The 72,089-nt window shown below is 36.1% G+C and overlaps 1 non-coding gene and 1 pseudogene across 1 annotated transcript; one reads left to right on the forward strand and one right to left on the reverse strand.

The window, feature by feature from the left end:
- Positions 1-23,509: 23,509 nt before the first annotated feature.
- Positions 23,510-23,660, forward strand: LOC131511277 (U2 spliceosomal RNA; annotated as a pseudogene).
- A 43,507-nt stretch (positions 23,661-67,167) lies between these two features.
- Positions 67,168-67,274, reverse strand: LOC131511186 (U6 spliceosomal RNA). The gene has a single exon (XR_009261390.1). It is a non-coding gene; the product is annotated as a U6 spliceosomal RNA (small nuclear RNA).
- Between the last annotated feature and the right edge of the window lie 4,815 nt (positions 67,275-72,089).

Below are 72,089 nucleotides of genomic sequence, written 5' to 3' on the forward strand. Positions count from 1 at the left end.
ATAGTACTCTATGAAATTTTATAATTATGAAAGTTGATCTAGATGGTGGAGTGAGGAGTGGATGGGAATCAAGAGCAGTACACGGAGCCAGCGGTCAGAGAAGGTCCAAGAACGAGACATTTAGCTGAGAACCACAGAAACTCCTAAGACTTCAGGAGAAGCAACATTTGTAGAGACATTTTTATAACTTAAGAATCACAAGTCTTCAACAAAAAACCAACCCACTTCTATGAAGAATCAAACCATGATGAAGACTTAGCAGAGGCAACACAAGAAACTTTGCTCCTCCAAATCTGGATATGATCACATCTAAAAAATATCTCACAGCACCATCTAGACTAGTGTTTAACAAAACAAATGGGCACCTTAGCATAATCACATTAACACATAAAATTAACCATCACAATGAATAAATATTATGATATGTGGAAGATAAAATGAGAAAATCCTATATCTGTCTGAAAAGTATGCTAGGAGAGGTAGAGACTAGGAGTGAGTCAATATTTGCAGACTTATTGCTTGAAAGTTTGTCACAATTGTCACATGAGATTTTAGATTAAATTGACACAAAGATCCAGAGCAACAAAATAAAGTTAAATCTACAACTAGTCATGGTGTTGTGAAACTGAAGAACATAAAAGATAAAAAGAAAATAATCAAATATTTCAAAAGAAAAGACGGATCACCTAGTAAGGAAATGTAATCAGAATGACAAAAGATTGTTTATTATCATCAAAAGCTGCACAAGGTAATGGAAAGATACCTTCAAAAAGCTCAGGAGAAATGAGTGAACAGATTGGCTTTAATACTCAGCTAATTTGGTTAAGAGATTGGTTAAGAGAGATTGGTTAAGAGAGAAGGTAAAATAATTTTTTTTCAGATTAAGTTTGAGAGCTTTTTCAATCTGTGGACTTTGCTGAAATAAATATTAAATTATGTATTTCATTACAAAAAAGAGTATTCTGAGGAAAGAGCTACAATTCAAAAAGGAATTCTCTCCAAAGAAATGTTAAATATTTCGGTAAAACTAAATAAGCTTTAATTGCAAAGAAAACAAAAAGAAACCCCCCCCCCCCAAAAAAAAACCACCTTATTTTGAGGAGTTTAAAGAAAGCAGAATCTAAAATACTATACGATACAACTAACATAAAAGAATGAGAAGTGTGTTGGAAATTAAACTGTTCTAATCTTTTTTAGAGGACAGAGATATTCTTTAATTCTAGATTTTATGTTAGGAAAGGATATTAAAAATAAAAGGACAAATGTTATATGTAACGAAATAGAACACATTTCTAAACTAGTAAGGACTAAAAAGCAAATTAGAAAACTTGAGCAGAAAACTTAAATGAAAAAAAAAACATGTAAAATAGTAAACAAAATAAGGTGATGGAGGTAAGTCCATGTATATCATAATCACAAAAAATGTGATTGGATTTGTTTAATTAGCTTTGCCTCATGAGAATATCTCAACATCAAAACACAAAGGTGGTAGGCGCCTGGGTGGCCCAGTTGATTGAGCATTGGACTTCAGCTTAGGTCATTATCTCCAGGTTCATGAGTTCCAGCCCCACATTGGGCTTGCTGCTGTCAGCTCAGAGCCTGCTTCAGATCATCTGTCTCTCTCTCTGTCCCTCTCCCATCCATGCTCTCTCTCTCTCTCTCTCAAAAATAAATATTTTTTTAAAAAGTTAAAACAGAAAAGTTTAAAACAGAAAAGGAGAAAGAAAGATACAGTAAAAGATACACTGGAGAATACTAAACAAAGAAAGCTAGTGTTGCTGAGTTAACTTCCAATAAAATAAATGTTAAGCTAGATCCTAGAATAACTCACCCCTTGAATTATCATGAGTACCCATATTTATATTCACTGGAAGAGAACTAGTAGCTGAACTTACTAAGCTGTAAACTTCTAGGCTCTCTCTCTGAGAGGTTCTCAGGAAAGCTTCAGAACAGTATCTTAAGGAATGTCATTCTGTTTCTAAATATTTTTATATACCAAAATATACCCAGAAATAGCATTGCTCTGAGACACTCTGATACATTTGGGTGTCTTCTCAGTCTTTTACAATCTTCTTTTATTAGCTTCTAGGACTCAGTCCTTAGTGTCTGGTTTGGAGAACTGAGATCATTTTTAAAAATTATAATTAAAAGTAAGAAGGAAAGGCATATTCAGGTTTTTGTATAGTATGAGAGAGGTATCTTGTGCCTGAGACATTTGGATAAATGTCTCATTGATGCGTTTAGTAATTAAGTTTTATGGGAATTCTGAATGTCATTCAGGTTACTTACCACCGAATGGCACGTTGCCTTTTTCCAAAGAGCAAGTGTCTCAGAACTATCAAATAAGCAACTATAAGGTGGCAAGTGGCATGGGGTGCCTGGGTGGCTGACTTCAGCTCAGATCATGATCTCGTGGTTTATGAGTTCAAGCCCCACATTGGGCTCTGTGCTGACAGCTTGGAGCCTGGAGGCTGCTTTGGATTCTGTGTCTCCCTCTCTCTCTGCCCCTCCCCCCGTCTTAAAAATAAATAACATTAAAAAAAAGAGACTCTAAAAAACAAGGCAAGTGGCTTAATAGAAAGAAAGGTAATGAGAGAGAAAGAGAGAGTGATAGAGATAGTCTACCCATCAGTAGAATAAATATGAATGAAATGTTAGTTATGTACTTAGAGTTAAAGTCAACTATAATTATAATATCAATATAGTCTAATTAAAAGAGATTGGACTAGGGGCACCTGGGTGGCTCAGTCTGTTAAACACAAGTTTGGCTCAGGTCATGATCTCACAGTCTGTGAGTTCAAGCCCTGTGCTGGGCACTGTGCTGACAGGTCAGAGCCTGGAACCTGCTTCAGATTCTGTGTCTCCCTCTCTCTCTGCCCCTTCCCTGCTTGTGCTCTGTCTCTCTCCCTCTCGAAAATAAATAAACAATAAAAAAATAAAAGAAAATGGACTAAAGAATAAAGGCTCTAGACTCTTTGCTCTGCTACAGTGTAATTTTTGAAGGAGTCAAACTTAGAATTTAAGTTTAATTTACTGTTTTACAAACCTATTTTAACTTTTTAGAAATTCCAGATATTTGGCAACCATAGTCTATGTTAGTTTAATCCACGCTTGGGTTTATAAGCTTTTTTTTTTTTTTTTTTTTTTTAATCTCTTAGTGCCAAAGGCCAGTTCAAAGTCTATCCAAAGATGAGCTCTGGTGAGCAGTTTGGCAGCTTATTGTGAGATCAAAGACTTTGTGGACCCTTGGAATGCCCTGAGGCTACCCCTTCTCACAAAATTTGCACCCTCACTGATGTTTCTGAGGTGAGGATTCTATCCAGTCAACTAGCTCAGCACATATTTGTCCTTGCCTCTTCCATTTCTAGCATTTCTACTTTTACTCCAAGTCTTGACCTGGACAAATCACTTGCTTTCATTGAATCTCTGTCCCTCATCTGTAAATTAGAATTAATAGAACTTGCCTTTCATGGTTATGTGAGAATTAAAAGAGATAATATATGTAACGCACCTAAAACATAGGCATAAGTGGACATATACTTTACAGAATTAAATTTCTTCAATTTTGGAGGAAAAAGTATTCAGAGAGAATATGAAATTCAGATGACACAATCTCAGACAAGCCTGATTAGGAGTTAAGGTGAATACCTAGCAATGCTAGTGGGACTACTCAACTAACTCTCAGAGAAGCTCAGAAATGAAAGGGACAGGAAAACTTGTTGCTGTAATATTTTAAAATAGAATGAAGTAAGGCTTGAGGAGAAAACTAGGAGTAAAATACCATTCAGCTGAACATTTGAAAAAGACAAAATTAATTAGATGATGATGAATACTAGTTATCAGGGTGATAAAGCTGACCAACAGGCTGTTACTTTAGACCCTATTAGAAGTAGATTCTATAAGGGAGATGCTAGTCCTATTCTATTTGGCTCAGGTCACCACTCAAGAAAAGTACTATATTCAGTTAAAGGTACAAACACTATCAAAAGATTACTGGCTGTCATATCTTAGGACATAGACACCTATAACCTGAATGAAGGGGAGGCAGGGGATTTGACGGAAATAGGCCAATTGGGGATGTGAGAGAAAAAGTCCAGTTTGAAGGTCATGGTTCATTATTTGAAGGTCCCAGAGAAGATCAATAGTCAAAACTGGGAAGTGTGTAAGACTTTCAGATAAAATATAAGATACCCAGGCAAATTTGAATTTCTGAATTAAAAATTATTTGTTGTAGAAGCGCCTGGGTCATCAGTTAGTTAAGCGTGTCTGACTCATGGTTTCATCTTAGGTCATAATCTCATGGTTCCTGAGATAGAGCCCCACATCAGGTTCCACACTGATAGTGTGGAGCCTGCTTGGGATTCTCTCCCCCTTTCTCTCTGTCCCTCCCTTGCTCTCTCCCTCTCTCTCTCTCTCAAAATAATAAATAAGTAAATAAACAAACTTAAAAAAATATTTGTTGTTTATCTGAAATTGAAATTTAATTGGAAATCCTGTATTTTTATCTGCTAATTCTGGCAAACCTATAGATGTGATATAAGAAAAGGGGTGCTTAACAGGCAGAAACACAATGGCAAGGATTTCAGAGGTTAAAATTCATAATAATTAATGCAATACTGTAGCAAAATAGCAATATGTCAACATTTAATTGGTATTAACATATTTTATTCTTGACTTGTCAGAATTTTTAAAATTAAAAATTATTGACATTTAATATATTTTAAGTATTAAAACTTTTGAACATGAGAAAAGGTTCCTTTGCTGGGACCAGCCTGGCTATGTTCACTTATTCTTCAGTTTCCTGTGCGAGGGTGTATTCTAGCTGGGTATCCACAGAGCACAAAGTTGGGCTCCCCCTACTTCCCACTCTCTTGAACTCCCTTGAATAGAAAGAGACTTTGGTAACACTGTGCAAGGACAGCCAGCACTCTCTGGCACCTACTCAGCTGCCTGTCTGACAGTCTATCCAGCCTGGAACCTTTCTACTTACCTTCCCTAGACAAGATTGGAGAGACCTCTGAAGCTTACACTCAGTACAGGCCAGGTGAGTGAGTGGTAAAGCAGGAATGAGGGGCTTTGAGATTAAGATGCCAGTATTGTAATTGAGGCAGGGAGGCAGGAAAGGGGTTGAGAAAGAGATTGTACCAAACCACTGAAGATGAATGAAACTGCTAACTGATGTATGAAATGAAGATTCATGACAAGAAAAGTGAGCATTACACTATTATAAAATGTATGGAATCCTGGGATACCAGAGCACTAAAAACACACAGACATTTAGTATCCCAAAACTCTGAGAGTGAAGTATAAGACACTAACAAGTAGCAACTGAGAGCTCTAATGGTGACAAATTTTACAACTAAAGATAAGTGCTACAAGTACACAGATACACATATCTGTGTAGGTATATTAAGCAGGTTCTCCAGATAAACAGAACCAATCTCTACCTAAAGAGATTTGTTATAAGGAATTGGCTGTCATGATTACAGAGGCTGAGAAGTCCAAAATCTGCAATTTAGGCCAGCAATTCCCGAGACCCAGAGGAACCAATGGTGTGAATAAAGCCCAAAGTGTGGACTCCAGCCCAAAGCCCTGGAGACTGAGGACAATCAGTGGTGCAATTTCAGTCCAAAGGTCAGCAGGCAGAGATCCAGGACAGGTGACAGTGCAGATGAAGACATAAGGCAGTCTGCTAGAGGATTCTCTTTTGCACACAGAAACCAGTCTTTTTGTTCTGTTGGGACTTCAGCTGATTGGATAAGGCCTACCACATTATAGAGGGCAATCTGCTTACTTAAAGATCACCAATTTAAATGTTAATCTCATCCAAAAACCTACTCCAAGTTGACACACCGGTCATCACAGTAGATACATACCACATTCTGTTCATCTGTGGATGGACATTTGAGTTGCTTTCACCTTTTGGCTGCTATAAATAATGCTATGAACATAAGTGTACAAATACCTCTTTGAGTCCTTGCTTTCAATTATTTTGGATATAAATCCAGAAGTGGATTTACTGGATCATATAGTAATCCAATGTTTAATTTTTTGAGGAACTGGCATAGTATTTTTCACAGCAGCTGCACCATTTTATATTCCCACAGGCAGTGCACAAGGGTTCCAGTTTCTCTAATCTTTGCCAATGTTTGTTATTTTTTGCCTTTTTAAAATAACAATCACTCTAATAGCCATCTTACATAGGACTATCTTACTGTGGTTTTTATTCTCATTTTCTTAATGTTAGTGATGTTGAGCATCTTTTTTGTGTTCATTATCCACTTGTATATCTTCTTTGGAGAAATGTCTATCCAAGATCTCCGACCATGTTTTAACCAGATTAATTTTTGTTATTGAGTTGAAGTTCTTTATATATTCTGAATATTAGGCCCTTATCAGATACATGATTTAAAATGTTTTCTCCAGTTTTGTGGGTTTCCTTCTTGTTCTTTTGATAGTGTCCTTCAAAGCCCAAAAAGCTTTTATTTTTGATGAAGTCGAATTTACCTAGTTTTTCTTTTGTCACCTGTACTTTGGTATCTTATATCTCATTCAAAAATGTCATAAAGCTTCCCCCTTATGTCTACTTCTAAGATTTTTGTAGCATAGGGTCAGATGTTTAGAGCTTTAATCCATTTTGAGTTAATTTTTATATATGATATAAGTAAAAAGTTCAAATCTTGTTCTTTTGTATGTGGATATCCAGTTTTCCCAGGACCATATTTTGAAAAGACTCTTCTTTCCCAGGGTTGGGTTTTAGGAAGAAAACTCAGGAAGAAAATTAACCTGAGGTTAGGCTGAACCAATTTTCAATGCATAAAAGATCCCACTTCTCTATTACATCAGAAAACTGATTTATTGTTAATTGCTTTCCTCAGTCAAAAACAATCACATATATAATATAAATTAGTGCCAATTTTATATTGGATATTATATTTATACTCCTGTCTTGTGCTAAAATAGCTATAGGTAATATTGTATGTGTTTTCCTAAATTATTATTACTCATTTTGTACTTAAGTAAATACTTCTGACTGTTCGTTTTGTTACTTTTTAGATGATCTTATTTTAGCTCATTTTTTCAATTAATCTTTTTTGTATCAAATTCATTCTTTTAACTTCTCAAGGTCAATTAGAATAGTTTTCTCATTTAACTGGCATAACTGGTAGGAGTGAAACTCCTACCTTTAGATTATGTGCAAGTGAATTAATGGGTTATACTCCCTCTCCAGAGTCAGTAAGGAAGATGCTAACGATGATTATTTTAGGAAATAGATAATCCCAATGAATGATGGATATACAAAAGCTCTCTAATGCTGATGATATTTAGTTCTAGCAAAAGCTTATTAAAGCCACTGGTCAAAAGTTGAAGTTTCCCCTGATGTGAGGATTGGAGAGGTGTGGATTCCTTAAGATTAATTAAATTTATTCCTTAGACATTTGTATCTCAATCTCACTTTAGGATATGGAGTTGAGCTAGTCTTATTACCAGATTTTTTCTGCTCAAAGACACCAGAATGATTGTGTTTGTTCCTGTAACTTTATCCTCACTGAACAAAATGACTTACCATATTGTTAATAATGGAGTCCCAGCATAGTTAATAAAATAAATGACATCACAAGTGTCTTGCCTTTTGCTATGCTTATTGGTTCTAGTGTATTTGAAAACAGAGTGAAAAAAAAGAGGCCTAAAATTGTGTACATTATTTCAGCTGCTTAACTTTTTAAAAACACACCCACTAAGTCCCTTCATAGAAATCTGCAAAGTTCATTTCAGTACAATTCACCTGCATTTATGATTTCAGAGTAATCATACTTTAAATAGTTAATAAAGGGTACATATAGCCAAGAAGTTTGAGAAGCATGTATGTGTATGAATCTAACTCTGCAATCCAATGAGGAGTGCAGTCGTTAGAAATGGGGCAAGGTTCATCTATTCAGATTTTGAAAAATCTATCTAATATACAGAGCAACTTAAAATTATACAATGCAAATTAGAGTTGAAACTTGTAGGTCAAACTCTTCATGGATGAAAACTGAAATATATTTTGGGGGTAGGGGTGTCCACATTCACGAAATTTCTATTATAGAGAGGAATCAGCAAATAAGAAATCATATGTGCACATATTTAAAAGTCAGCATTACTATATGCCAAATGAGTGTTTCAGAAACCTCAAAACTTTTTTTTTAATTTTATTTTAAAACTTAACACAGAAAGTCAAAATCTTACTCTAAAATTTTAAGCAACATAAATACATGCATAAAAATAAGATCCAGAAATATGCTACAGCTCTTCTGGAATCATGACACAGTAGCAAATAAATCAGATATATAGCTACATTAATTCGGGTTGCAGTGATTAACAGATTAAGTACATGAATATTATGTTATAAAATTATTGGCACAAAAATTAAGTATTTCAATAGTCAGAAGGGGATACAAGCTAATTTGCAACTCATAGTAATGAGTTCGGAATTAGCTTTATCATGAGAAAGCTATATGCACTAGAAAGGCAATGTAATATAATAAAATAGTGACACAGGGACTCCCTGACATAATAAATCAATGGAAGTGATAGGCACAGTGAGCATTTATTATAAAAGGCTTGTATCCAGAAGAAAAGAGTTAAGCATACTCCAACAGTTTGTTAAATAAATAATAATTGTATAGCAAGTTAAAAAAATCTGAATATGAGGTATAATCTTACATCTGATTCTAGCTTATTTAGGTTTGTTATTTCTATTGAAATGTTGAAATGCTCACAAATTTTAAGTGTATATTAATAGTTGAACTAGAAATTGGAGGACTTAATGGGGATTTAAAGTCAGATATATTTAAAAGCGGATAATTATCTATTTTATTTCTATTTAAACTAAATCAAAGGGAAGGTATGTGCACCATGACTTGCCCTAACAGCACCATACATTGTACATAGCTGACATTCAATAAACAAAATATATTAACTGAATGAATGGATTAAAAAACAGTGCTTCTTTTCTAACACAATTGTATAGCTTTAAGGTTAATGTAGAAATTAACATATATTCTTAATATCTGGCTAGCCCAGTAAAATAAGTATTATTAAAAAGAGTGAACGTTTCCCTTCATTTTTTTTTGCCTCACTCCCTTCATTCTCTTAAATCTTAACCCCTGCCATGCAATGGAGATAGATTCTCATGTTTTGATTAATCTCTGTTAGCTGGCTATTTGACCTGAACTAGTATTAATTAAAAAGCAAATAGAAAGTAACCTGTTTGTTTTTACAAATGTTTTACAAACATTGTCCTGACGCTGGACAATTAGGAATACTCATAAGGTGACAGGAGTTGAAAAACAGCTGTGAGAGACAAGTAACATTTACTATTTAGCTCCATTTTTTGGTTACCCATCCCAGTTTAGAGTGGCAGCTTACCAGTGTTAAATAAGAACTTATCTACATCGAATTTTGGTTAGCAGTCTGAAGTCAGTATGCAGATGTGTTTGTTTGATTGAAAAACAGACAAGAAGAGGAAAGGAAAATAGACTAAAGCCTCAAGATTCCCTCTTTTCTTTCTTCCTCTCTCATCCTTCTTGTAAATTTAGTCTAGTTCTCAACTTAAAGATCATCACCAAAAACATCTTGGATTTCTAGTCTGAGGTATAAAAGAAAAACACAAGTAACTTCTCTTGTTATAACAAGTTCAAATAAACCAAATACAATTAGACAATGATAGAAGATAATTATGGACAATACTGTCACTGTGTAATTTTTCACAATTTTGTCCCATGAAGTTCATCCTGAATTTCTTTCTGTGACAGCTATTTTTTTAAAGCAATGATTTCCAAAATGCAAGAAAGATCATAAAGTCACTTAGATCTGCTTAAAATATTTCTCCATCCTTCTTTCCTGGTTTCACTGATTTTATCAACCAGTCACGTTCAACAGACTTATTTTCTACAGAAATATCTTAAGCGCTTATTTTTTTAAGTCTATTTATTTATTTTGAGAGAGAGAGAGAGAGAGAGAGAGTGAGAGAGAGAGAGTGCCCAAGCAGGGAAGGGGCAGAGAGAGAGAGGGAGAGAACCCCAAGCAGGCTCTGCACTGTCAGCACAGAGCCCAACGTGGAGCTCAAACCCATAAAATGTGAGATCGTGACCTGAGCCAAAATCAAATCTTAATCTACTGAGCCAGATAGGCACCCAGTAGCTTATTTCTCTAACCCAACCAACTAGTATTCATGATTGATAAAGGATTAACCTTTGACTATGTATCAAAATCTATGGCAAGTGAATAAAAATACATAATTATTCTTCAAATAGGAAATCTTTGTCTATATTCAAAATAAAAGGGGCAAACTAACAATCAGGAAAGTAAATTTGATGCACTTAGAGAATTTCAACTGTTAATATTTTAAATTTTGGAAAAATTTAGACCTTTGTTTTAAAATCCAACTAAGAGAGGTGCATCATTATTTAAAGGAATATTGATTAAAAAAGCTTTAATCATTTGTTATGGAAATTGAAATGTGATACTTGGAATGGAGGAAAAACACTAGTCAATAATGCCAATTGAAATATTAGAATAAATTATAATATCTTTTATTTTGCTATTATATCCTGGTGCTATTATCCTGAATCACACATTCGTGAGGCACAATTTATCTTTATGGAGGAGTATGAATTTTCCTAAAATTACAATGCATGTGTTATGATGAATTCTGTCCTCCAGAGGGCAGTGCAGTACAAACTCAGAGGACACAGAGTGTATTAAAAAAAAAAAAACAAAAAAACCAAAACCCTAAACACCAAAAAACCTAGACACCAAATGTTAACCAATTTCATTTTATTCCAGCAATGAGGAAAGCATAGCAAAAACTTTTAGGATCTACTACAATGCCGAAAGTCCTGGCTGTAAGACAGAAAGTATTGCCAATTATCCATCAATTACCCAATTATTTGACCATGTATTATTCAATTCAATTTCATTAATGGAGATGGTTTTAAAAAATAAATTTATTGATTAAATTGATCTTCTATTAGTTTGATATATATCAGTAGATTTTATTTAAGAAGACAGTTGACATAAATAAGTTCTGAGACTCTGCAAAACTTTGCTTCAGGTTGTATGAGTTCCTTAAAAACAAATTATTCCTCTCTATTCCCCCAACACAATAGAAAGTACATACTTGATTTTATGAACTTATTTTTTTCCTGCTTATGGGTCACCAAAAACCTTTTCAAAGCTAAGAGTTAAATCTACTTACAGCAAATTATAAAAGCAAATATAATTTTATACCCTCAAAGATAGTTATTGCAAAACTAAAACCTTTGTACTACTACTGTTGGGACATATTTAACAAATGCCAAGTGATATTAAACTTCAAACTCTGAGCATCCTAGGTGAGAACATTAACCAAGTTCTGATATCATGCTAAAGAATTAACATACTTGCCAGATGCTTTATATACATTATCTTATTTGATCCTTACAACAGTCCCATGATTGGGTACTAGTACCTCCCCATTTTCTAGGTGAGGAAAATGTCATAAAATTATACAACACGGTTAATGTTTCATAGTTATTTGGTGGGAGAATTAGAAAGGAAACCCTGGGGGTACCTAGGTGGCTCAGTGGGTTAAGCATCTGACTTCAGTTCAGGTCATGATCTCACGGTCCATAAGTTCAAGCCCCACTTTGGTCTCTGTGCTGAGAGCGCAGAGCCTGGAGCCTGCTTCAGATTCTGTGTCTCCTCTCTCTCTGCCCCTTCCCTACTCATGCTATGTCTCTCTCAAAAATAAATAAACATTAAAACAATTTTTAAAAAGAAAAGAAAGCCTGATCTTCTAATGTGAAGCAACCTTTTTTTTCTGAGTATAGTTGACACACAATGATACATTAGTTTTAGGTGTACTACAACATAGTGATTCAACTATGTTCACTGTAAGTATAGCTACCGTCTGTCACCATACAATGCTATTGCAACATCATTGACTGTATCCTCTATGCTGTACCTTTTATTCCAGTGACTTATTCATTCCATAACTAGAAACCTATATCTCCCACTTCCCTTCACCCTTTTGCTCACTGCCATCCCCTTCCCTCTGGCAACCATCTAGTTTGTTCTCAGTATTTATAGAACTGATTCTGCTTTTTGTTTGTTTATTCATTTACTTTTTTAGATTTATACATATAAGTGAAATTATACGGTGTTTACCTTTTTCAGCCTGACTTTTTTCACTTAGCATAATACCATCTAGGTTTGTTCATGTTATTGCATATGGCAAGAACTCATCCTTTTTTGGATGGTTGCATAATATGCACACATATATGTGTGTGTTGTGTTGTGTTGTGTGTGTGTGTGTGTGTGTGTGTGTGTGGAGTTATCCATTCATCTATTGATGGCACCTAGAATGCTTCCAAATATTGGCTATTGTAAATAATGCTGCAATAACATAGGGGTGCATATATCTTTTTGAATTGGGGCTATGCTTTTAACCCTTATGCTATTCTGTCTCTCAGTTTGGAGTATTAGTCTTATGGTGTGACTAATATTATACTCCAACCAGTTTTGGTAAGTCCAGTCAGATAAACTTTAATGAAGACATATCACTCTGAAGGTAAATGAGTCACATGTACTGTACCAATTTGTGTTCATAGAAATTTGTGTTTAACAGTGGTTCTCAGAGTGCCATCCCAGTTCACAACATCCTGGGAACTCATTAGAAAGACAATGTCTGGGGATGCCTGGGTGGCTCAGTCAGTTGGCTCAAAACCCCGCTGTCTATTCCCCTCTTGCCCCATATCTGGGAAAGCCATTAGGGAAGCCAAGACGTAGCAAGTTCAAACTACTCAGCAATAATCCCTGTCCTCTAACTACCCTCTAACTATAATAAAAGCAAAACTAGTGTCTCACCTTACTCTGTCAAGTTATTTTCAGTGTGCTGGAGAGTCTACCCTGCTATTCCCCGGAAAATCCCATTATATGTAAAATAAATCTCTTCATACCCTCAGGGTGTGCAGCATTATCAACATAACATATTTAGACCAAATTTTGGGTCCCCTTCCATTCCAGGCAACCACAGACCAGGTTTGAGATCTTTCTGATACACCTCTCCAAATTCATTCATTTGCTACTTGTGAAACAGAAAGTTCACCTGAGATATATGGAAATTAAATTTTTGTTATTTTTTAATCCAATTATCTCCAAAAGTATGACAATACTATAAACTGGAGAGAATTAAAAATTTTAAGGCAGAGCTTATAACAAATATAATAATAAAAATATTTTATATATCTGATAATAAAAATATTTTATATACCTGATAAGGGGTTAATATCCAAAATATAGAAAGAACTCATATTTAGTACACACATACTTAACAATAATAAAAAAACTGTTATAACAAAATGGACACAGGATGTGAATAGACATTTGTCCAAAGAAAACATATAGACGGCCAACGGGAACATGAAAAGATGTTCACCATAACTAATTATTAGGGAAATGCAATGTAAATTAAAACCACAATGAATCCTCATACGTATTACAATGGGTATTATCAAACAGACAGGAAATAACAAGTGTTGAAGAAAATGTTGAGAAAAGGGAACCCTTGCACACTGTTGGTGGAAATGTAAATTGGTGCAGTCACTATGGAAAACATTATGGAGATTCCTCACAAAATAAAATCTACCATATGATCCCGCTATTCCATTTTTGGGTATGTATCTGAAGAATATGCACACTAATTCAAAAATACATATACACTCATCTATTCATTGCAGCATTACTTACAATAGCCAAGATATGGAAACAACCTAACCATGGATGAATGGGTAAAGAGGAGATATCTCTGTATCTATCTATCTATCTATCTAATCTAATCTAATCTATCTAATGAGTACTACTCCTCAGTAAAGAAAAATGAAATCTTGCCAATTGTGACAACACTGATGGACCTTATGTGTATTATACTAAGCAAAATAAGTCAGATGGAGAAAGACAAATGCCATATGATTTCACTTATATGTGGAATCTAAAAATCAAAAAAAAAAAAAATGAACAAACAAAATAATACAAAACAAACTCATAGAAGACACTGATGGTTACCAAATGGGAAGGGGATTGGGAGTCAGTGAAATAGGTTCGTCAATAGGTAGGAAAGAGGGTCAATTTTATGGTTACGGATTATAAGCAGACTATTGGTGGTGATCACTTTGTAGTGCATACAGATATCAAGTTATAATGTTATATACTAATTTATATGTTATGAAATTTATGTTACATTCCAATTTTAACTTCAATAATAACAAAAAGGATCAAAAATTTCTTTAAAGAAGCCTCACAAGAATCCATTTTCACAGCTAAATCTTCTAGTAAGCTTTAAATATTCTTTGATAGAAGACTCCCATCCTAATTTGCCTCCATTTTCAGAGATTTACTTTGTGGATAAGGACTTAGAAGACAGAGAACCAAAGTGAAGAATTCTTGCTGAAAGACTTTGACCTTGAATCTAATCTCTGCATCTGACCATAGACTTAAATACAGGAACTAGAAGAGGAACATGTTAAAGAATACCACAAGAATATTCAAATTCAGAATGTGGGAAATTTTACAGCACAAATGACCCAATTTATTCAGCAAACACTTGGCATTAAAAGGAGAGAGGGAATTGTTATCAATCAATATGTAGTATATACAGATAATGAAGTATTATTCTATCTTCAAAATGAAGGAACTCCTGCCATATGCAACAACATGGATGAGCCTTGAGGACATTATAACAAATGAAAAGAATCAGCCACAGAACAAATACTACATGATTCAACTGATAACAAGTATCTAATGAAGGGTAGAATATGCCACCCTGAAAAATACATCATTGGCATAAGGATTACTTATGATTATTTTGAGAAACAGCAAATACAGGAAGGAGAAGCTCTGAAAACAGAATAGAAGTTACCCTTTTTTAAGGGAAGTTTACATGTATAAAGCAAATCTCCATTTCTAAGGATGTCTTCCTTCATGCTAAGGAAGAGCAGACTCTAAATCCTAGGAAAATTTTTTTAATGGAGAAGGCATCAATCTAGATCTGCATAACAAACCTTGCTTTTGTTTATATAATTTTCTTGGTAACCTCCAGGTTACCCATAACTGGGTTTCCTGTCCTTCGCCCATCCAATCTTTCTCTCCCAGTTTTCCTTTTTTTTGTCTTTAGCTGAAGATAGTATTTAAGATGATGGATTAGGCTAACTCTTAAAATTACTTACTTTTCCCTGGGTCTCTCCCATGTGTACATTAGGTACACATGTTAATAAACTTCTGTTCAATTTTCTATTGTTAATCTATCTTTTATTACAAGGGTATAAGCTAAAAACTCAGGAGGGTAAAGGGAAAATTATTATTCCTCCTCATACACTAAAAAAGTCAAAAACTGAGGGTAGAATAGTGGTTGGCAGAACTTAGTTTGGCAGGTGGGTGGGGTGGGGTGGGCTGGGGGTGGGTGGGTGGGGATTACTATCCAGTAGGTATAAAGTTTCAGTAATGCAAGATGATTAAATTGTAGAGATCTGTTCATTGTACCTATAGTTAACAAAATGGTATTATATATTAAAATTTTGTTGAGGCGCCTGGGTGGCCCAGTCAGTTAAGCATCCAACTTCTGCTCAAGTCATGATCTCACTGTTTGTGAGTTTGAGCCCCTTGTCAGGCTCTGTGTTGACAGCTTGGAGCCTGGAGCCTGCTTCAGATTCTGTGCCTCCCTCTCTCTCTGCCCCTCTCCCACTTGCACTCTCTCTCTCTCTCTCTCTCTCTCACTCTCAAAAATAAATAAACATTAATTTTTTTAAATTTTGTTAAATGAGTAGATTTCATGTTAAGTGTTCTTACCAAAACTTAATCTTTTTAATATATATATATATATATATATATATATATATATATATATAGGGGCACATTAAATAAATGCTATTTGCATCTTGCATGAATTTTTATTTAAACTAGCCAACTGTAAGAAGATAATTTTGAGACAACCAGGAAAAATTGAAAAGGGACTGAATATTAAATAATAAGAATTATTGTTGTGATAATGATATTGTTTTTTTTTTAAATCCTTATCTGTTAGAGATTCATAGTGAAGTACTCATAAATGAAATAACAGTATGGTGAGACTTGGCTTAACATATTCTATTCAAATAACAAAGAGAGATGAAGGATGTTGATCTTTTTTGAGGCTGAGTGAGAAGTATGTGGATTTTTATCATTACCTACTTTTGAATATGTTTGAAAATGTCCATAATTAGAGATTAAACAAACAAACAAACAAACAAAAGACCCCTGGTTGACAGAACTCTTTGTAAATATGGCAAACTTATTAAAAAATGAACTATAAGTATGAACTTTATCGACAAAATGTTCTCAGTATATCATATCATTCCTAACGTCTAGTGAATTCAAATAATATGAAGGTGCAATAATTAAAAACTTAAAGTAGACTTATCTTTGTTCACAAGACAATGGAAATGAGCAAAACACACGGAGCTGATGTTAGTAAAGTAATAGTTTATTCCAAGTCACGGGATTTGAGAATCTAGATGAGAAGGATTGTTAAATTCAAAATTAGAAGCCATTATTACCACAGACAGTCTGCTTCTTCTCTAAAAACAAAAGGAGAAGAAGGGGGGATGAAGAGAGGAGAAAAGGAAAGAGAAGCAGAAAAAAAAAAAAAAAAAAGCTGGCATTACAAAGCCATCTGTTCATATCCCAAGCTGTTTACCTGGCTTTTTGCACTGCTTGTCAGAAAAGCATTTGTGTATTCGCACCATGGTGTGAGGGTCAGGCTACCCACCTGGTGTTAGTGACCCCATGGTTATTTGTCTTCTGTAGCTAAATTTTTAGCTCATATCAACTTGGGACTTGGAGAATTCGGCTATCCAGCCTTGCTATCTAAGCCATCTAGCTCCTTAGGGAGACATCCCCTCTTCCATGTCTCAGGTCCAACTCTGGGGTTCTTGCTAATTCAGAACTGACAGTACAAAATGTTGATTTGCATGTTACTCATAAATAACTTAGCCAGTATATTTTATATGTTTACTGATACGCTGCAGTATTTTCTATACATCAGCCTGAATTTAAAGGGCTGAAACTAATTCTAGCCATACAAAATTTATTGTTCTTATAGTTGTTATTGTTTCTGTTGGCTTGACCGTTTCTTTTTTGGTGGGATGAATACTAATGGATATTGTCCAAGATAATGTTACTTTAAATCTAATTCCATGCTTTACTAAGTCTTATTAAAATAAATACCCATGGGTTTATTTCTTTGCCAATTCAATTCAGTGCTACTGCAAAGAGTACCTCATACACGCCTAACTTGGTACTAAGTTAATAGGAATAAGATTATTGAGACATGATCTCTCTTGAGAAGCTTATAGGTCATCTTCTTGGGATCAGGTTGATGGTGGGACATGGTAGAAAACAGCCATGTAAATGTTGGAGAAGAAGAATTTTACTTTCCCCTTCAAGGTTCTTCTCCCTGGTCTAAATGAAATTAGCACGAAACAGATTAACAGGAAAAAAGTCTAATTACGTGTGTATGGATGCCCAATAATAAAATTGAGACCCAAGAAATGACCAAGGCATACAGTTTATATAAACTTTAGAGAAAATAAATCTGTGAAATATTGACACGAGAAATAAAATTATGTTATGCAGCTTCAATTAGTAAGGAATTCTAAACAGAATTTGGACTGGGATAGTAAATCAATAAAAGTAACAAAGTTTGTTCACATAGGTTTCTTTGGCCTTGAATTCCCTATCTTTGATAACAAGGATGACTCTCTATCATGTGGTACATGGTGGGTACTTTTCACATGTGAGATTTCTTTCCTACTTTCTGGAGACAAAGGAGGGTGAAAAATGTCCTGTTTACTTGGCTGTTTAAGTAGTCTTCAAATAATCAATATGCCAAAGTGGCATTTTTGGGGCAGCCTGCCCTGAGCCCCAACATAAACAAACAACTGTAGTAGAATACAAGAAGTATGTCCCAGGAATAGTGCAGATAATATATAAATAAATACACAAGATTTACAAGTATCAATGTATTATAAAGGTCCTATAACCTTTGGCAAATGAGGTAAAAAGAACAAATGTCCCAAAGCTTCAGAAGGCATACATTGTTCCCATAAATACATTTGAATAAAAAGTTACAGCTGTAATGTAGAATATGGTATCCACTGGCCATATGTGGCTATCTAAATTTAAATTAATTAAAATTACATAAAATAAAAAGATTAGTTTCTTATTGGCACTAGCCATATTTGAAGTTCTTATAGTTATATGCAGTTATTGGTTACCGTACTGAATAGCACAGGGAATTTCCATCATTGTACAAAGTTCTATTGGACAGCACTCGTTTACAGTGCCAAGATTTGTAACAGTTGCTCTCAGAGTCTAATGTACATATGAATTACCTGGGTATCTTGTTTAAAGGTTAATTCTGATTAAGAAGGTCTGGAGTGGGACCTGAGATTCTGCATTGCTAACAAGCTCCAGGATGACACTGACATTACTGGTACATGCACCATACTTTGAGTAGAAAGGGTCTACCTTATTCCATTAGCACTAACAAAAATGTAATGTGCCAAAGGGACTGTTTCAGCCCTCCTTTGCTCTGAAGGAATATTTCTTTTGATACATGGAAAACGTTAGATGATTACCATGCTCTTAATAGAAAGAGTTTTTTTCCTCTAAAGTCTTCAAGGTTATAGTCTACAATTCAATCATATCCATTATAAGGTCTAGAAGTCCCTACATCTAAAAAAACTTTAGTCTTGAAACATAAAGTGTAACAAAAATATCTGTGCTTTAACTACACACAATCCATATCCTTCCCCTCTTATTCTTGGTATTCATGAATCTATAAACAAATCAAACAGGTCCTAAATCATTTTTAAATTAAATTAAATTGAAATTTACTTATCCATTTGTAAATAATTCTACTATATTTAACTACTGCTCTAATAATGCCACATGCAGTTTTTTCTTTTGATTGCTTCATTTCAAAGCTTTCCTTCTCTACGTATTTTTTCTAGTTATTATAACTATAAGGGATTTCATGAGAAAAAATAATTTAAACTTAAATAGGGGACTCACTCTTGTTCCAATAAATAGGGTTGTTATTATTATTTAGGACAGCATGAAAAATGAAAATAGCCCTAATTCCTTGACACTAAAAGAATGTATGCCACTTCAATTCCTGTTCCCGTTTACTGTCTCATTAAATCCAACTGGGAAGTACCATTCCAATGTCAATTCAATACATCCCTTTCCCTAAAACAGATCAGGCATAATGTCAGTCCTCTATTTAGTATTTCAGTGCTGACATTGCTCTCTGGAAAATTCTTAATTACAGTTTGATGTTGCACATGAAATGTTGCCTCTAATCCCATGCAAAAACAAAAACAAAACAAAAAAAAACAAACAAAAACAAAACAATATGATCAAAACTGGGAACCTTTTCATTCTTTTTTTTTTACTTTGAAAGTATGTAAACATTTAACTCCTCCATAATCTCTTAGAGACATTCTAGTTTCCTCACATTCGACCTCAATGACTTGACATTATTAACTTAAATAGCCCATGTAATACTATATGCCTAAGGAAAAATAGTTTTACTAACCATTGAATCACAGGGAATTTATAAAGTTGTCTTATGTATTTCTCATCTCTACTGAAACTATCCAGATTAAAAAGCTAACACAAAAAGGAATCTTGTTTCCTACGAATACGCTTAAAAGATAATCCATTAGCCACTCTTTCAAATTGCTAACTGGCCAGTTAGAATCTTCCTGGTCCTATAATTTACTGATTTGGGCAGAATACTCTGAAGAGGAAAGAGTGAGTGTTCAGTTGAATAGCTAGACTGGGGAAGGTTAGGAAGTTTGCAGACCAAACTTCCTATGCTTATATTTGTCCACCTGAAACCATGGCACAAAGAGTTCCACTTTATTTGTTTCTGAACAGGCCATCTTAGTATGAAAATAAAGGGGAACAGTGATAATGGCAAGGCATAATGGAAGAGAGACCAGAGGTGGTGGGGAGCAAGCATGCAAGCAAGCAAGAAAACAAACAAAACTCCTTGAAAAGTATATCTTTGTAGGTGAAAAAAAAAAAAAAAAAAAACAACAACAACAACTGAGAATCAAGTGATTTACTAAGTTAGGTTCCCTGAGTAGTATGCTTTTTGTTCTTGAGAATGGGTAAAAGAGAAGGTCTGAAATTGGTAGAATTCCCCTTCTCTACCTGTGTTTGCTTGCTATTGTTTCAATGCATATTAATCATTTTATAAAACAAATAATTCTTGAAAGAGTATAATTTTAAAAATGATTGACTGTAATTTGTGATGCAGGGAGATGCTCTGTCAAGTTGACTGACTCACTAAAGGAGGTAAGGGTTCTTTACAATAAATTGTTATCAGAAAGCAGAACATGCAACAAAATGCTTGCCTCCTTCAGTGAATGACCTGGTTTGACAACCAGAGAACATAGAACAAGTGTGGATCAGCAATGATGATTTCCAGTATGATCTAATAATTTTTATATTAAGGGTACTTGTGAGCTACAATATTGATAATTTGGGGATTACAGTTGTCTTTTTTTTCCCTTGAGAAATGCCAGCTAGTAGGTTTCATAGCTGGTTCTTCTATGCAACTTAGCATCTGCACATAGTTTGATTTGAAGAGTTTCTCACGTTTCTACCTAGCCAAAAGGAATTTTCCTACTTATCTATCAAGGTGCTGCTTTACTTCCCCATTTCAGGAGTTTCATGATAAAGGAAAAGTTTACTTAGAAAACAAGGAGGGAGGCTCTCCATAGATATGATGAGATAGCCAAGATGTTTGGCTAAGATCCTGAAGCCAAAACCTATGTTTTTGAGAAAGATAAGAAAAGAGAAGAGGGGGTAAAAACCTTTTTCTTTATTATTAGCAAAGGGCTTTAACCCAAACTCCCATATATTGATAACTGGCTTAGATCACTTGAGAGATACCTGGTTTACATTTACTGATATGTGTTTTCAGTTCATTAACTTGTGCCTAAAAGACTTGGATGGTGACTTCTTTTTCTTGAGTGACAATCTGAATCCTGCCTAGCTTTCTCAAAACAGGCAGGAAGCCTCTCCCAAATAGGAAGTAGTAGCCTTAGTGTAATTTCACCTTACCTTACCAAGAGAGTGTAAAAAAATGTAATGAACAGTCATGTATAAATACTTTTTTGGATATACATTTTAACTTACTTAGGCAAACATCTAGAAATGGAGATGCTGGATCATATGGTAAGTATATATTTAATCTTTAAAAAATACTGCCAAACTGTTTTCTAAAGTCATTGTGCCATTTAATTAACCACATCGGCAGTGTAGAGAGTTCCAATTGCTCCATATCTTCAACAACACTTGTTATATTAAGTGGTATTTGGCAACAGATGAATGATTAGACACATTTTGTTTATTTATATAATGACAACTAGTCAGTAACAAAAGGAAATAATCTACTGAAACAAAACAACATGGATATATCTAAAAAACATTCTGCTAGATGAAAGAACCCAAACACAAAGGGACACACAGTACATGATTCCATATCTTTGACGTATTAAAACAGTCAGAACTAATCTATAGTAACAAAAAGCATATCACTGATTATCTGAGGCAGAAGGTATGTGGTGCATGGAGGGGAGGGGATGACTGGAATGGAAGGGCACAAGGGAACTTGGGTTGTTAAAAATATTCTATATCTTGAACGATACAATAGTTACACAGGGACACACAAATGTCAAAACTTAATCAAACTGTATATTTAAAAGCAGCATATTAATTTATATACATTATATCTCAAAAAAGTTTTTAAATATCTAAAGAAAATCAATCTAGATCTGAAAGTAAAAAATGAGAAGCCAAAAGAAAAAATAAGTGTCAGAAAAAAAAAATGCTTCATCTTGTAGCAGAGTGGGCCCCAAGGACTCTTGAACTTCCTCTCCTCATATGTGGTATGGGGAAGGGAAGCCTAAGCTGTCACAAAGCCAACTCTGTCAGTATCAGTAGACAAGATGGTTGCCTTTGGCTACTATGGTAGGGAAGGCTCTAAGAAGGGTAGGAGGGAAAACTACGAAATCAGCTTCCTCTAGTTCACACATTTGCTTTGTCTGAACCTAGTGGCATTAAACTCTTCCACTGGCATTGTTTGTTCTTTTTGGTTTTAAATATTTAAAAACTTATGCTACTTGATTCCACACTGCTGTTCGCATTGTTTGGACTAATCACTTTAACCAGTATCTCTCCTTGGTCCTTTTTTTTTGTGTGTGTGCAATTTCTCAATTTGTCTTTTGGGATATGACAAAAGATCCTTGAAAATCTCTCTGCCATTAGTATATTCAAATGTCTATTTTCCTAAGGTGCCGATAATGCAAATCTAGTAATATACATTTTTACTATGACTAAAAACAAAAATTAGGGCTTAAGATGAGGGAATTTACAGTTACAGTCTTGAAATCATTCTTACCTTTAGCTAGAAAATATTGAGAAATATTTAGTTGTATACAGTTTAGAAATGCCTTTTCAGAAATACTCTTTCAGAAATAAATCTTAATTGAACACAGAAAATGAAGTTAAACAGATTTATATTTATTATATCAAGAAACAAGTATAAAATATTGACCATATATTTATATATTCACTAAAGGATACTATTTTCTGTGTCATTTGTGGTCTATTTACTCAAAGCACATGTGTGTATATGTATAAATATTCTTTTTGCATTTGTAAGTATCTAAATACGGACACATTTCCAACATAACATTATTTGGACTTAACGATTATTTTCCAGTGTGCCTGGAAAATTACTTAAGATTAGAAAAAAACACTATTGATCCTTGTTCTCCTACTTCAGATTCTTAATTTTTCCTTGCATAATACTTCAAGTAATGAAGTGAAAGGAAGAATTATTTTAGTTTCAAGCTCACCCTATTCAAAGAATTTTAAATCTAAGAATATCTAATTATTAAAACTCATCTTTAATAACTCTATGTATCTTTATATATATATATGAATCTTATAATTATATATATAATATATATCTCTTATAATTTTGTATATATAATATATATACATATATGTATACAAATATATACAAAATATATATATATACAAATATATATATATATATATATATATATATATATATATATATATAAATTATATATATATTTTATACCAGTTCTCATTTTTCTTAAATGACATATAAATATCAAGTGATTGTAGTGGTGCCTGGGTGGATCAGTGGGTTAAGTGTCTGATTCTTGATCTCAGCTCAAGACATGATCTCACAGTTCATGAAATCAAGCCCTGCATCAGGCTTTTTGTTGTCATGCAGAGTCTGCCTGGGATTCCCTCTCTCCCTCTCTCTCTGCCCCTTCCTCCCTCTCTCTCTCTTTCCCTCTCTCTCTCAAAATAAATAAACTTTAAAAAGTTTAATTTTATCGCTTCTCGGCCTTTTGGCTAAGATCAAGTGTAAAAAGTTTAACTTTATTATTTATCAATTATTTGCTAAATAAGGTGGTATTGCTTGCATTATTTATTTCTAGTTCTGTCATTTTTCTTGGAAAGTCTAAGACTTGAAGAAATAAAAAAAAGAGAAACGGTGTATTTTCCCCCTCTACCCAAATACAACCCAATCTTGATGACCGCTTAATGTTGTACCTGTTTTATGTACATATTATTTAATTATTTGAGCTTTGTGGGGACACTGAAGAAGAAGAAAGAAGGAGGAAAATATAAAGACAACATATAACCACAAATAAAGAAAACTCTGAGTCAACCATCTTTGCGTAGATCAAAGAATAAGAAATTTACCACCTAGACATGTCATTAAACTACAATGATTAAGAAATAGAAGAATTGGAGGGAGGAGCCAAGATGGCAGAACAGCATAGAAGTTTTTTGTGTTTCGTGTCCATGAAATACAGCCAGACCAACACTAAACCATCCAGCACACCTAGAGAACTGATCTGAGGATTAACACAACAATCTGCACAACCTGAACCATAGAATTCAGCAGGTATGTGGCATGGAGAGGTGAGCTTGAGGAGAGAGAGGCTGCAGTGGGCAGGGAGCCACTTTTGTGGGTGGAGAGAGGATGGAGACCAGGGGAAGAATACGGGAAAAGCACCCCTTCCCAAAAGCAGCTGGACATAAAGTAGAAAATTGGAAACAACCATAGGGACTAAACTAAAAATGGAGAAAGGAGAAAGGAGAGGGTTTAAATTCCATTAAGACTGTAAACAAGGGGAGCACAGAGTCTGCAGCTCTGCAGCTTGATACCTGGAGATGCTCTGCTGGGAAGGGAAAATCCCCAGGAGCGGAGTGGGGTCCAGGAGGTTCTTGGGTCACACGGGAAAAAGCGGTTCCACTCTTGGAAGGACATTTGGTAGAGACTGTTGAGGCCACCTGGTCCCAGCAGACCCCAGAGAACAGCCACATTCGCTGGTGCTGGAACAAGGTCATTAATGTTGAAGCCTGGTGTCAGATGTGTGTTGTGATTTTCCATAATCCCTGAAACGCTGTTGCTATACTTTTTCTCAAACTTTTTCTGGGGCTAGCTGGCACCTGGCCACAGTCTCAGGGCACTGGCAGCAGCAGGGTTCAGCAAGCGTTCCTGGGTACAGCCGACATTTGGCCATTGCTCAGTGAGACCCCCCTGCGGAGGGGCAGAAAAGGTCAAAGCCACAGTCCTTCAGAAGTAAGGTGTCAGGGGAGGGGGGGAAAGAAGTAAGGGGCCAGGGAAAACAGCCACATCTGAGACAAAACTTGGGAAAGAGGTACTGCCTGTGGCTTGGTCATGGACAGTGAAAAAGTGGGGAGTGGACAAAAGCTGAAGACAGAGGACAGGTGCACAATTGCTGATAAGGGAAAACAGAGTTCTGATACTAGAGATTGGGTAGCTGGGTGACGCCATTTTCACTGCTCCAGTGCATGCACATAAGCACCTAGGAGCACCACAACACTCCACCCCAAGGCTAGCAGCTCCATCTAGTGGAGAACGGAGCCATTACACTAAGCCCCCCCCCGCCAACTGGGCCAACCTTGCTCTTGAAGAACACAGGTCTCACCACCTGCTTAGTTTATGGACTATAAAGTGCTTCATAGTCTGACTTCTGGGGAAAATGAAGTAATTTCAGTCCTATTTCAATCTGTTAGTAGGTCCATCTATTCGATTTTCTTTCTTTCTTTTTTTTCTCTTTTTCACTTCTTTTTTTTTCTTGAGTACAGAAAGAGAAAAAAATCATATTTTTAAAATTTTTATTAAAAATATTTTTCTTTAATTTTTTTCTACTCCCATCATTTCATTTTAGTCTACTTCAGTGTATTCAATTTTTCAAATTTCAAATGATCTCCTTTATTTTTCCTTTCCCCCTTTTTTCTCTAATCTATCAAATCACTTTCTACATCCAGACCAAAACACACCTAGCATCTAGCATCATTTATTTGCTTTTGTGTGTGTGTGTGCATTTAATTTTTAATATTTTTTAATTTTAATTTTTTTAATTTTAAAATTTCTACCTCATTAATCCCTTTTATCCCTTCAAAATGACTAAATGAATGAATTCACCTCAAAAGAAAGAGCACGAAGAAACGACAGCCAGAGATTTAACCAACACAGATACAAGCAAGATGTCTGAACCAGAATTTAGAATCACGATAATAAGAATACTAGCTGCAGTTGAAAATAGATTAGAATCCCTTTCTGTGGAGGCAAAAGAATTAAAAACTAGTCAGGATGAAATAAAAAGTGCTATAACTGAGTTGCAATCACAGATGGATGCTTTGGCAGCAAGGATGGATGAGGCAGAACAGAGAATCAGTGATAGACAGGACAAACTTATGGAGAATAATGAAGCAGAAAAAAAGAGGGAGATTAAGGCAAAAGAGCACGATTTAAGAATTAGAGAAATCAGTGACTCATTAAAAAGGAACAACATCAGAATCATAGGGGTCCCAGAAGAGGAAGAGGGAGAAATAGGGGTAGAAGGATTATGTGAGCAAATCATAGCAGAAAACTTTCTTAACCTGGGGAAAGACACAGACATCAAAATCCAGGAAGCACAGGGGCGCCTGGGTGGCTCAGTCGGTTAAGCGTCCGACTTTGGCTCAGGTCACGATCTCGCGGTATGTGAGTTCGAGCCCCGCATCGGGCTCTGTGCTGACTGCTCAGAGCCTGGAGCCCGTTTCAGATTCTGTGTTTCCCTCTCTCTCTGACCCTCCCCCGTTCATGCTCTGTCTCTCTCTGTCTCAAAAATAAATGTTAAAAAAAAAATTAAAAAAAAAAAAATCCAGGAAGCACAGAGGACCCCCATTATATAAAACAAAAACCGACCATCAACAAGCATCTCATAGTCAAATTCACAAAATACTCAGGCAAGGAGAGAATCATGAAAGCAGCAACGGAAAAAAAGTCCCTAACCAAGAAGGGAAGACAGATCAGGTTTGCACCAGACCTATCCACAGAAACTTGGCAGGCCAGAAAGGAGTGGCAGGATATATTCAATGTGCTGAATCAGAAAAATATGCAGCCAAGAATCTATCCACGAAGGCTGTCATTCAAAACAGAAGGAGAGATAAAAAGTTTCCCAGACAAACAAAAATGAAAGGAGTTTGTGACCACTAAACCAGCCCTGCAAGAAATTTTAAGGGGGACTCTCTCAGGGGAGAAAAGATGAAAATATAAATAAATAAATAAATAAATAAATAAATAAATAAATAAATACAAAAGCAACGAAGATTATAAAGGACCAGATAACACCACCAGAAACTCCAACTCTACAAGCATCATAATGGCAATAAATTTATATCTTTCAGTACTCACTCTAAATGTCAATGGACTCAATGCCCCAATCAAAAGACATAGGGTAACAGAATGGATAAGAAAACAAGATCCATCTATGTGCTGTTTACAAGAGACCCACTTTAGACCTAAAGACACCTTCAGATTGAAAATAAGGGGATGGAGAACCATCTATCATGCTAATGATCAACAAAAGAAAGCTGGAGTAGCCATACTTATATCAGACAATCTAGACTTTAAAATAAAGACTGTATCAAGAGATGCAGAAAGGCATTATATCATAATCAAGAAGTCTATCCACCAAGAAGACCTAACAATTGTAAACATTTATGCACCAAATGTGAGGGCACCCAAATATATGAATCAATCAATCACAAAAATAAAGAAACTCATTGATAGTAAAACCATAATAGTAGGAGACTTCAACACCACACTCACAGCAATGGACAGATCATCTAGTCAAAAAAAATCAACAAGGAAACAATGGCTTTGAATGACACACTGGACCAGATGGACCTAACAGATATATACAGAACATTTCATCCTAAAGAAGCAGAATATACATTCTTCTCCAGTGCACATGGAACATTCTCCAGAATAGACCATATACTGGGACACAAATCAGCCCTAAGTAAGTACAAAAAGATCGTGATCATACCCTGCATATTTTCAGACCACAACACTATGAAACTCGAAATCAACCACAAGAAAAAATTTGGAAAAGTAACAAATAGTTGGAGACTGAAGAACATCCTACTAAAGAATGAATGGCCTAACCAACAAGTTACAGAGGAAATTAAAAAGTATATGGAAGCCAATGAAAATGATAACACCACAACCCAAAACCTCTGGGGTGCAGCAAAGGCGGTCATAAGAGGAAAGTATATAGCAATCCAGGCCTTCCTAAAGAAGGAAGAAAGATCTCAGATACACAACCTAACCTTACACCTTAAGGAGCTGGAAAAAGAATGGCAAATAAAACCCAAAACCAGCAGAAGACAGGAAATCATAAAGATTAGAGCAGAAATTAACGCTATTGAAACCAAAAAAAAAAAAAAAAAAAAAAAAAAAAAAAAAAAAAAAAAAGTAGAACAGATCAATGAAACCAGAAGCTGGTTCTTTGAAAGAATTAAATTGATAAACCACTAGCCAGTTTGATAAAAAAGAAAAAGGAAAGGACCCAAATAAATAAAATCAAGAATGAAAGGGAGAGATCACAACCAACACTGCAGAAATAAAAACAATAATAAGAGAATATCATGAGCAATTATATGCCAATAAAATGGGCAGTCTGGAAGAAATGGAAAAATTCCTAGAAACATATATACTACCAAAACTGAAACAGGAAAAAATAGAAAATTTGAATAGACCCATAACCAGTAAGAAAATCAAATTATTAATCAAAAATCTGCCAAAAAACAAGAGTCCAGGGCCAGATGGCTTTCCAGGGGAATTCTATATATGAAACATTTAAGGAAGAGCTAACATCTATTCTCTTGAAGCTGTTTGAAAAAATAGAAATGGAAGGAAAACTTCCAAACTTTCTATGAAACCAGCATTACCTTGATTCCAAAACCAGACAGAGACCACACTAAAATGGAGAACTATAGACCAATTTCCCTGATTAACATGGATGCAAAAATCCTCAACAAGATATTAGCCAATCGGATCCAACAATACATTAAAAAAATTATTCACCACAACCAAGTGGCATTTACACCTGCAATGCAGGGCTGGTTCAATATCACTATTAATGTGATTCATCACATCCATAAAAGAAAGGACAAGAACCATATGATCCTCTCAATAGATGCAGATAAAGCATTTGACCAAATACAGCATCCTTTCTTGATAAAAACCCTCAAGAAAGTAGGCATAGAAGGAGCATACGTCGAGATCATAAAAGCCATATATGAACGACCCAATGCTAATATCATCCTCAATGGGGAAAAACTGAGAGCTTTCCCCCTAAGGTCAGCAACAAGACAGGAATGTCCACTCTCACCACTATTGGAAGTTTTAGCCTCTGCACTCAGACAACACAAAGAAATAAAAGGCATCCAAATCAGCCAGGAGGAGGTCAAACTTTCACTCTTCACAGATGACATGATACTCTATATGGAAAACCCAAAAGATTCCACCAAAAAACTGCTAGAATTGTTTCATGAATTCAGCAAAGTTGCAGGATATAAAATCAACACACAGAAATCAGTTGTATACCTATACACCAACAATGAAGCGACAGAAAGAGAAATCAAGGAATCAATCCCATTTACAGTTGCACCAAAACCCATAAAATACCTAGGAATAAATCTAACTAAAGAGGTGAAAAATCTACACACTGAAAACTATGGAAAGTTTATGAAAGGAAGAATATACAGAAAAATGGAAAAAGATTCCATGCTTCTGGATAGGAAGAACAAAGATTGTTAAAATGTCGATACTACCCAAAGCAATCTACATATTTATTGCAATCCCTATCAAAGTAACACCAGCATTCTTCACAGAGCTAGAACAAATAATCCTAAAATTTGTATGGAACCAGAAAAGACCCCAAATAGCCAAAGCAATCTTGAAAAAGAAAACCAAAGCAGGAGGCATCACAATCCCAGACTTTAAGCTATATTACAAAGCTGTAATCATCAAGACAGTATGGTACTGGCACAAGAACAGACACTCAGATCCATGGAACAGAATAGAGAACCCAGAAATGGACCCACAAATGTATGGCCAATTCATCTTTGGCAGAGCAGGAAAGAATATCCAGTGGAATAAAGACAGTCTCTTCAGCAAATGGTGCTGGGAAAACTGGACAGCAACATGCAGAAGAATGAACCTGGACCACTTTCTTACACCATACACAAAAATAAACTCAAAATGGATGAAAGACCTCAATGTAAGACAGGAAGCCATCAAAATCCTTGAGGAGAAAGTAGGCAAAAACCTCTTTGATCTTGGCCACAGCAACTTCTTACTCAACACGTCTCTGGAGGCAAGGGACACAAAAGCAAAAATGAACTACTGGGACCTCATCAAAATAAAAAGCTTTTGCACAGCAAAGGAAACAATCAGCAAAACTAAAAGGCAACTGACAGAATGGGAGCAGATATTTGGAAATGACATATCAGATAAAGGGTTTGTATCCAAAATCTATAAAGAACTTATCACTCAACACCCAAAAAACAAATAATCCAGTGAAGAAATGGACAAGAGACATGAATAGACACTTCTCCAAAGAAGACATCCAGATGGCCAACTGACACATGAAAAAATGCTCAACTTCACTCATCATCAGGGATATACAAATCAAAACCACAATGAGATACCACCTTACACCTGTCAGAGTGGCTAACATTAACAACTCAGGCAACAACAGATGTTGGCAAGGATGCGGAGAAAGAGGATCTCTTTTGCATTGTTGGTGGGAATGCAAGCTGGTGCAGTCACTCTGGAAAACAGTATGGAGATTCCTCAAAAAACTAAAAATAGAACTACTGTATGACCCAGCAATTGCACTACTAGGCATTTATCTAAGGGATACAGGTGTGCTCTTTTGAAGGGACACATGCACCCCCATGTTTACAGCAGCACTATCAACAATAGCCAAAGTACGGAAAGAGCCCAAATGTCCATCAATGGATGAATGGATAAAGAAGAAGTGGTATAAATATACATATATATATATACATACACACACACACACACACACACACACACACACACAATGGAGTATTACTTGGTAATCAAAAAGAATGAAATCTTGCAATTTGCAACCACGTGTATGGAACTGGGGGGTATTATGCTAAGTGAAATGAGTCAGTCAGAGAAAGACAAAAATCTTATGACTTCACTCATATGAGGACTTTAAGAGACAAAACAGATGAACATAAGGGAAGGGAAACAAAAATAATATAAAAACAAGGAGGGGGACAAAAAAGAGACTCATAAATATGGAGAACAAACTGAGGGTACTGGAGGGGTGTGAGAGGGGGGATGGGCTAAATGGGTAAGGCGCATCAAGGAATCTACTCCTGAAATCATTGTTGCACTATATGCTAACTAATTTGGATGTAAGTTTAAAAAAATAAAAAATAAAATAAAAATAAAAAAGAAACAGAAGAATTGAGTTAGCACCTTGGAAGTCAGATTTCCTCAAGTTATAATTATTTTTTGGTTCCCCAATTATGTATATTAGATTATTTATAACAGGTCAGCCAGGCAACAGTTTTGAAATAGCTGTCATTGTTATCAACATGTGTGATCTTGACAGGCATTCTAGGTGGCAAAACAGGACTGATGTAATACCTCAATGTTTTGAACAACAAGCGTGTAAGGTATGTGTTAGAGAAGTAGGTGCACGTGCTGAGAGTCTTACAGTCTATGAAGTGTATTCTGTTTTCTGGTTTTAAATGGAAGAAAATAAATATATCACAATATAATTTTTGCATTATTCTTCAGTATTTAATATGACTTAAAATTAGTGAATAGATTAATTTTTTTTTAAGTTTTTTCCTCCATTTAAACCATACAATTTAAGCATAAGGGTAATTTTAATCAATCTTTGCATATTTTTTAATTAGCTCATCCTTCTCTAATTATTACATTACCTGAGGTTCTCATTAAAGTCTTCCTGCTCCTTATCTCTGTAGGACAGTGTCATAAGGAGGGTGAAGGACACTTAAAGGACTAAGGAGATAGTAATTTATAACTTATAATTTAATGTGACAAGCTGATATTTCATTTATTATTATAAAACCCTTTTGGAAATAAGGAGAACTCACATTAAAAAAATACATATATATTAGTAAGTGCCATATGTATTAGCAAGTAAATTTTAAAAATTGTAAGTTAATACTATTATGATTTGTATATTCCCAAACTCTTAAGCCTTAGTGAAGGGTAAGGATACTCTTTGCTTAGTACTCAGCTAAATTCCCCAAGTCTCCATCTGTGTGATGCCAGAAGTCCAATGCTGTATTTTATCAAATATTTGTTCACATTTCAGTATCATTGAAGTAGGATGTGTCTTAGAGTCAATGGAATCTTGCAATCATTAATCATTTTCAGCCAGGCAACAGTTATAAGATCACTATCACTGTCACCACCCATGTGACTTTGGTAGATATTCCTGATGGCAAAAGCGGCCAATGTAACATGTGAACATTCTGAACATTTGAATGTAAGAACAATTTAAGGGAGGATCATAAGCTCTGTTTTGGTACAAAATCTTTCTCATGAGTTCCATAGCATGATGAAGAAAGCACAGTTTCAAAACTACTATCGTTGCCCTGAAAGAAAATCCCCAAATCAATAGTAGAGCACTCTGAAGATACGCTGCATCACTAAGATGGTGGTGGAAAAAACAAGGTATAAATGACTCTGAATTAAAAAACTGACTCAGAAGAGTCAGACTTATAAAAAAGAGATATAAAAATATAAAGAAGCTTTATTACTATCTTACTCATTTTGTTTTCTTGTACCTTTATGTAGGTGCAGGAGTGATATGTAATAAAAATCTATGTTTAAATAAATCTAAAAGGGCTTTTCACTTAAGTATAAAATGAAAATATAAGTTATAAGAAAACTTTATAGGGTAGTTGGCAATATGCTTTTCTGTCTTTGTGGCACAAAAAATAATGGTACACCTTAAAATGATGACATCTTAAATTCAAAGCAATATATTTCTAGGAATTTCAAAGGAGTCATTTCATACTGTACCAATTAGTACTGACTATTGCTTGTCATCTTTCTTTTTAAAATTTTTATTCTTTTTTTTTTAAATGTTTTTATTTATTTTTGGGACAGAGAGAGAGACAGAGCATGAACGGGGGAGGGGCAGAGAGAGAGGGAGACACAGAATCGGAAACAGGCTCCAGGCTCCGAGCCATCAGCCCAGAGCCTGACGCGGGGCTCGAACTCACGGACCGCGAGATCGTGACCTGGCTGAAGTCGGACGCTTAACCGACTGCGCCACCCAGGCGCCCCAATTTTTATTCATTTTTTAAAAATAATTTATTGTCGGGGCGCCTGGGTGGCGCAGTCGGTTAAGCGTCCGACTTCAGCCAGGTCACGATCTCCCGGTCCGTGAGTTCGAGCCCCGCGTCAGGCTCTGGGCTGATGGCTCGGAGCCTGGAGCCTGTTTCCGATTCTGTGTCTCCCTCTCTCTCTGCCCCTCCCCCGTTCATGCTCTGTCTCTCTCTGTCCCAAAAATAAATTAAAAAAAAAAAAATTTATTGTCATGTTAGATAACATACAGGGTATACAGTATAGTCTTGGCTTTGGGAGTAGCTTCCCATGATTCATCACTTATATACAACACCCAGTGCTCATCACAAAAAGTGCCCTCCTCAATGCCCATCTCCCATTTTCTCTGTCCCCCCAACCCTCCACTCCCATCAACCCTCAGTCCATTCTCTGTATTTAAGAGTCTCTTATGATTTGCTTTCCTCTCTGTTTGTAACTTACTTTTCCTTCCCTTCCCCCATGGTCTTCTGTTAAGTTTCTCAAATTCCAGATATGAGTGTAAACATACGATTATCTGTCTTTTTCCGACTGACTTATTTCACTTAGCAAAATACCTTCCAGTTCCACCCATGTTGTTGCAAATGGCATGATTTCATTCTTTTTCATCACTGAGTAGTATCCCATTGTATATATAAACCACATTTTCTTTACCCATTCATCAGTTGATGGACATTTGGGCTCTTTCCATAATTTGTCTATTGTTGATAGTGCTGCTATAAACATTGGGGTACATGTGCCCCTGTGAATCAGCACTCCTGCATCTTTTGTATAAATTCCTAGTAGTGAATTTAGGACCTCCACACTGTTTTCCAGAGTGGCTGCACTGGTTTGCATTCCCACCAATAGTGCAAGCTCATCATCTTTCTAATGGTGCTTGCTTTCACATACATCATAGGGCCACTTCTCAAGGTCTGTGCCTCTTCCGTGGTGCTTTGTCATATGGGACACCAAAAGCAGTGTTGACATCAAGCCATAGCATTAAGAAACTTTTACTGGAACCTTGTGAATATGAGGGAAAATGTAAAGCCATACAAGAAATTTCAATTTGGAAAATTTGAGAGCATTGTGTTTAGAGTCCTTTGCCCCGATTCTCCACATAGAGGTCTTTTTTAGCTTTCTCCTAGGTTTTGCTTCTTGCCTTGGTTACAAGAAAGAAATACATTTAGCCTTACTGGAACCCTACTGATGTTTAAAAACCTTATTTAGTTTCCTCCCAGTTCAAAATAAAGGAGAGTAATTCTTTTGGAGAGTAATTACTATGGAGAGAATTAATTTTCTTATTGGCTAAACTTTCTCCCATCTAGTATAGCATTTTTGTTTTTATTTTTCATGACTAAAAATTTGTTAAAATGTGAGGTATGTGTTTTCCAAAATAAAAGACCATTATTGTCCTAAAGATAAAATTCTACTTCTACTAAAACAATAGAGAAAATCCTGAGGCAGCTTGTTAAAATAGCAGCTTGTTCCTGATATATAAAAAATTTGCTGGAAGAGAACATAACCAGAAAAAAAAAAAAACTAAACTAAAATCTCAGACACCTGATGACTTGACTCTTTATACTATATTTGTACTAAAAGATTAATAACACAAACAAATAGGTGTGAACACATACTGATATCCTATGAAGCCGCAAGGGAGTGAAACAGATTTATAAATGGAAGTTGGTGAGACTGCAGCACAAACTCCACTCCCAAAGTCTTCAGAATGAAATAAATGAACATTAGGCAGAATCACGAATTATTCAACATGATTAATAAATATTATAAATGAAATATAAAATATAAGCTACAAAGCAGCAGTTTTCAAACTTTAGTGCATCAAGCTTTAGAGAAAAAACCTTCTCTCCCAAGGAGACTGTTAAAAACTAGAGAGTTCTAGATCCTACCTCGTAATTATTCTGAGTCAGTAGGTCCAAAGAAGGTCTATAAATTTGCATATTTTGCTTACAAAAACATCAGGTGATTCTGATGCAAATAGTTCAAGGCATTACATTAAAGAAAAAACACTGCTATAAAGCCTATATCTCAAATAAGAAAAACAAAATCCAGTAGCATGACACAAATGGTTTGACCATTTGCCTGGATATGTGAATACATAGTCCAACAATTAGAAGATTTATGAAAAAAACAATTTATAAAACTTTTGGGCACCTAAAGATCCTTAATATTTAGTGATCTTCAGAGAGAAAAAAAAAAACCCTCAGTATAATAATTTGATTACATTGCTTGGGAAATGTCAGTTATTTAAAATACATGTAAGCAGGGGCGCCTAGATGACTTAGTCAGTTAAGCGTCTGACTTCGGCTCAGGTCATGATCTCACAGCTTTTGAGTTTGAGCCCCACATTGGGCTCTGTGCTGACAGCTCGGAGCCTGGGGCCTGCTTCAGATTCTGTCTCTCCCTCTCTCTCTCTCTGCCCCTCCCCTGCTCACACTCTGTCTCTCTCTCTCAAAAAACAAATACACGTTAAAAAAAATACATGTAAACAGAACATCAATTTTGGTTTATACATTAAATTTGGTGTTCAGTGGAAACTGAATTTCAATAATTATTATCATTAGAAAACTGAAACATTTAGAATTGACCTTTCACAATTATCAGGTCATGTTCGATGCATATAGATAATGTCATTAACATATAGTGTGTTCTGAGGAATTACATGTTTTTAACATTGAAAGGTATGTGTTACCATAAAAATGTTAAGAATTTTATATATCTTTTTATCCATTTATGTAATAAATAAACAATTCCATAATTATTTAATGTTTTCAAATAAAAGAGTTAGGTACACTATTTTATTCAAAATTATGGGGTACCTGGGTGGCTCAGGCGGTTAAGCATCCGACTTCGGCCCAGGTCATGATCTCACAGTTCGTGAGTACGAGCCCTGTGTCGGGCTCTATGCTGATAGCTTGGAGCCTGGAGGCTGCTTCGGATTCTGTGTCTCCCTCTCTCTTTGCCCCTCCCCAGTTCATGCTAGCATTCTGTCTCTGTCAAAAATAAATAAACTTAAAAAAAAATTTTTAAAAACTTCAAAATTATATTTAAAAATTTCTTTTCTCAGTTCTGCATCAATATCAGTTTCCATATTTATTCATCAGGCATCAATTAGCCCCTTCTATGTGCAAGGCTCTGTGGGAGAATCTATAATGGATAAAATATCTTTGCTTATAATATAGTAGAAAAGAGAGGAATTTCAACATATAGAACAGATATTATGCTTGGCTTCTATAGTTTCTTTTTCTTATTTCCTTACATATAAGAAGTATAATTTTTAGAACATGAATTTGAAATTAGGAATCAATTAACCTTTTAGTCTCTCTATTACTTTATCTGTAAAACTGGAAAAGTATTACCTACTTCATAAGGTTTTTTTTTTTTTTTTTTTTTTTTAATTTTTTTAAAATTTTATTTATTTGTTTATTTATTTATTTTTTCTTTTTTTTTGTTTTTTTTGTTTTGTTTTATTTATTTTTTGTTTTATTTATTTTTTTTTAATATATGAAATTTACTGTCAAATTGGTTTCCATACAACACCCAGTGCTCATCCCAAAAGGTGCCCTCCTCAATACCCATCACCCACCCTGCCCTCCCTCCCACCCCCCATCAACCCTCAGTTTGTTCTCAGTTTTTAACAGTCTCTTATGCTTTGGCTGTCTCCCACTCTAACCTCTTTTTTTTTTTTTTCCCTTCCCCTCCCCCATGGGTTTCTGTTACGTTTCTCAGGATCCACATAAGAGTGAAACCATATGGTATCTGTCTTTCTCTGTATGGCTTATTTCACTTAGCATCACACTCTCCAGTTCCATCCACGTTGCTACAAAAGGCCATATTTCATTTTTTCTCATTGCCACGTAGTATTCCATTGTGTATATAAACCACAATTTCTTTATCCATTCATCAGTTGATGGACATTTAGGCTCTTTCCATAATTTGGCTATTGTTGAGAGTGCTGCTATAAACATTGGGGTACAAGTGCCCCTATGCATCAGTACTCCTGTATCCCTTGGATAAATTCCTAACAGTGCTATTGCTGGGTCATAGGGTAGGTCTATTTTTAATTTTCTGAGGAACCTCCACACTGCTTTCCAGAGCGGCTGCACCAATTTGCATTCCCACCAACAGTGCAAGAGGGTTCCCATTTCTCCACATCCTCTCCAGCATCTATAGTCTCCTGATTTCTTCATTTTGGCCACTCTGACTGGCGTGAGGTGATATCTGAGTGTGGTTTTGATTTGTATTTCCCTGATGAGGAGCGACGTTGAACATCTTTTCATGTGCCTGTTGGCCATCCGGATGTCTTCTTTAGAGAAGTGTCTATTCATGTTTTCTGCCCATTTCTTCACTGGGTTATTTGTTTTTCGGGTGTGGAGTTTGATGAGATCTTTATAGATTTTGGATACTAGCCCTTTGTCCGATGTGTCATTTGCAAATATCTTTTCCCATTCCGTTGGTTGCCTTTTAGTTTTGTTGGTTATTTCCTTTGCTGTGCAGAAGCTTTTTATTTTCATAAGGTCCCAGTAATTCACTTTTGCTTTTAATTCCCTTGCCTTTGGGGATGTGCCGAGTAAGAGATTGCTACGGCTGAGGTCAGAGAGGTCTTTTCCTGCTTTCTCCTCTAAGGTTTTGATGGTTTCCTGTCTCACATTCAGGTCCTTTATCCATTTTGAGTTTATTTTTGTGAATGGTGTGAGAAAGTGGTCTAGTTTCAACCTTCTGCATGTTGCTGTCCAGTTCTCCCAGCACCATTTGTTAAAGAGACTGTCTTTTTTCCATTGGATGTTCTTTCCTGCTTTGTCAAAAATGAGTTGGCCATACGTTTGTGGGTCTAGTTCTGGGGTTTCTATTCGATTTCATTGGTCTATGTGTCTGTTTTTATGCCAATACCATGCTGTCTTGATGATGACAGCTTTGTAGTAGAGGCTAAAGTCTGGGATTGTGATGCCTCCTGCTTTGGTCTTCTTCTTCAAAATTACTTTGGCTATTCGGGGCCTTTTGTGGTTCCATATGAATTTTAGGATGGCTTGTTCTAGTTTCAAGAAGAATGCTGGTGCAATTTTGATTGGGATTGCATTGAATGTGTAGATAGCTTTGGGTAGTATTGACATTTTGACAATATTTATTCTTCCAATCCATGAGCAGGGAATGTCTTTCCATTTCTTTATATCTTCTTCAATTACCTGCATAAGCTTTCTATAGTTTTCAGCATACAGATCTTTTACATCTTTGGTTAGATTTATTCCTAGGTATTTTATGCTTCTTGGTGCAATTGTGAATGGGATTAGTTTCTTTATTTGTCTTTCTGTGGCTTCATTGTTAGTGTATAAGAATGCAACTGATTTCTGTACATTGATTTTGTATCCTGCAACTTTGCTGAATTCATGTATCAGTTCTAGCAGACTTTTGGTGGAGTCTATCGGATTTTCCATGTATAATATCATGTCATCTGCAAAAAGCGAAAGCTTGACTTCATCTTTGCCAATTTGGATGCCTTTGATTTCCTTTTGTTGTCTGATTGCTGATGCTAGAACTTCCAGCACTATATTAAACAACAGCGGTGAGAGTGGGCATCCCTGTCGTGTTCCTGATCTCAGGGAAAAAGCTCTCAGTTTTTCCCCATTGAGGATGATGTTAGCTGTGGGCTTTTCATAAATGGCTTTTATGATCTTTAAGTATGTTCCTTCTATCCCGACTTTCTCAAGGGTTTTTATTAAGAAAGGGTGCTGGATTTTGTCAAAGGCCTTTTCTGCATCGATTGACAGGATCATATGGTTCTTCTCTTTTTTTTTGTTAATGTGATGTATCACGTTGATCGATTTGCGAATGTTGAACCAGCCCTGCATCCCAGGAATGAATCCCACTTGATCATGGTGAATAATCCTTTTTATATGCTGTTGAATTCGATTTGCTAGTATCTTATTGAGAATTTTTGCATCCATATTCATCAGGGATATTGGCCTGTAGTTCTCTTTTTTTACTGGGTCTCTGTCTGGTTTAGGAATCAAAGTAATACTGGCTTCATAGAATGAGTCTGGAAGTTTTCCTTCCCTTTCTATTTCTTGGAATAGCTTGAGAAGGATAGGTATTATCTCTGCTTTAAATGTCTGGTAGAACTCCCCTGGGAAGCCATCTGGTCCTGGACTCTTATGTGTTGGGAGATTTTTGATAACCGATTCAATTTCTTCGCTGGTTATGGGTCTGTTCAAGCTTTCTATTTCCTCCTGATTGAGTTTTGGAAGAGTGTGGGTGTTTAGGAATTTGTCCATTTCTTCAAGGTTGTCCAATTTGTTGGCATATAATTTTTCATAGTATTCCCTGATAATTGTTTGTATCTCTGAGGGATTGGTTGTAATATTTCCATTTTCATTCATGATTTTATCTATTTGGGTCATCTCCCTTTTCTTTTTGAGAAGCCTGGCTAGAGGTTTGTCAATTTTGTTTATTTTTTCAAAAAACCAACTCTTGGTTTCGTTGATCTGCTCTACAGTTTTTTTAGATTCTATATTATTTATTTCTGCTCTGATCTTTATGATTTCTCTTCTTCTGCTGGGTTTAGGCTGCCTTTGCTGTTCTGCTTCTATTTCCTTTAGGTGTGCTGTTAGATTTTGTATTTGGGATTTTTCTTGTTTCTTGAGATAGGCCTGGATTGCAATGTATTTTCCTCTCAGGACTGCCTTCGCTGCATCCCAAAGCATTTGGATTGTTGTATTTTCATTTTCGTTTGTTTCCATATATTTTTTAATTTCTTCTCTAATTGCCTGGTTGACCCACTCATTCGTTAGTAGGGTGTTCTTTAACCTCCATGCTTTTGGAGGTTTTCCAGACTTTTTCCTGTGGTTGATTTCAAGCTTCATAGCATTGTGGTCTGAAAGTATGCATGGTATAATTTCAATTCTTGTAAACTTATGAAGGGCTGTTTTGTGACCCAGTATATGATCTATCTTGGAGAATGTTCCATGTGCACTCGAGAAGAAAGTATATTCTGTTGCTTTGGGATGCAGAGTTCTAAATATATCTGTCAAGTCCATCTGATCCAATGTATCATTCAGGGCCCTTGTTTCTTTATTGACTGTGTGTCTAGATGATCTATCCATTTCTGTAAGTGGGGTGTTAAAGTCCCCTGCAATGACCACATTCTTATCAATAAGGTTGCTTATGTTTATGAGTAATTGTTTTATATATCTGGGGGCTCCGGTATTTGGTGCATAGACATTTATAATTGTTAGCTCTTCCTGATGGATAGACCCTGTAATTATTATATAATGCCCTTCTTCATCTCTTGTTACAGCCTTTAATTTAAAGTCTAGTTTGTCTGATATAAGTATGGCTACTCCAGCTTTCTTTTGGCTTCCAGTAGCATGATAAATAGTTCTCCATCCCCTCACTCTCAATCTAAAGGTGTCCTCAGATCTAAAATGAGTCTCTTGTAGACAGCAAATAGATGGGTCTTGTTTTTTTATCCATTCTGATACCCTATGTCTTTTGGTTGGTGCATTTAATCCATTTACATTCAGTGTTATTATAGAAAGATACGGGTTTAGAGTCATTGTGATGTCTGTATGTTTTATGCTTGTAGTGATGTCTCTGGTACTTTGTCTCACAGGATCCCCCTTAGGATCTCTTGTAGGGCTGGTTTCGTGGTGACAAATTCCTTCAGTTTTTGTTTGTTTGGGAAGACCTTTATCTCTCCTTCTATTCTAAATGACAGACTTGCTGGATAAAGGATTCTCGGCTGCATATTTTTTCTGTTTAGCACACTGAAGATATCGTGCCAAGCCTTTCTGGCCTGCCAAGTTTCAAAGGAGAGATCAGTCACGAGTCTTATAGGTCTCCCTTTATATGTGAGGGCACGTTTATCCCTTGCTGCTTTCAGAATTTTCTCTTTATCCTTGTATTTTGCCAGTTTCACTATGATCTGTCGTGCAGAAGATCGATTCAAGTTACGTCTGAAGGGAGTTCTCTGTGCCTCTTGGATTTCAATGCCTTTTTCCTTCCCCAGTTCAGGGAAGTTCTCAGCTATAATTTCTTCAAGTACCCCTTCAGCACCTTTCCCTCTCTCTTCCTCCTCTGGGATACCAATTATGTGTATATTATTTCTTTTTAGTGTATCACTTAGTTCTCTAATTTTCCCCTCATACTCCTGGATTTTTTTATCTCTCTTTCTTTCAGCTTCCTCTTTCTCCATAACTTTATCTTCTAGTTCACCTATTCTCTCCTCTGCCTCTTCAATCCGAGCCGTCGTGGTTTCCATTTTGTTTTGCATTTCGTTTAAAGCGTTTTTCAGCTCCTCGTGACTGTGCCTTATACCCTTGATCTCTGTAGCAAGAGATTCTCTGCTGTCCTGTATACTGTTTTCAAGCCCAGCGATTAATTTTATGACTATTATTCTAAATTCACTTTCTGTTATATTATTTAAATCCTTTTTGATCAGTTCATTAGCTGTTGTTATTTCCTGGAGATTCTTCTGAGGGGAATTCTTCCGTTTGGTCATTTTGGATAGTCCCTGGAGCGGTGAGGACCTGCAGGGCACTTCCCCCGTGCTGTGGTGTATAACTGGAGTTGGTGGGCGGGGCCGCAGTCCGACCTGATGTCTGCCCCCAGCCCACCGCTGGGGCCACAGTCAGACTGGTGTGTGCCTTCTCTTCCCCTCTCCTAGGGGCGGGATTCACTGTGGGGTGGTGTGGCCCGTCTGGTCTACTTGCACACTGCCAGGCTTGTGGTGCTGGGGAGCTGGCGTATTAGCTGGGGTGGTTAGGCAAGGTGCACGGGGGCGGGAGGTGCAGGCTTAGCTCGCTTCTCCTTATGTGATCCACTTCAGGAGGGGCCCTGTGGCAGCGGGAGGGAGTCAGATCCACTGCCGGAGGTTTGGCTCCGCAGAAGCACAGAGTTGGGTGTTTGCGCGGAGCGAGCAAGTTCCCTGGCAGGAACTGGTTCTCTTTGGGATTTTGGCTGGGGGATGGGCGGGGGAGATGGTGCTGGCGAGCGCCTTTGTTCCCCGCCAAGCTGAGCTCTGCCGTCCGGGGGCTCAGCAGCTCTCCCTCCCTTTGTCCTCCAGCCTTCCCGCTTTCTGAGCAGAGCTGTTAACTTATGACCTCCCAGACGCTAAGTCGAGCTTGCTGTCGGAACACAGTCCGTCCGGCCCCTCCGCTTTTGCCAGCCCGACTCGGGGGCTCTGCTTGGCCGGCGAGCCGCCCCTCCGCCCCGGCTCCCTCCCGCCAGTCCATGGAGCGCGCACCGCCTTGCCGCCCTTCCTACCCTCTTCCGTGGGCCTCTCGTCTGCGCTTGGCTCCGGAGACTCCGTTCTGCTAATCCTCTGGCGGTTTTCTGGGTTATTTAGGCAGGTATAGTTGGAATCTAAGTGATCAGCAGGACGCGCGGTGAGCCCAGCGTCCTCCTACGCCGCCATCTTCCGGAACTCTCCATAAGGTTTTTTGAGAATAAATGAGACAATGCATGTGGCTCATAGTACTATTGTTCCCGTTATTGTGTTGACTATTATTACTTTTATGTTCACAGGATATTTTGTGTTTTTATGTTAAATGCCAGGATTTAGGACTGCAATCATCTCTGGAGGAAATATGTGCAGTCTCTGGAAAATTATTCTTAGATTTCGAGAGGGTCAGTACAAAGTGGATTAATGAGTTGAGACATGAACAGACTTCTGAAGTACAGTCTTTATTTTATTTTATTTTTTTAACGTTTATTTATTTTTGAGACAGAGAGAGACAGAGCATGAATGGGGGAGGGTCAGAGAGAGGGAGACACAGAATCTGAAACAGGCTCCAGGCTCTGAGCTGTCAGCACAGAGCCTGAAGTGGGACTCAAACTCACGGACCGCGAGATCATGACCTGAGCCGAAGTCGGCCACTCAACCAACTGAGCACCCAGGCGCCCCCGAAGTACAGTCTTTAAAAGGGAAATCTTAATATGTGCATTGAACTGTGTCACTGTGAAAAATGGCACAGTATCAAAATAAATTCGTTGCCCATGGGTTCATCAGTTTTGTTTAGCATTAACCAAACTTGGGGAGTTAATTTCTCTGTGCTGAGCCACTGTATTAAACTTCTAACCAATTCGCATTTTATAAAATGGAGTCTTAAAATAAATTATTCAGATTTCTGACTGATAGATATAGTATACCCTGATTAAAATACAAGAAATAATTTCTGAGTGTTAGCTTATTTGATACTACTTTTATATAACAAGAGGAATCATGTGGATTATAAATTATAACTTCGTCCTCATTTCTTAAGATACAGAATTGAAAGACAACTAATAATAAGTCAGTTTCAATGTTTTGGGAGACAACCTCTGGGAACTGTTGTCTGTAACCATTTCAGCTCCCACATTAGATTCCTATTAAGGACAACTCTGGTGTTTGTTGTTTCCCAAATGTAACACTGCTTAATAAATATTTCTTTTTCCTTTTTTAATTTTTTAAAATTTTAGTTCCAGGATATATAGCTAACCTACAGTGTTATATTAGTTTCAGGTACACAATATATGATTCAACAATTCTATGTATTACTCAGTGCTCATCAAGATACATGAACCCTTTTTTTTAAATGCTTATTTTTGAGAGAAAGAGAGAGACCGAGCACGAGTGAGGGAGGAGCACACAGAGAGGGTGACACAGAATCCGAAGCAGGCACAGGCCCTGAGCTGTCAAGCAGAGCCTGATGTGGGGCTTGAACTCACGAACTAAAGATCATAACCTGAAGAGAAGTCGGAAGCCTAACCAACGGAGCCACCCAGGCACCCCCTAAGCTTTTGAGTATTTTAACTATGGTATCAAATATTTATATACTCATGCCCTCCCCCAAGGTGGATCCTTTTAAATCTCTTCTTTGGGAATATGGGCCTTATAACTGTGGATGTTTATATTTGGGCTGTTATTAACAGGACCTAATTCCTGTATGAGTCCAAAAGCAACTGAGAGGGTCAGCATAAAAATAATTGATTGGTTTATTGTGATAATAACAGTGCAGTTGACAGAAATAGAGAAACCAGGAAAGAGAACTGATGGTGGGGAGAAGATGGCAAGGGGGTTAAATGTAATGATTAGTAGCTGACTGGATTTAGCAGCAATGCTTAAGGAGGACAGACTGGAGTTTGGGACAAATTGCATTAAACAAGGCATCCAGCATTTAGCTAAGCTACTCCATGATATTGCTGCCTTGGCATCCATTTTGTTTAGCCAAGTGACCTTCAGGGGCCTTAAACCAATACCAGCTCCTCATGCAAGCACATCCCCTGATAACAGCCCCAGAGTTGCAAGCAAAGGTAAATTCTGGATTGACTTTCTCAAAAGTTCGTATGGCCATCAGCCTTCTGTGCTTCCCAGGGCCTTGCCCTTGTGTGCCCCTTAGATAAAACCTCTGTGGAGCTTACTGAAGTACTCTATCCACAGACCCTAATAAAGGCATGTGCTCTGGGTCCTACTCTGTGTCTGCACTCTGTCTTTACCTCCCTGTGTGGCCCCCCTGCACTTCCTCCAAAATGTGCAATAATGAACTTCTCTATTTCAGGTTCTCTTGCAGTCTGTTGTCGACACTTGACTCACTATATGGCACCTTGTGCTCCACCTAACAAGTGTTAATTTAACAAAGTCATAACACAAGGTAAGGCTTTTTACCATTTTAAGAATCTTCCAGAATATATTCTGGAATATATCTACCTTGATCTATTCTACTACGTGTATTTACACCATAGTCATTAAACTTCATCTGTCTGAGTTTCAATAAATTTTCCTTAATATCTAACTCGAAGGCCATGATCTCTGACACCAGCAACACTGCTGTTGTACCAGACAGAAGTATAATGTTCTTGGCAGTTAATATTTTATCTTTTCCCAAAGTTTTATTTAATAATACTCTTCACTTTGGATCAGAATTAAAACTTCTTAAATTTTTTTTCCAACCTAACAATTCAGTTATTAAAGAAATTTACAATTCTATGGCACAGTGGAATGTAACTCTATCCTAAATACATACACACATACATACATACATACATACATACATACATACATACATAAAACACTTTCTCCTTTATTATATTTAGGCCCACTTCATGTCTGCTCCATTGCTCCCAAATTCCTTGGGGTTGTTCCAAGGTTGTAAGAGGAGACTTGCTGATGAGTACACAATGTAATTATACTGTAACCACACATCTGCCCTCCCACTGCCTGAAAAGCAGACAAGGAGGAATGTCAAGAATATGCATAAGAGAGTTCAACTCATCATTCATGTACCTAGAAATATAAAGTTCCATATATACAGCATTACAGAGCTCATATAAATAAATACCTATAACAGGGCTACAAAACAAACAAACAAAAACAGCAAAACAAAACAAAACAACACAACACAACACAGGAATTCATGTCATTTGAGAGGAGTTAAAGGACATTGCTGCTCCCAGCAGCTCCCAGCTCCTTCAACCCCTCCCTTGATTTTGCTGATTTGATGGATACGGTAGAGAGAAAATTGAAAGAACACTACAGTTGGAATTGCTTTATATTGGAAAAGGCATGGAGGTACCACTGGGAGAGAGGAGAGTGAGAGGGTGGGAGGACAGACATCAAAGAATGGGTGGAGTAGAGAGAGTATGCTTGACTGCAAGCATGAGAGGAAGAGAGCAAAGAGAAGAAACTGGAGCTGCCAAGGGAAATGGAATTTGGGTGGAGAGAAACGCATAGAGTATATTTCGTGAAATTTTGGCTGCATTTTTGTGTTATGCTCTCTCTTGTTTCTTCCTTGTTAAGACATCTTAGTGAAGACTTCTTATTCAAAATAGAAATACTTTCCAAGATTTTGTAATTTGGTTTGTGATTTTTTTAAAAGTGCCATGAAAAGGGCCCTAAAGCAAGACCATAACACTCAGGTATTTTTAAGCTATGTCAGAAACAGGTATTTTTTAAGTAGACCTTAAGATAATCCAAAAGCTAAGTTAGGAACTTGTTTTTTCCATCAGAAGTATAAATCTAATGAAGTAGGATAATTAGGGAGAGGGACTCACCCCCTAGGTGGCTTCTTGGTTCTTAGTGATCAATCAGCTGGACTCTGGCTAGTCACGTCTGATAGTTCAGATTACTAGTAGGTCTCCTCAGAATTATTACCTTGAGTCATTGAATTCTTGAGATATACTGGCATATAATGAACACATGGAAGCTGATATATAAATCTTTGCAGGTTATACACATTATTAAGAGGGTGTAAAGTTTATTTTGGAGTTTCTCCTGTAAGGCAATACTCAAGTTTATCAAAGTTTATTTCCCTAATACTCCAGTCAAAACAAGGAGGAATACACAAAACTGAACAGATTTACTGCCCTATTTCTAAATTGTTATTAAATATTTCTCATAATACAAGTAACACATATTTGTTGTGCAAAATCAAAAATTCCAGGTAAGGAAAAAAAAACAACAAAAATCTTCATAGTTGCTCTTAACATTTTGGTATATATATAACTTAGATAGGCACTGCTGTTTTGTTTCTTTAAAATATTATTATTTATACATGATTAATAACATGATTTTACATCAAGGAAGATAAATTTGTATCACTGTTTTTAATTATATGACTGGATCATAATTTATTACTAAAGTGGGATATTTAGGTTGTTTCTCTTTTCCATACCCCACATGTTATGGAATTCTGTCTTCTTTTGGATTTCTCTAGAAGAAAACTCTGGATTTAAGGGCAATTAATTTATTTGGGTGCTGCAGCACAGTAGGAATTTAGTCAGGAAGTAAGAGCCACTAATTAATGGTATGTAACAAACCAAATACTACTGTAGTCTACTGGAGCTTAAATACACTCCACGCCATTTTGGAAGTTAGTGTAGAAATGGGCCAGAGTGATATTTCACCTGAAGAGTGAAGAAGCAGAAGAATCTCTATACCAAATCCAGATGATCATCAACTGAGGACTATTCCATGCCCTTTCCAACCTACTTCAGGGCTTCCCTGACAAAGAAAGTTCTCAGGCAAAGAAATACAGTCCTGGATGATGTAAGTCAGGCCAGAGTGTACATAAATGGTAACAGTGCAAAGACAGGAGCACAGTATCAGAAGCATCTGTGACAGTCAACCTCTCATACTACAAAGATCCACTCATGTGACACATTCATTTCATTCTATCCTGTCATAGATTATCTAATTTGGTGGCCAGTCACAATTCTTGAATAAAGAATGCAACAAGGAGGCCAGTGGTACAATTTACGGTCCTCACCACTACAACTGGACCTGAGACCACAATTGATATTCATTATCTCTGTCCTCAACTTCCCATTCTAGAATCTCTTCATTCTTGGCCAACACTTTCACTGATCCAGGGGGTTAACCAAAATCTTTATCTCTGAGGGGTTGGGGGTCCTTAAATTTTATGCTTTAACAGAGTCATGGCTACTATTGTTGACCATTTACTGTTATCACTGGGTATACAAGCAACAAGAGGCACCTTAGTGAATCCCCTGAGTTCCAAACATACTCCTACCTGCTCTTATTATGTAGTAGTAACCCTATCTCCCCAGTATAGTTAGAGTCAGTTTCTCCTTCCAGCATAGTAACTCCTTTCTTTGCCTGTTAGTCTTTTTGGACAAGGAACCTAAAATGACCAGGTGGCATCTGTAACTTTAAGTTTGGTGGAGTTTATTTCTTTTCTTGGTAGAAGTTTTCCCCAATTCCTCCTCTTAAAACCAGAACATCTAGCCCAGAAGAGCACAAATTTAAGGGGATGAAAGTAAAAATTCCTCCAGTGGGTCACTGAGCAATATAGTAGGAGATGCCACTGTCATTTTAACCCTTTTGTGTCAATATCTGTATATTTTATCAGTTAGGGACATAGTACCAGTAATAGTTCAAAGTATATACTATATCCTGAAGTCTCCTCAATATCCAAGAGTATTATTACTAGGCTGGTACCACTTAAATACTTATCAGGCCAACAGTTTCAAGGCAATGAAATATATGAAAGAAATAGTGAATATCATATGCTTACTGTTGTATCTCCTTTGCCTTAAGAGAGGTTCCTTGGTACTAGGCAATATATTGTGGGTTCATACATTGATAAATTAGACACTCTGAGCCATTTTGAGTAGTGGTGATGGCCAGGGAAAGAAAGGTACACTGATTCTCAGAAAACGCAAAACCCAGTAAGGGAGAATTGCTGCCTTCTTAAGAATAAAAGTGGTCCAAGAAAACCAAAACTGGAGGCATCACAATTCTGGATTTCAATTTATATTACAAAGCTGTAATCATCATGACAATATGGTACTGGCATGAAAACAGACATATAGATCAATGGAACATAAATGAGAACCCAGAAATGGATCCACAAATGTATGAACAACTAATCTTCAACAAAACATTGTAATGGGAAAAAAGACAGTCTTTTCAGCAAATGGTGCTGGGAAAACTGGACAGCTACATGCAGAAGAATGAAACTGGACCACTTTATTACACCATCCACAAATATAAATTCAAAACGGATGAAATCTCTAAATGTAAGACAGGAAAACATCAAAATTCTACAGGAGAAAATAGGCAACAACCTCTTTCACCTTGGTCACAACAACTTCTAAAAATTTTTAATGTTTTATTTATTTTTGAGAGAGACAGAGACAGAATGCGAGTGGGTTAGGGGCAGAGACAGAGGGAGACACAGAATCTGAAGCAGGCTCCAGGCTCTGAGCCGTCAGCACAGAACCCAATGTGGGGCTCGAACTCACAGAGCTGTGAGATCATGACCTGAGCCGGTCAGATGCTCAACCGACTGAGCCACCCGGGCGCCCCCACAACAACTTCTTACTAGACGTGTCTCAGGAGACAAGGGAAAGAAAAGCAAAATGAACTATTGGGACCCCATCAAGATAAAAAGCTTCTGCACAGGAAATGAAACAATCAACAAAACTAAAAGGCAACCAACAGGATGGGAGAAAATAGTTACAAATGACATATTGAATAAAGGGTTAGTATCCAAAATATATAAAGAATTTATCAAACTCAACACCTCAAAAACAAATAATCCAGTGAAGAAATGGGCAGAAGACATGAACTGACACTTTTCCAAAGAAGACATCCAAGAAGGCTAACAGACACATGAAAAGATGCTTAACATCACTCATCATCAGGGAAATACAAATCAAAACCATAGTGAGATACAACCTCATACCAGTCAGAATGGCTAAAATTAAGAATTCAGGAAACAAAAGTTGCTGAGGATGTGGAGAAAAGGGAACTCTTTTGCAGTGTTGGTGGGAATGCAAAATGGTGCAGCCACTCTGGAAAACAGTATGGAAGTTATACAGTAAGTTAAAAACAGAACTACCATACAACTCATCAATTACACTATTAGGTATTTATCCAAAGGATACAAAAATGTCGATTTGAAGGGGCACATGCACCCCAATATTTATAGCAGCACTATCAACAGTAGCCAAATTATGGAAAGAGCCCAAATGTCCATCAACTGATGAATGTATAAAGAAGATGTGGGGTGTGTGTGTGTGTGTGTATGGAACACACACACACACAATGGGATATTCTACTCAGTGATCAAAAAGAATGAAATCTTGCTATTTGCAACAACATGGATAGAACTAGAGTGTATTATGCTAAGAGACATAAGTCAGTCAGAGAAAGACAAATGCCATATGATTTCACTCATATGTGGAATTTAAGAAACACAACAGATGAACATAGGGGAAGGAAAGGAAAAAATAAAATAAAAACAGAGAGGGAGGTAAACCGTAAGAAACTCTTATGTACAGAGAACAAAAACAGGTTTGCTGGAAAGGCGGTGGATGAGGGATGGGCTAAGAGGGTGATGGGCATTAAGGAGGGCACTTGTTGGGATGAGCACTGGGTGTTATATATAAGTGATGAATTACTGGGTTCTACTTCTGAAACTACTGTTACACTCTTAGTTAACTAACTTGAATTAAAAAAAAAAAAAGAATAGAAGGGTCCAGAATAATCATCTAATAGCTGGATGATCTCATTGAAAAATGTTATCTTATTTACAGTTCAGCATTTGTATCTAATGAAGATAAACTGGATGTTAAGCAATCGCAATAGCTAGGTCACCCTTGCTGAAAATAAGCCCATGCTTTAGGGCCTGTGCATAGTATCCATCCTCAACATCATTGTGTAAGCACTAGGTAGCTGTAGACAACAAGCTAGCTGACCTCTACTTAATGAGTCATCCTATCCAACTCATTTGGTGTTTCTTCTGAGTCCCTACAATCCACACACTTTGAATTTACTCCCGTAGCTCTAGCTAAATGCTTTTTAAGCTCATTCCAGACCCCAACAGACCAATCAAGTCATTCATCTCACCTCAGGCTACTTCTACATTCATACAAAGATGATGACCAAAATACATTGGTTGAGGCCATGCCTACTTAGAGGATGTTTCTGCCACTGTTGTCTTTAAGAGTCAACCTGATTGAGGCTATAGCGTGTAGCAGTGCTACATATCTGGTTCTTCATCTCATCCAGCTTTTCTGTTAACTCATTAAGTATAGTTAAAGTGGCAGTTTTAAAGTCTTTGTCTGTTACTTCTAACCTCTGACTTTGTTTACTTGATCATTTTTCTGTTAACTGCTTTTTCCTCTTGGGTACAAGGTACTACGAGTTTGGAATGCTTATTGTAATTTGGCTTGCAAAGCTCATTTAGTTAGTAAGTTTATTTATTTCAGTTTACAAACGCCAGTTGCATCTGGTCCAAGTGTTGAAGATGGAGAATTAAAAGTTTACAAAAGTTGCTCACCAGTATGTCTTCATTTATAGTTTCATCAAAATATTAAAATTTTAGTTGCTTACTAAAATTTTAGAAAGCCATTGTATACTAAAGTCAGAAAATGTGGTTCTAGCTCTTGCTCTGAACTTTAATAGTCACGATACCTCTGTCAAGTCTTTTAGCTAGGCAGAATCTCAGATTTCTCATTGCTAAAACTGGACATTTTATTCATTTCTTAGAGTTGTTTTGAGGGTTAATAGCTCTAAGATGGAAAAGTACTTGGTAGTGTGATTTCTTACATGGTAGGTGTTCATTAATATTAACCAAATTTGTATTAGGCAAATCCCAATGACAACACTACTTAACCTGCAATAATGTCATAATGAAACTGGATTTCATATGTAATTATTGAAAAATTGGGGAGTTTTAACAATATTTTCAATGAACTTAAACTAAAAAATTAATATTAAAATATTTCCCTTTTTCTAGTTGTTATAATTTTTATATTAAAAATGCAAATATTTTACAGTAACTTTTAATTAAAAATGAGGCATACTTGATTTCTTTGGTTAACGATCTATTACAAAAATGACCAAAAATGGTTCATTTATTTTTAAACTTCTGCTGCATTTCTAACTATAAACCACAAGTTGAAAATATTGAGCAATATTTTTCAGAAGAAAATTTATTTTTTTAAACATTTGGTCTATTTTAATCTAATTTTTCTCTTTTACTGTATTGATTTGCAATTGAGAATCAGTGGCTCCCGGTGGTATAGAGGACTATGTAAATTATTTCCTGGCAGGCCTTGGTAGCACATATGCTTCTTCTAAGAATAACTAAGAAGCAATCTGCTGATGAATATAGTTTATATCCTTGCATCCAAGTCCTTCAGGAACATTCAATATCTGTGCCACCTAAATAGAACAAATACTCTGACTCCCAGCTATTCATTCTCGTTTCTCTTATATGCCATTAAAAATCTGTAGGACATAGGTGTATTTAAAATAAAAATAAATTACTTATATTTGTTTTGTACAATACAATAATTATAAACCAAGTATGAGTGGTTTTTAAATATCCACAGAGAAATTAACTTAATCTTAACAATAAAACTTAATAGTAAAGCTACTAAAATTTTCTGTTCACATAAATTAAACAAAAATGAATGAAAATATAACCCTATAAAGCTGAAAGAACACCAGCTAACTTCACCTTGAATATTATCTTAATTTATGTTCGTCATAGCAATGGAAATCATAACTTTAAGAAGAAAATGTTTTATGGATCTCTTAAAAACCATTTGATGAACAAATATTTTTGTCCAGCAAATTAAGGTGATTTTATTAGACATATTTAACCATGTATCACTAAATGGCATTTTCAAAATCACAAGAAGTAGCAGCATCTTATTTATGAGGGCCTCAGTTTGCCTTAAGATAAAAATTTTTATTAGTATATTTTTTTACACAGAGGTGCTATGTCTATCACATAGGTTCTTTTCTTTCATTTCTAAAGATTTTAGAACTTCAGAGAATGAAACATCCTCTCAGCACATCTTGTAGATTATCCATTTGTACTGTCTTCTCCAACAATGAGTACAGATGTGCATTTCTTCTCATCATAGTTTTAGTAAGATTTTTATACATTTCCTCTAAAATTCCACTTTTAGTTTAATGAAATAGTTCATAAATCTTATTAGCACTTAATTTTTCAAGGTTTTTTTTTTATTTTATTTTTTATTTTTGGGACAGAGAGAGACAGAGCATGAACGGGGGAGGGGCAGAGAGAGGGAGACACAGAATCGGAAACAGGCTCCAGGCTCCGAGCCATCAGCCCAGAGCCTGACGCGGGGCTTGAACTCAGGACCGCGAGATCGTGACCTGGCTGAAGTCGGACGCTTAACCGACTGCGCCACCCAGGCGCCCCAGCACTTAAAATGTACATAGTATCTACAGTTGTATCTTCTTTCTTTATATCTAATGTCAAGAATTTGTACCACCTTCTCATATTTTTTTTCACCATCTCTGCCAGGCATTTATAAATTGCATCAGTGTTTCTAAGAGATGACATTTTGGCTTTGTAAAATTTTATATTACATATTTGTTTTCTCTTTTACTTTTTATTACAACTGTAATGAAATAAAATTGAAGTACACTAATTAAAAAAATTTAAAAAGCATATTTAAAAGCATATTTAAAAAGCAAATTTGATCACTTTTAGTATATGTACATATACACCTATGAAATAATTGCCACATTCAAGATAACCATTTTTTCACCTCCACATGTTTCCTCCTGGACCTTTGTGAAACCCATTTCTTCCTCCATCCCCATCCCATACAATCGCTGTTCTAATTTCTGTTAAACTACAAATTTCTTTTGTGGTTTTTATTTTTTGGTGTTTTCTTTTTTTTTTTTTTTTTTTTGGCCTGGCTTATTTCACACAGAATACTTATTTTTGAGATTCATCCATGTTGTTGCCTGTATCGGTAATTCATTCCTTTTGTTGCTGAATAATATTCTATTTTATTGGTAAATCACAGTTTATTCCCTTAATCTTTCTATGTTCTGATATTTAAGATCATGTCTTATAACCAATATACAGTTGGGTTCATCTTAATCCAATATTACAATCTTGTTATTATTACTATTTCCTTTGGTTTTTAAATTTACCATTTTACTATTTTTCTAATTAACTCTTCTTTTCTTTTTCTTTTTTTTTCCTTTTTTTTGATAAATTATACACTTTTTATTACTCCAAGTTTCCTTTCTATTGGTTTGCTAGTATTATATACATAAAAAAATCTTAATGATAGGTTTCCTGGAGATTATACAATGCCATTTATACTTGATATATTGATTATGATTAAAATTTTTCCAGCTACCTATTCACCTGACTTTCTATGTGTATTCCTACTGATTTATACCTTTCATTCCTCTTCATTTATTCCTTCCTCAATCTCTGAGCTTCCTTCTAGTGTTCTTTTCCTTCTACTTGAAGAATGTCATTTAGAACTTTGTCTGGGTCTGCTGAAGGAGAATGGTCTAAGCTTTGATTTTTGAAAATGTCTTTGCTTCTCCCTTTTTTGGAAGGCTATTTTTACTAATTATTGAATTTTAGGTTAGGAGCTATTTTTTTCAACCTTTAAACATATCATTATATTATCACTGACTTCATTTGGGTTCTTCTATTGATAAGTCACCTGTCAGTCTCCATGTTGCATCTTTACCAGTAATACAATTAATTATTGCCAGATTTGGGTGCTTTATAGATTTTTTATTTGTCTTCATTTTTAGTACATCCCCAGTGATGTGCCTAACTATGATATTCTTTATGTTCACAAAGCTTTGAAGCTTTGGTATCTGTGATTTGATGTCCTTAATTGTTTTTAGAAAATTCTTTGTGATTATCTTTTCAAATATTGCTTCTTCTGCAGGACTTTCCCAACTTCCTTTAGACTACACATATCTCATATGTAACATATGCCCCTTTCTCTATTTTTCATCCTTTATCTCTGTTTCCATCTGGATATCTTCTTCTGACCCATCCTTTGTTCACTACTTCCCTTTTCAACTTTGTCTAATCTGCTGGTGAACACACCTATTGGTCTTCATTTTAATTCTTATATCTTTCACTTCTAGGACCTTCTGGTTGGTTTTTATAGTTCCCAGTTTTCTGTGCAAGCTTCCATATTTCCATTTAATCTTGTCAGTAGAAACATTAACTATAGCTATTTTAAAGTATAGCTCACTGAATCACTGCCTGCTTAAACTCCATCATGATTTTCCAATTACACACACACACACACAAGCCAGCATCTTTTCCTTGGCTTAGATGGCCATGTGTGATTCTTCAACTGCATCTATTATGACATTCCCCAACCCCTATTCTTTATGCTGTGTATGACTTGGTAGCTGTCCTAATCTTTTCCTCAAATTAAGTCTTCCTCTTCCTCAATATTTTTGCATCTTTCATGTATCATATTATTAGTGACTCCTCTTAGACCACTGTCAATATTTGCCATTCCCCCTTTCCATCCCACTCCTCATTTATGATGACATTGACTATATTTTCTTCCTGTTGTAAATCCAGGACCGAACACATTACTTGGCACATGGCAGCCATTACATACTTGTGAATCAGTGATTCAGTAAATGAAAGCTATATTTCTCTTGTTTATCTGTTCTCTTAATAGTAAAAGGATGAAAACATCCAGTTCTTCACTTTATCTCATTCATCTTTTTATCTCCCAGAGCACTTAGAATATATTATGTGATTGTGTAATACATTTGACAAATTGAGTTGAACTGTACAATGCTCATGGCTATAAAATTCATAGAGAATATGAATAGATACACGGTATAGATATGGAGACATATATCTATATTATATCTATATGAACTATATGATCATACCTATTACTGTGACAAAACTATTACTAACATTCTTAAATACTTACATGATTTTAACAAAGTAGTGAATTGACTTTTCCCTGATTTTCAACAATAACTTTTTCTACAATTTTGAATATCTATAATTATGGTAACAAAAACATAGTTTGACCATGATCCAAATACAGAAGCAGAGAGGAGATGTTTGATTTGTAAGAATTATTTTAAGATGCTATTTTCAAACCAGTTTATTTTTAATATATATCAAATATTTCTTTAAAACACCTACAAAAATTACTTAAATAATTAATAATTTCCCTTTGTCCAAGAGGGGGGTCAAGCTGGCAATTTCTGATACTGACTCTCCCAACATTTCCTGTGAACTTAAAAGAAAAAAGTGAAACCAGAATGGCACCAAAAACTAAGACTTGAAAAGCAACCTGGTACTAAAATTTAGATGGAACTTCTATTTAACAAAAACATACCAAGGAGTTTGGCTTGCACAAATCTGGCTTATACATTTTCTGCAACATAGTGGCCTACTTGCCAATAAGTAGATAGATGGAAATTTTCACTATTCTCTTTCTCTAGATGTCATCTTAGAATAGATATATTTGGCTGATTGTCCTAGACTCTGGGTCTGGAGTTCTCTCTTGTCCAGCAAGACAGCAGGACGCAGGATTGAAAATGCAAGAGAGGCTAATGTCTGGGAGGAGACAAGAGCCCTGAGTAAGGGTCCTTGGTCCATTTTTATTAAGATCAGAAGGCTTACAAGCGTGATGGATGTGCACAAAGAGACAATGAAACCGTGTACATTAACTCATGGGCATGAGGAAAGGGGGTTTTGAAGATATGCAGTGTTAGGGGTTTGGATCAATACAAAACAAAATTCTGGTGCTCGGTGGAAGGTTGTTTACATTAAACATGAGGAGCCACCTCTGTTTACCTGAACTGGCCTAGGGCACAGAAGGACAGAGCATGCTACCTCAGGGTCAACAAGGCACCTTTCTTTTGCTAATTAGCTCCCCTCTGGGCAACTTCACCCTGCTGTGGTCGAAAGTCCTGTTTTCCTATTTACCTATTTTTGTCCTTCCTTCCTGTGAAAGCTGCTTTCTGCTATTGCACTAAATTGTGGGGCATTTCCGCCTTGAATACTTAATCTTGTTTACCTCATCTCAGATGTTTTCATTCCGACATTCCTTATTCCTATATCTTTGTCCTGTACTGGGGGCCTTAGCCCCATTTACCTAACCTAATCTTGTTTACCCAAACTTGTGTGTGTACATCCTATGGCTTTGTAATTCTTCATGCCTTCTTAACCCATCGGTGCAAGCTCAGGAAATTCCTAAGCGTATTCCCCATAGCTGATGTATACCAAGGAGATGACTGCCTCTCCTATTTAAAACTGCATGAATTGCAGAAAGAATGGGTTTACACTTGGACTCACCTACACCACAGTATTACTTTACTATTCTGTTTCTCTTCAGATACTGTGCTTGTGAATGAATGGTGAGGAAATTTGCCAGAAATGGCATACTACACTTTTAGAGGGCGGTCAGCTTAAGTGAGGGAAGAGACAGAAACCTGGTAGCAGCACAGTATGATGGGAGTGATAAATTTTTACCTATTGGACTGGCTCAACGTGCCCAAGAGCCTTGTCATGTGGACAGCAGGGGATTCCATCTGATTAGTCAGGGCATAGCAGTGAATGCCCCTAGACACTGGAAAACCTGAGTACTGTATAACAATAACAACCATTGTCCATTCCATCTTAGGAGTGAGGATCTAGCAGAATGATGCTAATAACCACAAAATGGAGACTAAGCTGGAATAAGAGTATTACTGACATAAAACAGGTTTGTTGGGAAACACCAGAGCTGAGATGCAAAGGCGAAGATGAATATGAAGCTTGTTGAAATAAGGTGAAGCTTCATGGATAAAAGAATACACTCTCAAAATTAAAACCTGCTTTCGGAGGTAATAAATAACAGTACTGATGTAGGAAAAAAAGAATCAAATATTACAGAATATAAACAACCAAAAAAACATCAACCAGAAGATGGAGGGAAGATAGTAAGTTTAAACAATAATAAAGAATAGTGTCCATAGGAAGGCAATTGAATAGAATCTAACCTAAAATTAATTATTTATGTCTTAAGGAAGAAGCCAAAACACTTAAATAGAGTAAGTATTTAAAACATAATTGAAGAAAACATCCTGGAGGTGAAACATGCCAAACTGCACAGATGAAAAATGTTCACCATGGTTTAGGCAAAATTAATACAGAAACTAATGACAATCCTGAAAAAGAAATTTAATAACAAAATAAGAGAAAATAAACTATAGGTTTGCAGACAGAAAATAAACCAAGAGATGTGACTAAAAACCAAAAATCAAACTGGCTTAATGCTTCTCTCCAACCCTAAATGTTAGTACACCATGGTCAACATGTATAGCATTTTGAAGACAAAGCATCGTAACCCATGAATGACATTTTTAGCCAAACTGCTATTTATGTAAAACAGAAAGTAAGATACTCTCATAAATACAAGGAATTAAAAATATACCAACCATAAATTCTTTCAGAAAATAACACCATCAAAAACTTCACCAGCCATTCATGAAGTATATAAAAATTAAAAATTGAAGAATAGGGATTTGTGGTACAAATTTTTAGTAGCATTCACTAAAATCATTTAAATAGTAATTCAAGATTGTGAATATATAAAAACAGTTTTTGAAAGGAAACCTCAAGTTGTAAAAGCATCATTTAATAAGAATAATTCAATCTAGGGGCGCCTGGGTGGCGCAGTCGGTTAAGCGTCCGACTTCAGCCAGGTCACGATCTCGCGGTCCGTGAGTTCGAGCCCCGCGTCAGGCTCTGGGCTGATGGCTCGGAGCCTGGAGCCTGTTTCCGATTCTGTGTCTCCCTCTCTCTCTGCCCCTCCCCCGTTCATGCTCTGTCTCTGTCTGTCCCAAAAATAAATAAAAAACGTTGAAAAAAAAATTTAAAAAAAAGAATAATTCAATCTATAATTCAATCTATAATTCAAGATGTATAAAAAAGATGAAAATTGAAAATGCAGGGAGGGCAGATATTTTATTTTAAAAAGCCAATAATATTCTATTACACGGGGAGATGTCAGAAGACACTGTTTTATTTTTTTGATACTGTTTTATTTTGACTTGGGTAATTAAAAATTTTCATATTAAGGCATTTATAAAAAGATGAATTATTTCAAACATTCAGGAAAGCATAGAGAGTGATAAAATATCCATGTACCTACCACCCAGATTAAAGAGATCTTGTTATCTATGCTTCACATCTCTTCTCCCCCCCTCCCCATTTTATTATTTTCTTAAATTAAAAAATACCATGAAGCAGATCATGGCACTTATTCCCCTCCCACCTGTTCAATCACCCCACTTTCTAGTTTCCACCACAATCCTGAAGTGTATCCTGCCTGTTTTGTTTCTATGGTTACCAAACATGTTTTCATCTTTCACCAAAGTGGAAAACTGATTTATGTGTTTTAAAATTCTACAGAATGTATCATGATTTACGTATCATTTTAAAACAATATTGAGTGAAAAATGCAAACTGCAGAATTATGGAAATCCTACAGCAGTTAAAATGAATGAACTTGATTTATATGTACTAACATCAATGAATTTTTTTTTCATAAATGAATCTGAAAAACATATTATACAGCATAAAAGCTGGGTTTTGTAATAATCTAGTGTTGATACATATAAATCAAATTTAATAACTCTTGCAGCTGTGTGGCTTTCTGCCATATAAATATACCACAATTTATTCATCTACTTTTTTATTAAAGGATATTTAGCTTGTTTCCAGCTATTTCCTATTACAGGTAATTATATAATGAACATCTTTGTACATATCTCTTTGTGTGATTACATGAATGATTCTTTAGAGTATATACCTAACAGAGGAAGTGTTGGAACACTGAGCATGTACATTTTCAGCTTTTATAGGTATTTTCAAATTATGCTCCAAAGGTGCTGTACTGGTTTACACCAGTTATATATGAGAAGTCCTACGTATGCATTTACTCACATTCTCATAATACTCTGCAGTGCCAGACTTTTATTTTTTATTTTTTTTAATATTTATTTATTTATTTATTGTGAGAAAAAGAGAGAGAGTGCATGTGGGAGGGGCAGACAGCGAGGAAGAGAGAGGATCCCAAGCAGGTTCTGTACTGTCCATTCAGGGACTGCAGGGCTCAATCTCACCAACCATGAGATAATGATCTGAGCTGAATCAAGCGTCAGACACTTAAGGACTGAGCCACCCAGGTGCCCTGTGCATTGTCAGACTTTAAAAATTTGCCTCTCCCTCACTGCGGGGTGAAGTTCAATATCTTTTCATGTGCTTAGCCATTTTAGTTGATGTTCATGTTTATTCTTCTGTAATTCATATGTATGTGTAAAATATATATCATATGTATCATATATATATTGTATGTATTTGCCATTTTAAATTGGTGTGTTTGTTGTTGTTTTTTTAAATATAGCTTCCAGGAGTTTTTCTATGATCTGGATATCCCAAATTTATCTGTTAAATATTTTGAAAATATTTTTCTGCTGTTAATATATTTTCACCATTTCTCTTATTTCTGTTTTATTTATTACTGCATTCTCTTTGTAATCCATGTTTTCTTGTCTTGTTTGATAAATGTGTCTGTACTCCAAAGTCACAAATATTTTTCTACATTTTCTTTTAGAATTTTTAATTTGTGCTTTACATTTAAGTCTTTAATTAGGGAAACCATGTGTCCCATTCTGCTAAACAGGGTCTCAAGTGTTTTAGAATTTATCCAAGATATTTCACTGTATAATGAAATATTGTGATTAATAGTTACATTAAAATAACCCATTATTTCCTTAGCAGACTTCCTCTTTAGATTTCCAACTTCTGCCAGGGTCTTGTCTGATAAGTCTTTTCTACTGTAGCAATGGAGTTCAAACTTTGAGTCATAATTAAATCCAAGAGATGGCCAATGATTACCCTTCTCTATTCCCAACATTTTCCAGGTATAATGTTACCAATTTCTCCTTCTCAAGGATAGTGTACAATGAGTGCTCTCCAATGTGAAGAAACAGGAACAACTTGCTCCCAGTGTTTTGTGTTTGTAAAAGTATTACTCTCCATCATCTTGCCAGCTACTTGGTGCAGCAGCCAGGTGTGCAATGGCCTGTGAGACCCAGTATCTCCACACTGCTATATAATAGGAGTTTATGAAATATACATATGGGAGACAGAGGTTGAGCAATTTTGCTCTGGTACATATTGAGAGTAGTCTGAATTCTCTTGCTTAAGTGGCTTTATAATATATCACATATTACAAATCTACAGTATTTGTTTATTGTTTGGTCATGCTTTTTAATTTTGCAATAAACCCTTTTGCATCAGTGAGCTGGGTATAAAAAGTGCATGTTTAATAAAAAAATAAGTATTAATTCCTATTTCTCAATAAAGTTGATGAAGACACATATGATTTGAAGGACTATGGCGGCCCTAGTAATTACATCAACCACAAGAAAAACAGAAGATATAAATCTATTGAAGTATCAGTATCTACTTCAAAATGAGCAGTTAATTGGAGAAGATTAAAGATGATAATTTAAGATATGTAGATGCAGAAGGTGGATGATGTACAACTCTGTGAACACTGACTTTTCCCTTAGATCAAACGATTACTCTTCTAAATTAATTTCACTCATGTTCAAGCCAAGTTGTTTTCATGTTATGTGTGAAAAGTACATCAATAACTGTTAATGTGTTACTTTAACTGGCAGAAGTAAAATATTAAAGAATTAAATGATAAGAGTTTTTTTTTCTTTCCAGTGTTATCAAATGCCTTAAATAGAAGATCACTTAATTCAACTTGAACCACATCTTAATTTTTCATCTTGTTAGTGAAATCAAAGTGAAGTTTTTGGAAATTCATTCTATCTGAGGCAAACAACAGATCTTACTTATATTCCTATTATGAATGCAGTTGAAATAATAAGCAGTGAATATAATATTATTTATTTTGTGATAATAACATAAATAAAAATAATTCTGGAGCACAGAATAATGTAAAAAAAGTTATTACTAAATTAAGCACACTGTTCGTAGGAATGTAAAAGGGTGCAGCCTCTATAGAAAACAGTATGAAGGTTTCTCAAACATTAAGTATAGAACTACCACATGATCCAGCAATTCCGTTTCTGAAAATAATCTGAAAATAATGGGAAAACTAACTCAAAAAAGTATCTACAGTATCATATTCACTCTAGCATCATTTGCAATAGCTAAGATACAGAAACAGCTGAAGTGTCCATCAACAGATGAATGGATGAAGAAAATGTGGTGTATACAATGAAATACCATTTAGACTTAAAAAGGAAGGAAACCTTGCCATATGTAATAACATGGATGAAGCTGGAAGACATTATGCTAAATGAACTAAGCCAGTTACAAAAGTCACAAAAGCAAAAAACAAAACAAAATGAAAACCTGCATGATGCCACTTATATAAAGTATCTAAAATAGTCAAACTCATAGACAGTAGAATGGTGGTTGCCAAGGACTGACTGAGAGGGGAAAACAGAGAGGTGCTATTTGACTGGTGTCAAGTTTCAGATACACAAGATGAAATTCTACAGATCTGTTGTACCACTTAATGCCTATAGTTAATAATACTCAAAAATTGGTTGACCAGATGCCATATTGTGTTCTTAATACAATAAAAGAAGCTTATAAAAACATTAAAAATACACTTACAATTAGTTGTAGTGCAACAGTAAATGAATCACAAAATGTGATGAAGTCAATACTGAATAAAGCAACACTTCATACATAATTTATCTCACTGTTAACCATCATGAAATGAATTTTATAGGTATTAAAGCTTTAAATATCTACTTTCTGAACAAACTAGATGTCCTAAAATTGGGGTGGGGGTGGGGGATTTAATATGAATTTGATATAAAATTTAATATGAATTTGTCTTGTAAAGTTTGGCTATATTTTATTCAAAATTCTTTGGAAATCTTCAAAGTATTCCACAAAACGAATGCTAAACTTTAGGTTCTGAAGATATAGGTAGATTAAAACTTCTAAAAACAGAGCTTGCAAAGAAGCTCATCTTTATAAGACCTATGGAGTACTCATTGAAAGAAATGTGACCTCCAATGGCATATAAGATTTATTTTTTCAATATATGAAATTTATTGTCAAATTGGTTTCCATACAACACCCAGTGCTCATCCCAAAAGGTGCCCTCCTCAATACCCATCACCCACCCTCCCCCTCCCTCCCACTCCCCATCAACCCTCAGTTTGTTCTCAGTTTTTTAAGAGTCTCTTATGCTTTGTCTCTCTCCCACTCTAACTTCTTTTTTTTTTTTCTTCCCCTCCCCCATGGGATTCTGTTAAGTTTCTCAGGATCCACATAAGAGTGAAAACATATGGTATCTGTCTTTCTCTGTATGGCTTATTTCACTTAGCATCACACTCTCCAGTTCCATCCATGTTGCTACAAAGGGCCATATTTCATTCTTTCTCATTGCCACGTAGTATCCCATTGTGTATATAAACCACAATTTCTTTATCCATTCATCAGTTGATGGACATTTAGGCTCTTTCCATAATTTGGCTATTGTTGAGAGTGCTGCTATAAACATTGGGGTACAAGTGCCCCTGTGCATCAGCACTCCTGTATCCCTTGGGTAAATTCCTAGCAGTGCTACTGCTGGGTCATAGGGTAGGTCTATTTTTCATTTTCTGAGGAACCTCCACACTGTTTTCCAGAGCTGCTGCACCAATTTGCATTCCCACCAACAGTGCAAGAGGGTTCCCATTTCTCCACATCCTCTCCAGCATCTATAGTCTCCTGATTTGTTCATTTTGGCCACTCTGACTGGCGTGAGGTGATATCTGAGTGTGGTTTTGATTTATATTTCCCTGATGAGGAGCAACGTTGAGCACATATAAGATTTATTTTTGAAATATCTTTAATTATTCTGATTTGTGGGAAGAATATTTTGATGAAGCACCTTTAAAAAAATAGATACCATTATATTCTCTGGGAATGAAATAAAATTGATAAAATCTATAATTGTGAAAATCTTAATTTGCTGAAAAATTCAGAATATTCGTCAATTTAAACAACTTATTTCATAATTTAAAAGGTGTTTGTCATGCAGCTACTCCAAATGGAGGTAAAAAAAATAGCATGAAAATACTCAGGCTAAAATTTTTTTTCTATTGTAATGAAAAAAAAAAGAAAGTAGTTATTTTGTTGATCATATAAGCTAAACCATTGAATATACAAAACTGGGCTTATTGTACATGCTAGGCAAGGGACATCATTTTGACAGCGTTTCAGTCTGTCTTGAATGGGGAAGTTAGGAAAGGGTTTCAGGAACTGGAGTTAGTTATGGATGGTTTTATGGCAGAAGTGAGCAAGCATGGTCTAGGCAAAGATTTGTCAGATTTATAAATAAGCAACTTGCTGGAATAGTCAGTGGCCTTTGAAATATAAGGATCTGTGAGCTATTAGTGCTACTGTTATCTTAGCTTGATACATGAGTCCTAAAATGCTACAACATTGTATTTGCACTTAAATTGTGTTGCAGTGTATCTGTTTGCAAGTCACAGTTGTTTTTTTCTTTCTTTCTCTTTCTTACTTTTCTCTCTTTCTTCCTCTCTCTCTCTCTCTCTTTAATGTTTCTTTATTTTTGAGAGAGGAAGAGAGAGAGACAGAGTGCAAGCGGGGGAGAGCAGAGAGAGAGGGAGACACAGAATCGGAAGCAGGCTCCAGGCTCCAAGCTGTCAGCACAGAGCCCAATGCAGGGCTCGAGCCCACAAACCTTGAGATCATGACCTGAGCCAAAGCTGGATGCTTAACTGACTGAGCCACCCAGGCGCCCCTCTTTCTTTCATTGTCATGTTCTGCTTCAAGTTTCATTTCCATACCAATAAATATACTTCTACACACACACACACACACACACACACACACACACACACAAAATTCTGACAGAATAACATTCTAAATGTTTGAATAAACCATAACTTATTTAACCAATCCACTATTATTGAGCACACAGGTGATTTTCATTTTGTTAATGTTATACAATGTTTATCCTTGTACATATATCAGTGAGCATTTGCCCAGTTATTTCCTTAAGATAAATTTTTAGAATTTGGATTGCTGGTCAAAGAAAGGAATTTAAAAAAAGGTTTCTGATAAAAATGATCAAAGTACTCTACAGAGGCTCTGTCAGCTGTGTATTGGCTTTTTGGTTTCTCTCTATCAGATCAAGACTAACTCATTCATTTATTAATTTAACAAATATTCTTTTAATGCCTATTACGTGCCAGGTACTAAGTAATACTGGTGTTTATGATTTATACAGTCCCAGTCTTAATGAATCATGATGGTAGAGAAGTTGGAAGGGCTTAACATGTGCCCTTAGAATGTGGTGGCTCCATTGCACTCAGTGAAGTGTGGAGAGGTCTGGCTAGAGCTGCCAATAAAGCAGGAGATGGAGAGAACCACACAATGAGCAGCTGGCACTTCTACTGGTTAGCACAGGGTGTTTGATATTTCCTGTGAGCCATACAGACACTGAAGAAGGCCAAGAGCTGTCTCAAGGATTGCCTGCATGGCTAAAAGGAATATAACAACAACAACAAAAAAGACTGGAGGAAAACTACCAGAGGTGGGAGCAAAGCTAGGATGGGAGTAGGAGTTGTATAAAATCAGGAGAGGGACTGTGTGCTTCAGGGAATGGCATAGAACAGTACAAAGCCTGCAAAGGGAATCTCAGAAGAATCCACAACAATATCTCTTGAAAGAGAGTTGGCTTGTGGATGCCTGACATGAAAGAAGGTACCACCAGCCAAGTTACAACAGACTCTGTCTCCGACCACTCCCCCACCCCCCCCCCACCACGAGGCTGAAAGAGCAATGTGGGGAGAAGTGAAAAGGTGACCATGCCCCCATTCTTCACTGCATGTCACCGACCTGAAAGTCGGCCTGAGCTGGGGAGGAAAACATTTTGAATTAAATGAAAGTTTGAAATTTTAATTTAGTTGAGTCTAAAATTTTTGTTACCTGAAGTTGAGGTGATTTCCATAGCTGGGAATGAATTTAAAGCTACAGAATCTGCCTGCGGTATAGCCAAAGGGCAGTGAAAGAGATCTAGCAGAAGACATCTGAAGGCAGTAAATAGGTAGAAATAAAGCTGTTTTACAATTGTATTTTAACAAGTTCAGTCTGTGCAATAAACTGGTTAAATAGGCAATTACAGTAAGATCAACAATCGCTACTGAAGTAAAGTCAGCTTTGTCAGCTATATATAATCAGCTATACAAGCAGGGTACTAACCTGGACTTCAAAGCCCATGAAGGGTCCTGTGAAATGTAATTTTGCAATTTAATTGAAAATTGAAAATGCAATTGAAAGCAGCCTGACTATAGGAACTGGCTACTTTTATAGTAGATAGTGAACACGCCTCTTCTTTTTTCTGGGAAGGGACCAGCAAAGCAGGAGTGAGAAATGTAGTTCTTCAATGTAACATCCACATTCAAGAATTTCCAGATGCTTGGGTCCAGTTAACAGGAATAGATTAGGCCACTCACTTTCTTTGTTACCCTGACTGTGTTTCTACAATAAAATGAAAAAATGCATCATAAACCACCTACTTCTGTAACTCTTTCATCCTAGTGTGGTAAATAGGATATGAGCAAAGAATTACAAAAAAAAAAAAAACAAAACAAAAAAAATGCTGGAGGAATGAACAGCAACTAGAAAATGAAGGCATTGAGACCCATATTTAAAGAATGCAGATGTTATCTTGAAGACCACAGGAGCCATTAGAAGATTTTAAGCATGGGAGTTGCCCTGATTACAATGAGAAAGTTGGAGAAAATATCAGAGGCAGAATGACCACTTAGGAGGTCATAGCAATAATATGATTGAGAAATTAAGAGAATCTAATGTAAGGATATAAGTGTGCCTACAATTGGAAGTAGAATCACCAGGAACTTACGTGGCTAGCTAGAGATGGAGAATGCTTATAAGGCAATGCTTGGCAGCAGGGTGCTTGAGGGGGTTCTGCTACACCTTACTCATCCCATGGCACAGAGTCAACAAAAACCACAAGGAGAAAGCCACACATTAATTTTTAACATAGTAATTCCTCCCACTTGTAAATATAGCCATATGGTGCCCTGGAATTTGACACAACAGAGTAGTATCCTTCTGTTGAGAGGATTAAGAAGAGGAAAAAGGGAAGATCTGGGAGAGCGAAAGAGGGTGTTTGAGGAAGGAAGTATGATGAGAGAGAGCTGTTTGGGAGCATTGCTTTCCTTGTGGTTCTCTGTTAATCCTTTCAATTACCTGCTTAGATCAAGTTTAAACCAGTTTCCAGGGTATGAAACCTGGAATCATGTCATGACCAATTTTGTATTAAATTCTCTACTAGATTTTCTTCAACATCATAAGATATTCCTGGGAAAGGGGGTGGGTAGGGCTGTATGCACTGTGGGTGTGGTATGATCATGCTGTCAGAAGAGACCTCAGAGTAGAGGTCACAGTAGTCTGAGGTACTGATATCTGTCAGCAATGACCTGTGATGTTCTGCAGGTCTGTGATATAGGAGGAAGGAAGATGGTGAAAGGCATTGACAAAAGGGGCTTGTACTTGGATCCAAACATTGGCACTAAGTTTTGACCCTAATAGCAATGGCCACTTTATTATCTTTTTTAGAGACTCCATGAATTAAGCAAAGATTGTGGAGAGTGAGTGGATAGTTCAGGGTCCCTTGACTGTGAGTATGCTCATTGATGAAAAAGGCAGGTTCCAGTCCTGTCACCTCAGCTCCAGATGCTAAAGCCCATGTAAGTTGAAGGGCCAAGTTCAGGCTGGAAATGGTTAGGTTTGTTTCTTTAGTTTGTAGATAGACTATAAGGACTATTTGATGGGATTACATGCATTAATCACTCAGGATTCTGTGGGTACCTAAGAGCACTAACAGAAGGCTGATGCTGGCCCTGAGATTAAAAAAAAAAATGCTCTTTTACTGTTTGTTTGTTTGTTTGTTTTTTTTGAAATATGGAATGCCTCATAAATTTGCATGTTATCCTCATGCAGAGGCCATGCTAATGTTCTCTGTATCATTTCAATTTTAGTATATGTGCTGCTGAAGTGAGCATCTCTTTCACTTTTTAATCAAGAAGTTGATTGGCTTTGTTGTCTTCATTTGGTTTTTTGACTTTCAGGCTCAAGTGAAAAAAGTCAAAATATGTTTATGGCTCATTTTCAATGAATGAGAACAATGAACTTAAGTATTTCACCCTAATTTATCTATCTATCTATCTATCTATCTATCTATCTATCTATCCATCTATCTATCGAGAGTGAGAGAGAGAGAGAGAGAGAGAGAGAGAGTGAGAGAGAAAGTGAGCACACTGGAGTGGGAGAGGGGCCATGGAGAGGGAGAGAGAATCTCAAGCAGGCTCTATGCCCACTCTCATCATCATGAGATCCTGGCCTGAGCTGAAATCAAGAGTTGGATGCTTAGCCAACTGAACCACTCAGGTGACCCTTTTATTTTATATTTTATTTAAAATTATATATTTACATAAGCATAGATAAGTTTTTTAGTGTGAATTTTAAATTTGATAAAAGAAGGAATCAAATCTTTTTATTCTGCAAAGCTGATTATATAAACCTCATATTAAACTTATAATTTCATTGTTTGCAAGGAAGCAGCTCACACTGAAGCTCCTATTGTTTTTATTTCTTTGCCAACTAAAAGTAAACAGGTTCTGGAATTATTTTTAGGTGCAATTTGCACATCCTGAAAAACAGTGACTAAGGAAAACATGCATGAACAAGCAAACAACAACAACAAGCATGAAATAAGATTTCAATACTCCAGAAGTAAACTATCTCACAGGTCTTAGTTCATGACTTTTCTAACCATCACCTCTGCCAATAAAATCTTTTATTAGTCATTATCATTACATTATACCTTATATGTCTTCAAATATGAACAGTTTTAAAGTCTCTGAACTCTATCCTTCACACTTTACATATTCTTTTCTTTGGGACATCACATTATTTAATTCAAGAAAGAGTCATTTTGAACTTTATTATGAGCATACAGAGCTGTGATTCATGACTCATGAATCAAAATTCTAGGATCCTCTAACTGAGCTGTATAAAATCTTAAAACATCCCAAGATAATATCGTATGTTGCCAATTGGTTGAGGAGTGCCTTATTGATATTTTCATTCTACTTCTCCAGTCTGTCTACAGTGCCTTTTGCAATGGTTAAATTTATTGTTAAAAGTGTCCATGGATACCTACCAATAATAGGAAAACACATAGAATTTGGGGGAAAAACAGTAATATAACTGCTAGGTATGTTTTTATGTCTGATTGCATATTCTTTTCTATCTGTAAATGTTATTGTAGGCTTATATTCTCAGTGGTTCACTAAGTTATATGTATGTGCATAAGAAATTAAAGACATGACATTGATCCTTTAATTGTTTAATATTTTATTTGCATAGACGAATACACAAGGATAACTATGTACAGTGACATATGTTGATATGTATATTATATCAACATTTAGGTTGAATGTTATGCATTACAGGTGTAGGCACTGATAAGAACAAATGATCAATGAGGGCAAGAGAAATGAAAGGAGGCTTCATTAAGAAAGTGAAGCTTGGGATGCCTGGGTGGCTCAGTCGGTTTAGCATCCAACTTCGGCTCAGGTCATGATCTCACAATTCGTGAGTTCAAGCCCCGCATTGGGCTCTGTGCTAGCAGCTCAGTGCCTGGAGCCTGCTTCAAATTCTGTCTCCCTCTCTTCTGCCCCTCCCCCACTCACACTCTGTCACTCTGTCTCAAAAAAAACTAAAGCAAAAACAAACAAAGAAACCGAGGCTTAAAATTGACTTTGAGGAATGGATAGAATTTATGCAAGCAGAGTGACAATGGTTTATCAAGCAAGGAATCAAGCAAGTGCAAGGTGCTTTTATGGAGAGGCAAAGAAACCAGTCCACCTGTGGGGATGACAGTTATAGGCATGGTGGGAAATAACATCTAGAAGAATGAGGTCACATGTCCATATTGCTGCTAGCTCTGAAAAACAGGACTGAATATATTCTTTTCATCATTCAACTCAATAGACATTATGTACCTATGAGATAGGGCAATGTGTTAGGCAAAGGGAATATATGTGAGACAATGTGGGGGAAATGGTTAAGTAGTATGGCAGAATCAAAATGGTGTGTAGAACAGTTATTGCAAAATTAGCCTGCAGAAAATAGATATGTATTAAGAAATCATCACATAGAGCAAGTTTCTAGAAGGAACAAAAACATTTTAGAGTCTCAAGTAATGCACTGTACTAATCAGGATGATTTGTCATTTTTAGACCATATGAAGGTTCTCTAACAATTTATTCTCACTTCTGAATCATCCCTGCTCTCAGACTGCTCTCACTTGCTGATTTGTATGGAGTGAGTTATGCTCACAAATATATATTATGCTCACAAATATATATTACTTTTCTTCTAGGGAAGGCTCCCTGGCCAACTATTTCTTTATCTTTGATTGTTCAGCTGTCATATCTTCTCATTTTCTAATTTACATTTTCTCAAAAAAAAAATAGAGGAGCATTCTTTCTATCGCTGAGCAAATTGTAAGTTTCTATTATGTTCAGGAATGTTTTTTTTTTCTTTTATATTACAAAGCTTTTCAAAACCGAGAAATAATGCAAACAAATGTATTCTCCACAGTCAGTGGAAGTAAGGATGAGGAAAGGGTGGAAGGGGTTAGAAAATATATTTACACAGCTGAAGTAAAAGTGCTTGAGATGCATAAAATATAAAGTAAGGAATCCAATCCTTCTTCAATTATATTTGTTAAGATCTTTTTCTTTTCTCATGAATAGAACTAGGAATGGAAGTGTAAGTTACAGAAATAGTGGAGCTATACCATTGCCCATGTTTTAGATATAAGTAGTAGTAAGTATGATTTCAGAAAGAATTTTCTCTGACATTCTTCAACAGTGCAAATATATCGTGTATCAGGTTTCAATATTTCTTGATATTAACAGTGCCCAACTGGGCATTTGTAGGTTTATTATAAGAAAATAAAATTTAAATGGCAGCCTAATAGCTACTGAGAGACAACCTTAGAGGTTAGCAGGTGATGGGTTAATTTCTTACAGGAAAGAACTGCTTTCTATTTTTATTCACCTAGGGAGATGGGTCAGAGTAATTGGACAAGTCTGTAGTCCCTGAGCTTTGCAAGGGGCATAGGTGAGAATATAATTTGTGAAAATTGGAAGCTAATTATCTTCAGCAATGAAATAGTGACCAGATGTTTTCTTCTGCGTAAAGTGAGAATTTGGGGACAGCTTAATAGTAAATAACACATTTTTAGAGGCTATACAATCCCCCAGATTATGCTGATTTGGGTTATAATTTCTAATTTGATTGAGATGTTCTTGTAAAATTTTTAAAAACTAGTAAAGTTAAACATCTAAAAATAACATACTTGCTTTAAAAATACTCTTTAGCTTTTGGTAATTTAGTAATCTCTGCATGAATGAACTATGAAATTGGTACCATTTTCATTGGCTAACTTATAAATTACTCACTACCGCTGGATACTGCAAAATGAAAATAATTTTTGTTATACTCTTCAGGGTATTTTGTAGGAAAGAAGCAAAGGTGAAGCACCATTTCATTTAATGTTTGACCAAAAGGACCACTTAATGTGGCACTGTTACAGATCTTAAAGGAACTGGGTAAGTGAATTTTATAGCATAGTACAATGAGGAAACTTAGAATAACTTGAATATTCCTTTTCTAGTCATGTTGGTCATCTTAAATGGGCAGGGAATGAACAAAGGCTTTTAAGAATAAGAGTTCCAGGCACCTGGGTGGCTGTTGGTTGAGCATCCAATTTGATTTCAGCTCTAGTCATGATCCCAGGGTCATGGGATTGAGTCCTGGATTTGACTCCACACTGAGCATGAAGCCTGCTTAAGATTCTCTCTCTCCTGCCCTCCTCCCCCACTCACGCTCTTCCTCTCTCTAAAAAATTAAAAGAAAAAAAGACTAAGTTCCATTTAGGAAGGCAGAGAAGGAAAATAAAATTGACACATAAAATATCCTAAAATTAATATGTTTTATTTTTTATTTTTTTAAAATTTTTTAATGTTTTTATTTATTTTTGAAACAGAGAGAGAGCATGAGCAGGGGAGGGGCAGAGAGAGAGGGAGACACAGAATCTGAAGCAGGCTCCAGGCTCTGAGCTGTCAGCACAGAACCCCACGCGGGGCTCGAACTCACGGGCTGTGAGATCATGATCTGAGCTAAAGTCGGATGCTTAACCAACTGAGCCACCCAGGCGCCCCAATCTAAGTGTTATAATTACATCTTTTATGAGTAAAAAATAACTAAATATATTTTGCAATAATTTGGCTTGAAAGTGACCAATTTGGGTGTAGTTATTAACTTTGTCCTATACCCATTAAAACAGTGATGTATCATTTAAAAAAATCAAAATCAGTTTTTGGAATCATAAAGGCCACCAAGTCTATTACTGATTGCTTTCCAAGTTGGAATTCTCTTCTCTGTCAATTTCTGTGTGACATTAATTAAATTTTTCTGACATTCACACATTTCAATTATCCATATAGGTGAATATGATGTTTAAAAATCCTGTTCTCATTAATATAAAACAAAATGTGAGTTCTGAAATGATTCATTAGCAGAGAGATTCAGGAATGGAAAAAGTACAAGCAGTGTTAGGGTCATGCGAACACATTTAGATATCAAATATCAACTATTAATAATGTTTTTAAGGTTACTTTTATATAAATGAGGTACTGCCATGGAGGGAGACATACCAAAGTTCTCAAAAGATAATGAACTCCAAAATTCTTAGTCTAAAGGCTTAGTTTGCATTACCTAAATAAGTCAATAAGTGTACTACC

Source organism: Neofelis nebulosa, chromosome 4, assembly GCF_028018385.1.
Source record: "Neofelis nebulosa isolate mNeoNeb1 chromosome 4, mNeoNeb1.pri, whole genome shotgun sequence".
NCBI lineage: Eukaryota > Metazoa > Chordata > Mammalia > Carnivora > Felidae > Neofelis > Neofelis nebulosa.